General features: G+C 42.3%; 1 protein-coding gene and 1 long non-coding RNA gene across 3 annotated transcripts; one reads left to right on the top strand and one right to left on the bottom strand.

Annotated features, from left to right (window-relative positions):
- Positions 1 to 37,729: 37,729 nt before the first annotated feature.
- On the bottom strand, positions 37,730 to 41,340 carry LOC309716922 (uncharacterized protein; the record flags this gene model as incomplete). The annotated part of the gene is made up of 2 exons (XM_082551073.1): positions 40,348 to 41,340; positions 37,730 to 37,964 (listed from the first exon to the last, which is right to left on the bottom strand). Exons 1-2 carry the CDS (start codon positions 40,698 to 40,700, stop codon positions 37,730 to 37,732), a joined length of 588 nt encoding a protein of 195 aa, XP_082407199.1. The 5' UTR covers positions 40,701 to 41,340.
- Positions 41,341 to 43,227: 1,887 nt separating this feature from the next.
- LOC309716935 lies at positions 43,228 to 56,333 on the top strand. Of its 2 annotated transcripts, none has more exons than XR_014279582.1 (3): positions 43,228 to 43,384; positions 43,517 to 43,592; positions 56,056 to 56,333. It is a non-coding gene; the product is annotated as an uncharacterized lncRNA (long non-coding RNA). The 2 variants fall into 2 exon arrangements; XR_014279583.1 differs by having other exon boundaries at positions 55,689 to 56,333.
- The last annotated feature ends 15,756 nt before the right edge of the window (positions 56,334 to 72,089 follow it).

Below are 72,089 nucleotides of genomic sequence, written 5' to 3'. Positions count from 1 at the left end.
CATGAAAAATATGTCTATAATAACAAATGACCATGAGAGCCAGTAGAATTAATTCAACTGGACACTCAAAAGACGTCCTTAAATGCTCTTTAAGTGGCAGAACAGATGAACAAACAGTTAATTGCTTACTTGAGATGAAATCTGCTCAGCTACTTTGAAAACAGCTTCTAACTGGTTCCTCCTTTAACAGGATGACTGCTCAGGGGTAAGGCCATCATGCAGTCCAGCAATCTTTATGGTTCTGCTTTGATTCACCAGGAACTATTAGGGAAACCTTCTAGCGCTTCCTGTGAAAGACACAGGCATAAACACACAAACATTTATTAACATGTTCCACAGTCTTCCAGTTTGATTTTCTCATCCTGTGGACAACAACGTACATGGATGCAGGTTTATTGTTAACTTTTGTAAGGTTTATTTAGTGAACATATCCAGCTGCAGCTCCACTGTGATCCTGAACTGGATAAGCACTTAAGAAAATGTGTCAATAAATGGACATACATCAACTTACTATATTTATCCAAACAGACGGGACCAATAATGCTTCACTGAGTTAGAGACTTTAATGTCTCTTCTATGTAAGAATGTCTCGTGCTGATATACCTGCAAACTTGACAACAAAGGTTTTTCAGACTACATGTAGCTGTCCTCTATGTCAGCTAACACATTTACATTCATGTCACACTTATTTCTGCTTTCCTATTTTATAATTATTACTTACATTTTGATTAGATACCTTGAGTTTGTAAATGATCAGATTACATAATTGGAATACAATGTATCCAATTCAGGGTTGCAGGAGGATGAAGCCTATCCCAGCTGATACAGGACAGAGACAGGACAGGCTGCCAGTTTATTGCAGGGCTAACACAATATGTGTAACAGAAAATCCACTTAAATGTTTGATATTTCTTATAATAATCATAATTATGACTATTATTTAAAGGTTTCTTCATAAATACATTTTGATTTTTTATAACCTCTAAAATATAAACCTGAGCTGTTTCAGATTCTGACCTCTGACCTCACTGCAGCTCCCTCTTGGAAGTACGTCTGCTTCTTGTCTACCCCCAGTGTTGACCTTGATATCACGTACTGTACCTGAGGAACAAAAAAGGACAAACACTTGCCTTCATTTAAGAAGTACATTCATACAGAGGTAATCTATGGAAACACACTAGTTCACCCTTTGGGAGAAATCAGTTTCTGTGAAACATTTCTGTAAATGAACATCATGTGGAGAATGAATGAAATGAGTTCTTCAGGTGACTCAGCAGTGTCACTTACAAATGAAATCTAGTTAAACTATTAAGCATATTTGCTCTTCTGAAATCTGTGTTAAACAACAACAAACATAAATTAGTAACAAAAATACAGCTGAGTAGAGGCTTTACAAACCACCAGCAGCCATAATGCTAAATGTTAATCTTCAAATGTTTCTGAGCCGTCTTTAACCTACTTTTAACACATTAAAGTCCCACAGTCAATGCAGCCTGACTCAATCCTAGATGTTCAGCACACAGAGACACAGAGGTACCGTTTAAAGTTTAGTGTTAACATGAGTCACTGATCATTTGCAGTATTACAGAGTCTGGCAGTCTTTGCATGATGTCCACATCACTGTAAGTTTCTAGCTGACTCTCAGGTGTGACAGGTGTGCCAGCAGGAAAGAGTAACAATAACCTGCATCCTGAGGTTTGTCGTGCAGGATTAAATTTACAGTGGCTTTGTTCACACAGCTGGGATTGTATTTTACACTGACCCTGGCTCAGTATAAATGGTAAATGGCCTGTATTTATATAGCGCTTTACTAGTCCCTAAGGACACCAAAGCGCTTTACATATACAGTCATCCACCCATTCACACACACATTCACATACAGTATCATACAGTTTAAACGAAGCACTGAAACTTGCACATATTTATTATAGATGCACTGAAGCTAATTGAGATATTTGCTGTCAATCTGTGGCTGCGATTAAAAACTTTACTGAAAACTTTATTAACTAGTAACTTCATCAGTCATGACAGAAGCTAATATTTCTGTGCTAACATCGTTTAAACAGTAACAGCTTTACTCCAATATAAGCTAACGTTTACACCATAACTTTAAGCTAGCACCATAAAGACGGTAAAACACGTAATAATATCTACAAATGCATCTTAAAGCTGTTATATTAGCACTCTGTGTATTACTAAGATAACCACATTAACATTACTGACACTCGCTGACTTTTAATAGTTATTCTATAAATGCTGTCCGTTTAAATGGTCTTACCTGTACACACTGCATATCCACCGGATTCCAGCCAGAGTGGATTCTGGAGTCTCCCACGCTCCTGTTAGTGATCCTCCATCTGGATGGATGAGAAAAACCTTCTGAACAATCTAGCAGGAGATGGCCAATATCTATGGGACTGATTTGTGCTAATAACGCCCATTGTATGGACTGATAACAGCCGAAGCGGGTGAATAAAGTCACCCAGTAGCTAGCTGTGCCATTACCCAGCATACATCACTCCCTCCGTAAATGCAATAAACGATACAAAAGTATCGTTCTACCTGTTTTTCAGGTAGTTGTTTACATTATATAATTTATTGTGTTCTGTATACGTCACTACAATGTGATTTGGAAAATGTCTAAATATACCGACAACAGGCACTTCCGCGGCAATCTCTTCAATCGGAGGACCCCTTCACGTCAATTCCCGACTCGAGAGGGGTACCCTGCGCGTCCATAAGTGAAGCAGAGGGAGCCTGACCATGCGTCACACGTTTGACGAGTTGGGAGTGAGAACGTGTTGGAAAATAAATTAGAAGTATTTAGCTGAAGTGTATTTTATTTGTGTTTAGTTCTTTTTTTTAACTTGTAGTTCTAAATTGGAAGATTATTGTGATTTTGAAATACAAAAATAAAATTATATATTATTATTTTTTCATCGCTCAAAATAAGCCTCACACTTGCGGAAGCCGGTATACCCGCCGAAACGGCATGCATTTATCGAGACTTTCGACCCCAGTTAGGCCAGTTATGGATCTTCGGATCCACATTATGTCAGCAGCTGTTCTCCACCGTGAACTATGTTAAAAACAAACACTGCTCACGCCTCACAGATGACAGCTTACAGTCCTGCGTAAATATGAAAGCCCCGATTTGCAGACGCTGTGCGCAGAGGTTCGGGACCATAAGTCTTATTGTAAACATATCACGGCAGACCCGACAATGTTTTCATGAACATGCTTTTCAGCATCTCTTTATTGACCACTTTTCTCACACACGGTTGCTGTACGCATACAGCCGGCTGTAGCTTTTCAGCTCACAGCCCGACACAGCAGAGAGAGCACAGACTAAAGTCTGTGCTCTCTCTGCTGTTGTGTTGGTATGTGTCGGGCGTGCCACTCAGGTGTGTCCGACTCCTATGCAGCGGCACTGCAGACCACGCCCCGCCACTCACATTAACCAGGTAAACTACATATTTAGGGAGAATTTAGCAAATATCTATTTTTTTTTAGCAGCATAGTGCTTTTTTCCAATTACTTTTTAAAAGTCAGGTCAAGGCTCCAAAAGCCCAAAGGCAATATAAGGGTGGCGGCTCACAACAGTTTTTGTTTGCTGCATGGATCATTTTAGTTCAGCTGGGTGTCTTTCCTTTTGTTATATTTCTTTAAGAGTTCAAAATGTGTTAATTACATAAATAAAATGTAATTTTCTCTCTAGCACTTCATGGATTTCATAAGCAACACACTTTAGTTGCTCTGTGGATTCTTTTAAAAAGGAGTTAAAAACTTTTCTGTTCAAACCAGACTTTTGTTGATCTACGTATTTTATATTCTTTACATTATTTACGTTTGATCTTTTAAATTGTGTATAATGTCTATTGATTGTATTGTTTATTTTAATATTTCTGTACAATGCTTTGTGACTGCCTGTCTGTGAAAAGCGCTTAATTACTTACTTACTTTAGTTGTTCAAACAAAGCATAAAGGTTAAAAAAAATATATATATACAGTGCTATCTTCATTTTAGATTTCAAAAAGTATTTGCGGCTCCCAGTGTTTTCTTTTGCGTGGAAACTGGGTCCAAGTGGCTCTTTGGGTGTTAAAGGTTGCAGACCCCTGCCCTATGCGTTCCTATCACCAGGTTGATGCCAGGGTATAAAGGTTTTGCCATCTCTTTATAAAACCTTATCTCTCCCCCATTCTGCCAGGAAGCTTTAATTAATGTCTGTAAAGCTCACTATTTGCAGGCTTATTTTTCTGTTGTTCTTCTTTGTTGTGTATTACTCTCCTTTGTTTCCAGCCCGTTTTTATTTCCTCTCACCCAAAGGTCACCCCTGTGTGCCAGGCACGGAGGCCCTGACAGTAAATGGTGGATTAACAGAAACAAGATATTGAGATAAGTTCAACGCAGAGCATGTTTAACATTACAGATGGGCCTTCACAGTGGTTCAAAGCAGGGCTCGCACCATTCAAGTTTTATCTCTATTTAACCTTGAAGACTGCAAATGAAAGCTGCGGCTGTAGTTTCACTTCTTTGACAGAAAAAAAATCTCATATCCCGTGGTCGAGGTATACAGGAGCATTCATTTTCACCATTTGTTCTCTCTGGCATCCCCTGCTTACATTTCTGATAACACTAAATTCAAAGTCAAGAACTCACTTAGAATAAATGCTTAGGTCCCATTTTTGAAAAAGAAATACTAGACTCCAGTCTTGCGTGCAATGTTAACAAGTGTGCTGATATATGCAAACTGTATTGTTAAATCTTGATTAAATTAGGAGATAATTAAGCACAGTGGATCTGATGGAGCAGAAAGTTGTGAAACAGTTTGCCTTCATCTCCACTCTTGGTCTTTTTCTGCAAATTTCAAAAGTACTTCCATTGATTTGAAAATAGTTTTCTTGCCCATGGACGTCATACATTAGGAAATGTTCAGTTCAATCAAGTAAGTGTATATGCATGTATAGAATACACGTATAACGATAAAGAAGCGTAAGGTTGGCCAGGCCTTACGGTGTGTTCACACCGAATGCGATAGAGGCAGGCAGAGCATCAGGCTTACATGTAAAGTCAATGGAAAGGCGCGATGACCCGCGATTGCGGCTCCCACGAAAATTCGGAAGCAGATTTGCGTCGCCAAAACGCCAAAACGCCTGAAACGCGTTTCAGGCGTTTGACTCGCAAAAAAAGTTTTTGTGTTGCATTTTGTGCATACACGCGTTTCGCGTCCACCGCTCGAGTTGGAAAAATCTGAACTCCAGCGTCAAATCGCGCCGCGACAACCAATCAGGAGCCTGGTGACGTGGCTGTTACCTAGTTCAAAGGGGCAGATCCAGCCAAAGCCCTTTATTCTTCAATAGAAGGAAGGCTAATCAATGCCGTAGCAAACAACCCGGAGCCGTACGACACCAGCTGCTTTCTGGACCGAGACAGGAATATAAAGGACCGAGGTTGGAGGAAGATATGTAAAGAGATCGGGCAACCTGGTAAGTTCATTCATTTCTCTTAAGTTTTCTCTAAAGTTTTCACTGACCCGGGGAAGCCGCACAAAAGCTAGCAAGCCACCGCTATTTTCCCACTGACGTACAAATACCGTTCTGCTTTTAGGCATGTTGTCATTTAGGAATATATTTTATTGTTTATTCATAAACAGCACACAGTGGTCCCGCTGTTCATCCGTCACTGCCTCTTTTTTTTGATTTTCATTTTCTTTTTTTTGCACCGGACAGCATTGCATTCTGCAGCCTGATTGACAAATCTCCTGCGCTTGTCAAATTTATCATGTTTGGTTTTGATAACCATCACGTCCAATAGAAAAAACAGCACGAAAACACCCATAACTATGAGCCTCATTCGGAAATAGACACCTGCACCGCGAGGGAAAAAGGCGCACGAAAGTGGCAGGCAGATGAAGACAAACCGCGGCATAATAATACTTTTACGTTTTGCAATCTACAAAGGTTTGCACTTTGAGAATCAATTGTGAGAACTGTGACCAATGTTCATGTGTGTGTGTGGAAAAAAGTGTATAAAGTGCGTGGCCAGGGGCTAGTTATTCTGAGAACCCCTGCTGCAATAAATGAGGGACCACTGTCTACTCTATGATTATTATATTCAACCTGTTAACATTTAATACTGTATTGATAGAACCAACTTATTCTGCAGCAGAGCATCCGCAGTTGCTTCTCCTGGCTCCCCAGTCCCTGAGCTCCTGCTGCTGCACCCACAGGTATGTACAGCAAGCACTGATACCTTTTTAGTCGGTGGGATTGCCTGTGATCACCTTTACTAAATATCTACAACCAATCTGATTATATCCTGTTTTTGTTTTTTTGTTTTTTTTTCAATGTTGAAATTAAAATCTAGTAGCAGCCTTCTCATTTCTTTGTGCTTTGTGCTGTTTTACAGGCCCACAGGGGAGGATGGCTCCGAGGCAGATGAGGGACGGGTCCCAGGACGGTCCATCGGTGGTGGAGCTGGCCACCCTGGTGTCCCTGAAGAGTCCACACCAGTCTCCAATGGAGCATTTCCTCCTCAGCCTTGTTCCTGCTCTGGAGAGCAGCTGGTCCTTTTTATTCCTGTCTCTCTGTAAATACTTATATTTTATATATTTATGTTTAATGTTTTTCTGTTTGAGAATTCTAATATTATTTCAAATAAATTTTTATAATGACTAATGTGTCAGTTCTACTACACAGCAAATGTTGGCACACGACTTGACACATCTAGAATTTATTTCATATTATACTAATGACAAAATATACTAATACAGTGGGATGCAAAAGTTTGGGCAACCTTGTTAATAGACATTATTTTCCTGTATAAATCGTTGGTTGTGTTAAGGTTCACAATTGAGGAGGGAGAGTACAAACCACCCATGGTCCAGAAGGTCTTGGTCAAACAATGATTTTAATGAACACACGTGTGGGAAGACACTCTGTACGCAGACAGCCAGTAGTCCTCGACTTAATCAAAGCATGAACAGATATTTTATAGCATCAGGGTTTGATTTACTGACGCCCCTTCATGCGTCACAGATACATTTTATACATAGATCAGACTTTTAACCCAGAAGATCATCTTCTATTTTCATGGCTGGTACTTTCCGTTCTTGTCTTAAAGTGAATTGTTCCTCTTTCTTGCCGAGACAACAAGGACGGTTCCTCTTTTACCGAGACACTTTTGCAGTTACAACCAGACATGACTAATCTCTCCTCTAAATAAATTTAACTCATGTGTGTGTGTCACGACCTCACATGCTCTTTCTCAATTCACCTGTTGCACTTCTGACCTTTCACCAGGACAGAGGCTCACTGAGACTATGTGTATGTCTTCTACTAAATAAATGTTTTAACCAAGAACTTCTACTTAAAAGCTTAATATAAAATGATCTGATATATAAGTGTTTTGTAAGCATGTATTGCAATTCCTTCTATGGCTCCAAGTCACTTGCACAATAGATTGTCCGAACATCGCGCCGAACAAAGCTTCCGACCCCCAATTAATTGACCGAGCTCCAACTCTTTAGTAAGCACAGATATGCATTGTGTATAAAATAGTCATAACTGCTTAAGGCCTTCTTAAAGCTATCTGTTACATTGTTAAAGCCTTGTCTTAGCCTGCTGCTCAAAATAACTTCCACTTCTGCAAAACTCTCCAAGCCTGTTTCCTGTCCTGTTACTTTTAGCCTTTCTGAAAGACACACTGTTTAACCCCTGAATGCAATATAAACTCCAGATTATGTTATTAATGCAATGGTAATGATGACAATTATTTAACAATAGCAGTAAAATAATTTCCCTGCTCCACACTCCCTCTCTCGACCTCTGGAACACCAGAGGTCGCAATACATTGTGTCCTCGCTCAGACCCTCTCTAGCCGTCCTCTGGCTCAACCAGCTCCCATTCGAGAACACTCCATGTGTAAGCTTAGGTTTTCTCGGTCCCTCTCTGGTGGTTCAGCAGGCCTCGAGATCTCCAGGATCCTCGCCCCTCCTGTGGTCGCCGAGATCGATCCTCTGCAAAGGAAACAAAATACCTTTTCCTGCCTCTCCCTAACTTATCCTTTTTGGGACTCTGTAATCAAAAGCATGATCCTAATTATGTTCTTAACTTTTTGACTTGTATTTATATATATTCTTCAACGTCCTATGTGTTAACTTCATTTTAACCTCACATTTCCTATGTTATCACCTGTTTTTGGTATAGCCTTTTTATTTCATTTGCTCCCTTTAATGTAACAATACCTTCTAATTCTAATTTATCAGACTTAACCAAAATATATGCTTTCCTTCCTCTTTGGTCCTTCTTTAAGTTCAGTTAAAAGCTAAATGAATTTGAAGCCTTTTGCCTGGAATCAATACTGTCATGTGTGTTTCTTAACTCTGTGTCTGTAAGCGTGTGCAATCCTTCAATAACTTCAATAACTCATATCAAAAAATGCAATATGTATAAAAATCATTTCTATTTACAAGCTCTCCCCTTTATCCTAAAAATACCTCCTATGTAATATCTGTATGTGTAAGCCTACATTATAACCACTACTTCTAGAAATCAAAAAGAAATCAAAGCTGTTCTACTCCTTCAACCCTCACTAATTTTCCCTCTAAGAATTATTCACAGCTTTGAAAAACCGGCATTGTATCTTCTAAACAGGATTCAGTTCTGTCATGGTCCTGGGCCATGTTGGCCCAGTATTCTTGGTTCCTTGTATTTTCGCTCCTTATTTAGGCCAGGTTTTCTGAGGTGTCTTGTTGTGGTGTTCCCTAAGTGTTTTTCCCTTTGTGACTCTTACCCCCTTGTGCCCCTCTGTGTATTTATGAGCTCTCGTCTCTCTTTGTGTTTATTCCATGTTTCCCCCAGCCTGTTATGTCTGTGTTCTCCCCGTGCTCTCTCTCCTCCTGTCTGAACCTCTGTGTACTTCCTGTTTTACTTTGACAGTCTCTCGTCAGTATGCGTAATTTTGTGTTCACTCCTGCCCTGTCTCGTTATGTTTATCAGTGTCACCTGTGTTCCCCACCTGTGTGTAATCTCCCTGTGTTCTCTGGGTGTATTTAAGTTGTGTCTTCTGTTATTGTAGTTCCTGGTTCGTCTGTATTGTTTCCCCTCGGTCTCCCTGCGTCTCTTGTGTATTTCCCCGGACCTCCCTGCATCCTCGTTTCTGGTTTGTGTTATTAGCTTACCCAGTTTAGGTTTCCGGTTTCTTGTTTTTCCACCAGTACAGTTTTGTGCCCACCGTTGTAAATAAATATTCACCTGCACCAGAGCTGCCGCCTTTTGGGTCCTTTTCTACAACTCCACACGGCTTGCCCCGCAAACCGTGACAAGTTCACTTTAATCCTTTAACCTTAACTTAAAAATAACAGTTTCAGTTTTACCATATCCAAATGATCAAAAACCCAAAAGGTCCTGAAATGATCCTAAATTATTAAACAATTGAATTATTAAACCCTAAACCCCCCTTTATCTTGATACATTTCATGTGTCAAGATACTATACAAAACTTAAAAATGCTCAGTTTCCCCACTCATGATCCAATCTATGTCATAAAAATAAACTTAAAACAGAACAGTTATCAGTCATGTGTTTCTTCAATTAATGATAACTGAGTTACATCAAAAAATATTTCCCCTTTAGCATTTGGCATTCTCCCAACAATATACTATAATCCCATAATCTAACCCCACTTAATAAAACAAAACAGAAATTTTCTCTAGTAAAAACAAATTGTTTGTCCACATTTATTCATCCTCACATTCACTCACACATTCACTCCATATTTTTGCTAATAGTGGAGCTTCCCGCGTCAGATTCTCCACCCTCAGCAAAATGAGCTCAGTCATTTTTTATTTTCCATAGGAAAATATTTCTTTTATGCTTTTGGACTGGATTGACTCGCATAAAATCCTTTTTACAGGGACTTACGTCCTGAATAGTCCCCAGGTAGCTTTCTCCTCAGCCAATTATAATCTGGAAAGCCCACCTTATATTTGCTCTTCCCGAGAATTTTCAGCGCCGTTATTCACTGTTGCAGGCCTGCTTAAAACAGAAATGGAAAAAATAGAGCTGATTGTTAGCTCATAAAAACAAAACAAAATCACCTGACAGGTTTTCTTTAAGTGCACTGTTACAAAATAATGGGCCCAATTTTTTAGACATGTCCATGTTTCCTAAAACTCCCTCTATTAAAAACAAAAACAACAACCCAAACCTAACTGACAAAATCAACCCATCACCACAACAACCTCAACAACCTTAAACACACAAAAGTTTTGCCACCACATAATTTCACCTCCTCAATACACCGAAAGTCTCATTAAAACCACACAATTTGCAAACAAAAATCACCCCCTGTGTGTGTAGCTGTTGGCTTGGTCTCATCTCCCTATTTCTCCATTTCTATGCTTCTTAGTTTCTTTTTGGTTAGGTGAAAGTGTGTTTCAGAAGTGTGGTTAAAAGATTTGAGTATATTAAATAAACTAAACCTTGTAGTCTTGTGTTTGTGATTTCCTAATGTGAGTATGGTTTAATGGAATTTAATGAGTAATGATCTCTCGTGTAAAACTCCCGTAAAGTAGGAGTGTGTTGCTAAATATATTGGTGAAAATTGAGAACTTTGTGTGATTGCTGGGAGATTTTCTGGTTGGGTCATATTTTTTCTCTACCTGGAAAAGGCAGAGATCTGGGCTTTAGTTTGACGTTGTGTATATAAAGTCTTTTAAAGATCGGTTGAGTCTCTCGCTATAAGGAGGAAAACGGCGTGCATAGTAGATTGACTGGATTATTTTCATGTGTGAAAACTTTGTAGTTGTTAGGGAAGTGAATGTGAGAGTGAATTTTCGCTGGTTTTGGGTGGTTAAACTCTTGAACTAGAAGTTTGTGAAGTGTTTTTCTTGAAAGGAGCATTAGAGAGAGAGTGTGTGTGTGTGTGTGTGTGTATGTGTGTCTGTGAGAGAAGAGGTGGGGTCCGAGTGAGTCCGCGGGGCCGAGCGGGTCCGCGGGAGCGAGCGTGCATGGGGAAAGAATGGGGAAGAAGGGAGTGAGAAAGAGCGAGTGAAAAGAGTAACCGAGTGTTTGGTGATTTTTTTTTATTATTTCAGAGGCTGTGTGTAAGAGTTTTGATTATATTGATTGGTTTCTGTGGTTCTGGAGTTGGTGACTTTAGCTGTGAGAGTTGTGAAAAGAGCAGGTTTTTCTCTTGTTGTGATGTTAAGTATAAATTGAATAGACTGTGATTAATCGGTGATTTTCTGCCTGTTGTGCAGTGTGGAAGACACAGAAGTGTAGAAAGGTCTGTGGTTTATCTTTGTCTGACGTTTTATATAGTCAAGTCAAGTCAACTTTATTTGTCAATTCTGCCACATGTACAGGACATACAGAGAATAGAAATTCCGTTACTCTCAAACCCTAGATGAAATAGCAAATGAACATTTAAATTTAAGAGAGTGATTAAAAAATGCAAATAAAATAATTAAAAAGTAAAAATTTAAATAAATACAATACAATTTTATGTATAACAAGAAAGCTATGCAATATACAATATACAATATTCAAGTAAGGGTAAATGACATTGAGTGTAAACCAGGCAGAGTAGTGCAAATGGAGATTTAGTAATATACGGTAAGAGATAGTGTAAATACAAAGTCTCAATCTCAGGCAGGCCTCAATCTCAGTTCTCAAAGTTTCAGCATCCTCATAAAACCCGGCGCGTATTTTGGTTTTAACCACGTTATCAGACCTCTGCTCAGCATCACCCTTTCTCCTACATTCAAAATAAGCCTTATCATTAGGGAGATTAAGCCATGTATAGGGATATGAAATTTCAGTGAGAGCCACCTCCCATGCCCCATCGAGATTGAGATGCTGGGCGAGATCCACACGGAAGCAGCTGCTGCTGTTATTTTTAAATACATTCAAACTTGATGGAAGCGTGACGTAAAAACTCTGCGACCTGACAGTCATTGCTGACCCGTTACCAAGGTGCGTGTGTGGCCCGAAGTTTGTTATGCGATGGTTTTAAGCTCACTGGCTTTAACCCAGCTATTAAATTTCTCAGGCCAGCTCCTCCATTTGACCAGGAAATAAACCTGTCCCCTCTGTTTACGTTTTGAGAGAATTTTCTCTATGTGATAGAGCTTATCCTTGACAAGAGTGATTTTCTGCAGCTCATGCTCATAAAAACTACCGATAATTTCTTCCCCGTGATAATCTTTGATTTTATAAACGGGAGGATCTCTAGGTATGCATTGGTCAATAGTAAACACCTCGCTTGTGAATGTTTGCTCATACCGCTTATCAAACACACCTCTGACTTTAGACAGCCTAACGTGATCACCCTTTTTAAATTTCATGGGCTTTTTTGTACAGCGAGAAGAGGTGCCATACAGGTTTTAAAATACTAAGGCTGTGTTGTCTGAATTTACTTGATTCGGGGCCATTTTTATGGAACGATGATAACTACTGTTATAGCTGTCTAATAAATCTTGTAACACATCGATATATCTACGTGTATTTGCAGCAGTGAAATATCTATACATTTTACTTTTAAGAGTTCTATTAAACCTTTCACAGACTGAGGCTTTTAGATCGCTCCCTGTAGCAAAATGATTTATACCATGCTTTTTCATTAAAGATTGAAAACTGGAATTAAAAAATTCCTTACCGCTATCTGTTTGGAGTTTTTGTGGGATTTGGCTATGTTTCAAGACAGATTCAAATGCCTTAGTGACTTGAACGCCTGTTTTGTTTTTCAAGACTGTTGCATAAGCTTTTTTAGAAAAAACATCTATAACTGTAAGTAAATATTGATAGCCATCATTATGCTCGGATAACGCTCTCATATCACAAAGGTCTGCTGATGTGTGATCTGATTAAGAGGTCTGGGGACGAACACACGGTTTCTCGGAAAGTGCAGGCGTGCAGCTCGGTGTAAGGTGTAAGCGTCTTGTCCAGAGAGCAATTTTTGGGCTGTTTGCGCGTTAATCTTTGTACCACTTTCATCCTGTATGCTTTTAATCAATTTTTCCACACCGCAAAAACTACTAGGGTGAGCTGGGTCATAATATGCACGTTTCAATAGATTCTGCTTTGCCATGTGTGATCTTTGAAGTTATGTTTAACTATGGTTTCATGTAACGAGTTTGCAAATATATTTTTATTTGATATAATTAATAACATTATACTTATTTTCTAGTAAAATAAAAATAATGAGTTTGATTTCTTGCAATGCTTTTCCAAAAAAGTTTTATTTGATGTAACGGTTTTCCACAAACTATTTAATCTGATGTCATGAAAGCAATAGATTTGAATGGGGGTGAAACAAATAACAAGATTGATTGTTGCAATGCTTTTCCAAAAGTTTTATTTGATGTAATGGTTTTCAACAAACTATTTAATCTGATGTAATGAACAAACAAACATCCATCCATCCATCCATCTTCATCCGCTTTGTCCGGGGCCGGGTCGCGGGGGCAGCAGCCTAAGCAAAGAGGCCCAGACCTCCCTCTCCCCAGCCACCTCCTCCAGCTTGTCCGGGGGAATACCAAGGCGTTCCCAGGCCAGCCGAGAGATATAATCTCTCCAGCGTGTCCTGGGTCTGCCCCGGGGCCTCCTCCCGGTGGGACATGCCTGGAACACCTCACCCAGGAGGCGCCCAGGGGGCATCCTTGTCAGATGCCCGAACCACCTCAGCTGGCTCCTTTCGATGTGGAGCAGCAGCTGCTCTACTCTGAGCCCCTCCCGGATGGCCGAACTTCTCACCCTATCTCTAAGGGAGAGGCCAGCCACCCTTCGGAGGAAGCTCATTTCTGCCGCTTGTATCCGCGATCTCGTTCTTTCGGTCACTACCCACAGCTCGTGGCCATAGGTGAGGGTAGGGACGTAGATCGACCGGTAAATTGAGAGCTTCGCTTTTACACTCAGCGCATTACTGCAGCTGCAGCCCCAATCCGTCTGTCGATCTCCAGCTCCCTTCTCCCATCACTTAAAGATGGGGACCACCACCCTGGTCTGCCAGTCCACAGGTACTGCCCCTGATCTCCACGCAACATTGCAGAGGCGTGTCAACCAGGACAGCCCTACAACGTCCAGAGCCTTCAGGAACTCGGGGCGGACCTCATCAACACCAGGGGCTCTGCCACCAAGGAGTTGTTTAACTGCCTCAGTGACCTCGCCCCCGGAAATTGGCGGGTCATTCCCCTCATCCCCAGACTCTGCTTCCTCCTCGGAAGACGTGTCAGTGGGATTAAGGAGGTCCTCGAAGTATTCCTTCCACCGCCTGACAATTTTCTGAGTCGACGTCAGCAGCGCTCCGCCAGCACTATACACAGTGCAGGTAGAGCACCGCTTTCCCCTCCTGAGACGTCTGACGGTTTGCCAGAATCTCTTCGAGGCAGTCCGAAAGTCTTTTTCCATGGCCTCTCCGAACTCCTCCCACACCCGAGTTTTTGCTTCAGCCACTGCCCGAGCCGCATTCCGCTTGGCCTGTCGATACCTGTCGGCTGCCTCCGGAGTCCCACAGGCTAACCAAGCCCGATAGGAATCCTTCTTCAGCCTGGTGGCTCCCTTCACCTCTGGTGTCCACCATTTGGTTCGGGGATTACCACCACGGCAGGCACCAACCACCTTGCGGCCGCAGCTCAATGCAGCAGCTTCGGCCGTCTCCAAACAATAAACATGAACAAGAAAAGTAAGAAAAAAACTAACATTAAACATTAGAAAAACATTAAAACTAAAAACAAGAAAAATAAAACATGTTAAGAAAAATAAATGGTAATAGAGAGAGAGAGAGAGAGAGAGAGAGAGAGAGAGAGAGAACGATTACTAGGGGAGCCAAAGGGAGTATTTGTCATATAGTACTTTATCAATTATGGTCCGGGTAACTTCTGTAACGCTTGAGTCAATTTCTAGCAGTGCGGTCTCTATATCACGGGCATCTCGGAGTTCAAAGAGATATGCTTGGGCCACACCTCTGACTTGAGCCGCTGGTGGTGAAAAACCCTCTAACCGCAAAATTTGTAATAATGTGTTGGTGAAATGTCCATTCCATAATCTTGTGCAGAGTTCATCATAGTACTTGAAAAAGTAATATTTTTCCAGTGGGAAAAGACATGAATGTCGTCTTTGTGAGGGATGTGACACCTCACATCCCTGACAGACATCTTGTCTGTGTTTCTGGAGCAAGGAGTTAACGAGGTACTTTACAGTCAATTTTATAAGTTCAAACACAGCAGTAGGGAGTAGAGTCGCGGCCTCATCGTTGTCCGCGGGCGAAGGCTCATTGTCTTCAGACTCTCGGAAAAGAGCCCGGCACACAGGGTCGCCCAAGGCCCACAGCGATGCACCGGAGATTGCGGTGCTTGAGGGGGTCTGCTCCGGTGATTGCCACCCGAGAGCAGCTAGTTGTGGGTGGCTGGGCGAGTTCCATCCTTGAGGTGATGAGGGCGGGGGTGGAGGCATAGCGGCCAGAGACGCTGAGGCCTGATGCGGGCTCTCCATCAACGGACTCGATGGCGGAGTAGCCAGATCGATTGGCGGAGTGGGTGGCGGCGTAGCCAGATCCATTGGCGGGCTGGGTGGTGGTGTAGAAGCAGCTGATGGTCGGAGGGATGATGGAGATAGAGCGCTGAGGGTTCCAAAGCTGTGGTGAGTCATGGTTGTTTTAAGTTGTGGATGAGAGAGCGGTTTTTAAGGGTTAGGATTAGGAGGAGGCAGGGGTAAGGGGGACCGGATGTGGGGCTGGGGTTATGTAGAGCGTGGCGGGTTATTTCCAACCATGACCAGCTCAGTTGTACTTTTACTCATTTTGAACAGGTTTAAGATTGTCGCATTGTTCTCGGCCATCATCTTGAGCCAGTCCTGAGTCGGAATCCGAAGCAATGTGCTGAAAACCCCGGATTGGGTGTTTGTAAGGTCCAACACAAAATCATCTGTGCAAGCTCGATCGCATGCTTGTCGACTAGCTCTACATATCCATCTGCAAAATAGAGTGCTCTTGGTCTCCCACTGGGTGTATGTGACGGTTTTGCTCACCGTGTTTTCAGTCCGGAGTGGTTTGTGTTCTTGGGTGAATCGGGGGAACGAGTAGGCCTCTTTGAAAACCCGATGCGTCTGTGTTTGCTGGTCTCTGGTTCGCGGTTGCTGCGAGCTTGTTTCCCGCACGCTTCTCTCTATTTCAGGGGTGGTAATGAGCGTAATAACAGCCCAGTCAGAGCAAGTAAAAGCGATCCGCGGTGTTAGCGGACCAAAACTTTCACCCACTTTGAGCTGATAGAAAAAGATTTCACTCTCTGGGAGGCTGAAGGCATAACCCCAAAACCCGCCATTGTTGAGGCTGAATCTTTGCTTCAAACGGCTGGCCGCTGGTGTTGACTGCACTCTGCAGAGATGTAGTCGTCTGAGTTCTGACGGCGTACCGGAGGCCCTGTAGCTAGTTACAGGCGTTTGAGAGAGCACAGTTAGGTTGGTAGGTCTGGAGGCCATGTTTCTTTGCGAAGAAAAGAGAAAACGCTTGTTTTTTCTGAGAGAGAAAAAAAAAGAGTTAAATTTAAGCTGAAATGTTAGATTATTTATCCTGAATGCCAGTAAGAGAATAAACTTATCGCTGAGAAGGTAAATCGGACCTGGAGCGGATTGGCTAACCGGGGTGCGAAGGGAGCGGCGCGATTGTTATGTGATTGGCAGCGGGGCGAAGTGAGGCGGAGTTGGTATCCGGCGCAAATTTCGAATGAGGTAAGCAGCGCATTGGGGAGCAGAGCGGGGAGCGAACAAGCAGGAAAAAATTGTGCTCTGCAAGAAGTTGTGGATTGGAGATTAAGAGCGAGGTAGAACTTAGACTCTGCGTTGAATTTTAGAGGTTGCTAGTAAGAGGGAAGTTTTTGAAGAAAAAAGACTAAGGACTTTTCCCCTGTTTTGAATATAAGGTTTTGGAAACAGAGGGGTACCTAACAAGTTATTCTAGGGTTTTGGAGAAAACGCGGAGGGTTTTTTAAGGAGTTTTCCCTGCTTATGTTTCTAAGGATTAGGTTAAGGGGGCTGCGGGGATCGCGAGAGTTTTTTTCTGAGTATGAGTTTTATTCTAAATCTACAAATGCATATAAATTGAAATAAAGTTTTCCCCCAAGGCATGCAGCCTGTATTTGTGGCCATACTGAACGTTACAAAAGCACAAGTTTAACTAAACAATTTTAATATGGTTTAATACATTTTTAAACACATGAGCACGGAGCTCGAGAGAGCACGGTCCGGGGGCGCGCCCAGGCACTGACCCGCCACCAGATGGCGTTTTTTGAGCATAAAAAATAAAAAAATTTTAATGGGTTAAAAAAATAAAAGAATGCTCTTTGATATATAAGAAAGTATTTAAATAATCAATTAGTTGTTTTTAGGGGGGGGGAAGCAATGAGCTATGAACTAGCATATTTTTATGAATATCATATTTTTTATGAATATCATATTTTTATGAATATCATAATTTTATGAATATCATATTTTTATTACTTCCTACTTCCTGACCTCATGAATAATTTATTGGGGGTCATAAATCAATTAGGGGGCCATATATCACTCAGTTTGACATAAGGGGTATAATATCACTCTCTACTGACCTGCCGAAAAGGTCTGCGCGACTGTGTAAAATGTCTGTGTAAATGTTTGTGTTTTCTGTGTGTTGAGAGTGAATTGATTTAAACAGCACAATACGCTGCTGAATCACTCTCATTGTTATTGTCATTTTATTTCCTGTTAGTAGCTGAAGTACTGGTGACAAAAGAGAAAGGTTGAGTTAAGCCTCATAAAATTGACACCGCTCCAGAATAGCTGGAGTTGAAGGGCGTGTCAATAACCACTCTTAAGTCTAATACCAGAGAAGGCTCTGCAGTTCTGTTTTAATGGGTAATCAGCCCACTAAGTTTACTGTTGACGAACAGTGGTTAGAGGAAAAAATGTCCATGCACCGGACAAATTAGTGTGCAAAGATTGGAAACAGACCCCAACGAATAGATATAAATATAAGAAGTACAAAAATAAAATAAACAAAGAGAAAATTACATTAGAACTTATTTTTAACGTATTGAAACTAATAATAGGAAGGATAACAACCTGTAAACTGATATTAACAATGAAACATAGTTGGCATGACGACCATGCCCAGAATGTATAAAATGAATAAAAGGAAAAAATTCACACGATAACCTTTTAAATAAAATAGAGAGATGCATAAGGTACATTAAGGCCGTGTCATTGTTCAGCCAAGGAAAGTGTGTGAAAAGGTAAATGTCTCCAGCTTGGGAAAGGGTGAAACTGCAGATCACCCGAAGCCCTTGATGGATACAAAATAAAATATAAAATATATAGTAATAAACTGCTTGGTTCGACATGCAACAGAGAGAATGAATGTGACTGAAGGTTTGATCTGAGATGAGGCAAACAGAAGACCAGTCTAAAAAGTAGGCACAAACCTGTTCAGAGAAAAAGCAAATTTGTACAGATTGGATGAATTCTAAATTATCTGTTTGCTGAGTAAGATGATCCTAACTATTAATTTGGCTCAGTAGTAGTGTGGTGATATACACTAATAAAATATTGTAATATACTATTGTTATTATATAGAAAGAAAAAGATGATGATAATAATGATATAATATTAAATGGTAAATGTCCTGCATTTGTATAGCGCTTTTCTAGTCCTTAAGGACCCCAAAGCGCTTCACACTACATTCAGTCATTCACCCATCCACACACACATTCACACACTGGTCATGGCAAGTTACATTGTAGCCACAGCTGCCCTGGGGCGCACTGACAGAGGCGAGGCTGCCGGACACTTCTTAATAAGAAGAAGTATCCTAGTCAGTTATGATGTGAGAAGCATTTGAAAGTCCTGGAGTGGCCTAGCCAGTCTCCAGACCTCAACCCCATAGAAAATCTGTGGCGGGAGTTGAAAGTCCGCGTTGCTCAGCGACAGCCCCAAAATATCACTGCTCTCGAGAAGATCTGCATGGAGGAATGGGCCAAAATACCAGCTACTGTGTGTGCAAACCTGGTAAAGACCTATAGTAAACGTTTGACCTCTGTTATTGCCAACAAAGGTTATGTTACAAAGTATTGAGTCGTATTTTTGTTATTGGCCAAATACTTATTTTCCACCCTAATTTACGAATAAATTCTTTACAAATCCTACCATGTGAATTCATGGATTTTTCTTTCACATTCTGTCTCTCACAGTTGAAGTGTACCTCTGGTGCAAATTACTGACCTGTGTCATCATTTTAGGTGGGGGAACTTGCACAATCGGTGGCTGACTAAATACTTTTTTGCCCCACTGTAACTGTTTAAAGGCACTGAATGTGATATTTTGCCTGGCTGGGACTTAATCTAAAAGGAAAATACTGAAAAGAAATGGAGAAGAAACAGACTGTGTTTGCTGGAGATTTAAGACAACAAAGGACACTTTGAGAAGGGCACAGGGGCCAGTGGGAAGGTGAAGCCCAGAGGAGTATAATTGGGTTGAAATTGAAGCCGGAACTCATGATGGTGTTTAGAGATGTCCACCAGATCACAACAAAGAGGTAAATAAAAATAGAAAACACACATATATAAATTGTTACATGTGAAATTATTTTTGGAAAGAATCAGAAGTAAGAAAGTTTGAATCAGACCTCAGTGAAAAGATGCATTAATTGATACAAGTGAACCAATGGATAAATCTGTTAGAGAGACAACTTTAGTAGAAAATAGGGATATTGTTTTGAACTGCTGTGCGACTAGGGATGGGTACCGGTGTCCGGTGCCATCATGGCACCGGTTCTGACATAAACGGTAGTAACCAGACCGAAAAGCAGCGCACATTTCGGTGCTTTATTTCGGTGCTTTTTTTTCCTGAGCTGTGATACACTTTAGATTCTAGCCAATCATTTTACGTTTCCGAGGATAGTAGGCGGGCCCAGGTACGTACGTTCTTTTATGCAGAGCTACAGATTAAAAATGTCCAAGGCGAAGCGGTCAAAAGTCTGGCTGTACTTCACAGCAAAATATGCAAACTCAGCAGCCTGCAACAAGTGCTTTAAGCTGATACTGTGATACTGTCAAAGGAGGTAACACCTCAAATCCGATGAAACACCTGGCGACGCATAGCGTTTTTTTTAAAGCCCAGAAATGCGCCGTATTTGATAGCTTGCTGCGAGACCTCACACCGAGCGCATCTACTACCCCCAAAAACATGAAGAGGAGAGTCCTGGCCCCTAGCCCTGCCAGTGTAGCAGAAATGATGAGGATGATGATGGCAGCAGCAGCCGCTCTTCTCTGCGTGAGTAGCTTCATGTTGTTCGAGTGTAATTTACGTTGAGTAGGCTAACCACGTTATTACATTAATGCATGTAAGGTGAACTAGCAAACATCATCATAGCTACATGCGGCTGTCCTCTTGTTTGATGGCAGATACTCCCTTCACCCTGGCCAAAAAGGCTAAAATGACCAAAGAAAAAGTGGAAAACAGTTAAACATGAGAGGTTTAGGACAAAGTTTGTGTTTTTTCCATTGTTTAAGCCCTGCTTCCAGCCAAGAGTGATACCATATATGCCCCATAGCTGCAGAAAAGGCTAACATTGTTATCTTTTTACAAAAAACAGCTGAACATGAGAGGTTTTTGGACCAATTTTGTGTTCTCCATTCTTTAAGCACCGGTTTGAGCACCGTTTGAGCACCGGCACCGTTTCAAAAGTACCGATTTGGCACCGGTATCGGATAAAACCTAAACGATACCCATCCCTATGTGCGACGCTTCTCAAGTCTCTTGCAGATTAAAACCAGGCGATAAGGTCCATGTCAAGTACTCCTAACGACGCCAACAGTTTGCAAAATCGCTGAGAGGCCCTTTTGGATCCACCAGAGCCATTGCAAAAAAGGTGGAAGTGAGTGACAGCATAACCTAAAAGACACCACCACCCCGACTCTTTGGACAATCAGCAAGCCCTGGTCACATGACCTCAGGGACCTGCTGGGAATGTATGGATGTAAAAGTTCACTTATATATGTTGGTGCTTATCCATGCAGAGCCCTGAAAGTCATGTCAAAACCTTAAAGTGGATTCTGAATTTAACGGGGAGCCAGTGCAGCTGAATCAGCAGGGGTGTGACATGGGAGTACTTGGAGGACTTGGACAGAAGCGTTGCAGCAGCATTTTGAACAAGTTGCAGATGCTCCAAAGAGGCTTTACATAAACAAGTAAACAAAGAATTACAATAATCCAGACGAGATGAAACAAATGCATGAATGGCAATTTCTAATTTGGAGCACGATACAATGGGACTCAGCTTAGCAATGTTTCTCAAGTGATATAAACAGGAGCGAACCAGAGATTTTACATGAGCATCCAAAGTCAGAGCTGAGTCAATAGTAACACCAAGGTTCCTGATAGACGGTTTGGCAAATGTAGCAAGTGGACCCAAGTTTTCCATAACACTAGGTACAAATTTTTTAGGAGCACAAACAAGGACTTCAGTCTTCTCCTCATTTAGTTGAAGAAAGTTTCCAGCCATCCAACCTCTAATGGAGTCTATGCACTTATGCAAAATCTGTAGCTTGGAAACATCATGGGGCTTAAAGGAGATATATAATTGAATATCATCTTTATAGCAGTGATACGAAATGTCCTTAAAAGTGCTCAATAAGTGTTGAAGAGGAAGTAAATACAGCAAGAACAATAAAGGCCCCAAAACTGAACCTTGTGGCACACCATAGGCAAGAAAAGTAGAAGAGGATCTGTACTTAGAGGTAGCCACAGAACAGGATCGTTCATGCAAATAGGATTCAAACCAGTCCAAAGCAGCCCCTGATATACCCACCCAGTGTCTCAGCCTATCTAGCAGAATATGATGGTCCACAGTATCAAAGGCGGAGGTCAGGTCCAACATCAATAGAACGGAGCATTCTCCTGCATCACATCTCATCAAAATGTCATTGGAGACTCTAAGAAGTGTAGTTTCAGTAGAGTGAGCTCTACGAAAGCCAGATTGGAATTTATCCAGAATGCTGTATTCATCTAGAACAGCTATAAGCTGCTTAGCCACAACCTTTTCTAAAATCCTAGCAATGAATGGTAATTTTGAAATCGGTCAGTAGCTACTAAGAAGAGAAGCATCAAGCTTAGGTTTTTTTAACAGTGGATGAATGAAAATTGTTAGTTTACAATGAATGTTAGTGATTATGTGGTAATATTTTTGTGTTAATTGTTTTGTTTTTTGTTTTTGTTTGTTTGTTTTAATTCGGTGGGTGAATGACAGTATAGATTTGTGATATTAGAGCCTTACTGTGAGGCTTCAACTGGAATAAGTCTTCCCACCAAGGCTTGAGAGGCTGACTTGGAAACTCTGACCAGATAGAAGATGCACAGTGTCTTATTTGAAAGTAGCAGAACAAATGATACGAGGGCAAATCGTACAAAGAACAAAGTTCACTAAAGCTGAGAAAAATGTTATCTTTGAAGAAGTCATGAAAACATTTGATACCTTTTCTTGCCCATATACTGAAGGAGGAGTCCACCAGGAATGGGGGGAAGAGGTGGTTGTTGCAGACTGGGGTCAGAGCAGAAGCAGAGATAGAATTGAAGTGACGCCGGAACTGATACCATATTTTTAGAGAGCCAAAATATGGCTCTCTGTTGTCTGTGAATCGTAACAGGGAAACCGGAAGGGATGAAAATAATAGTGCTGGGAGTGAGGAAGAGAAACACGATTGAGCCTCAAGGCAACACCAAGTAGCTTGAGGATCATTCAGCCAATAGGTATACTTCTGAATGTTGGCTGCCCAATAATAAAAGATCAAGTTGGGCAGAGCAAGACCCCCACTGAGCTTACCCTGTTGTAGTGAGGTCATACTAATCCTGGGGGTCTTATTTGCCCATATAAATGATGAAATCATTCGATTCACAGATTTGAAAAAGGACTTAGGTAGAAACAATGGGATACACTGAAAAAGGTAGAGGAATTTAGGTAGAATATTCATTTTTATAATATTAATCCTGCCAAGAAGTGACACAGGAAGATTTGCCCACCTCTGAAAAGCCAACCTGACATAGGTCAGCAAAGGGTTAAGATTAGCTGTTCGCAAAGCTTTAAATGAACTGGTAATATACACTCCTAGATATCTAAAACCTGAGGAAGCTAAATGGAAATTAAAATCTGTCTGTCTAAGCTCCTTTGCAGCTGGGTTTATAGGAAATCATTCACTTTTTTGTATATTAATCTTGTACCCAGAGAAAGAGCCAAAACTCAGAAGTATTTCCATTATAGAGGATAAATAAATTGTTGGATTTGTAACATATACAGTGGGGCAAAAAAGTATTTAGTCAGCCACCGATTGTGCAAGTTCCCCCACTTAAAATGATGACAGAGGTCAGTAATTTGCACCAGAGGTACACTTCAACTGTGAGAGACAGAATGTGAAAAAAAAATCCATGAATTCACATGGTAGGATTTGTAAAGAATTTATTCGTAAATTAGGGTGGAAAATAAGTATTTGGTCACCTCAAACAAGGAAAATCTCTGGCTCTCACAGACCTGTAACGTCTTCTGTAAGAAGCTTTTCTGTCCCCCACTTGTTACCTGTATGAATGGCACCTGTTTGAACTCATCATCTGTATAAAAGACACCTGTCCACAGCCTCAAACAGTCAGACTCCAAACGCCGCCATGGCCAAGACCAAAGAGCTTTCGAAGGACACCAGGAAAAGTATTGTAGACCTGCACCAGACTGGGAAGAGTGAATCTACAATAGGCAAGCAGCTTGGTGTGAAAAAATCAACTGTGGGACCAATCATCAGAAAATGGAAGACATACAAGACCACTGATAATCTCCCTCCATCTGGGGCTCCACGCAAGATCTCATCCCGTGGGGTCAAAATGATCATGAGAACGGTGAGCAAAGATCCCAGAACCACACGGGGGGACCTGGTGAATGACCTGCAGAGAGCTGGGACCAAAGTAACAAAGGTCACCATCAGTAACACACTACAACGGCAGGGAATCAAATCCCGCAGTGCCAGACGTGTTCCGCTGCTGAAGCCAGTGCATGTCCAGGCCCGTCTGAAGTTTGCCAGAGAGCACATGGATGATACAGCAGAGGATTGGGAGAATGTCATGTGGTCAGACGAAACCAAAGTAGAACTTTTTGGTATAAACTCAACTCGTCGTGTTTGGAGGAAGAAGAATACTGAGTTGCATCCCAAGAACACCATACCTACTGTGAAGCATGGGGGTGGAAACATCATGCTATGGGGCTGTTTTTCTGCCAAGGGGACAGGACGACTGATCCGTGTTAAGGACAGAATGAATGGGGCCATGTATCGTGAGATTTTGAGCCAAAACCTCCTTCCATCAGTGAGAACTTTGAAGATGAAACGAGGCTGGGTCTTCCAACATGACAATGATCCAAAACACACCGCCCGGGCAACAAAGGAGTGGCTCCGTAAGAAGCATTTGAAAGTCCTGGAGTGGCCTAGCCAGTCTCCAGACCTCAACCCCATAGAAAATCTGTGGCGGGGGTTGAAAGTCCGTGTTGCTCGGCGACAGCCCCAGAACATCACTGCTCTCGAGAAGATCTGCATGGAGGAATGGGCCAAAATACCAGCTACTGTGTGTGCAAACCTGGTAAAGACCTATAGTAAACGTTTGACCTCTGTTATTGCCAACAAAGGTTATGTTACAAAGTATTGAGTTGTATTTTTGTTATTGACCAAATACTTATTTTCCACCCTGATTTACGAATAAATTCTTTACAAATCCTACCATGTGGATTCATGGATTTTTTTTTCCACATTCTGTCTCTCACAGTTGAAGTGTACCTCTGGTGCAAATTACTGACCTCTGTCATCATTTTAGGTGGGGGAACTTGCACAATCGGTGGCTGACTAAATACTTTTTTGCCCCACTGTAGTAATAAGTCATCTGCATACAGAGCAACCCTATATTCCGTACCACCACGAATAACCCCTTGAAACAGAGGCGAGGTTCTGAGAGTCACAGAAAGAGGCTCTATTGCTAAAGTGAAAAGTAAAGGTGAGAGTGGGCAGCCTTGACGTGTACCACGTGATAGAGTAAAATACTCAGAATTCACATTATTAGTACAAACAGATGCCAGTGGCGTAGTATATAAAAGATGAATCCAAGATATAAAACTGTCACCAAAACCAAATTTCCTCAAGACTGCAAAAAGATACTCCCATTCCACTCGATCAAATGCTTTTTCAGCATCCAATGAGATCACCACCTCAGGGACAGTGCTATGATTTTTGGAATATATTATATTAAGAAGGGACCGTATATTAAAAAAGGAATGTCTTCCTTTAATAAAGCCTGTCTGTTCGTCTGATATAATAGAAGGGAGAACTCTTTCCAAACGGGTTGCTAGCAGTTTGGATAAGATTTTAAAGTCTACATTAAGAAGGCTTATTGGTCGATAGGAGCCACAACAGGTAGGATCCTTTCCTTCTTTATGCAGTAATGAGACAGAAGCCTGTCTTAGTGTCTGAGGGAGAGAGCCGCATTTCAGTGACTCCTCAAAAACCGACAGCAGCAAAGGGACCAGTTTTAAGTGGAATTTTTTATAAAATTCGGCAGGGAACCCATCGGGACCACGGGACTTTCCAGACTGTAAGGATGTGATTGATGATATGACCTCATCCAAAGTGAGCGGTGCATCAATTTCTGCTGCTGTTGAGGTTGTAATTGTAGGGGTATCCAATTTGTTAAGAAACTGGTTCATATCTATAGAATTAGAGGGGAACTCTGATGTATACAGAGAACTATAAAATGACTTAAAAATTGAGTTGATTTCCGTTGGATCAGAAGTCAAAGTTCCCGATTCATTTCTAATTTGCAATATTTGGCGAGATGCCGATTGGTGACGTAGCTGGTGGGCTAGCAGACGAGAGGCTTTATCACCATGTTCATAATAGTTGCCATGGGACCGTAATAACAATTGCTCTGCATCATGGGTCGACAGGAGACTGAACTCCGATTGCAGGTTAAGACGCTGCTTATATATTTCAGGTGAGGGAGTTTGAGCGTATTGCCGATCTAGAGCTTGAATTTTGGCAGAAAGTTCATTTTGCTTAGCTTTCTTAGATTTAGATAGGTGAGATAAATAGGAAATTATTTGGCCCCTGAGGTATGCTTTAAGAGTTTCCCATAGTAGAGAATTTGAGATGTCCTCAGACTCATTTGTAGTTAAGAAGTTATCAATTGCAGATAAGATATAGTCACAGAAAGCTGAATCAGACAAAAGAAGAGAGTTCAACCTCCATGGGTGCTGAGGTCTATAGCCAGGAGACAAAGCCATATCCAGGATTAATGGAGCATGATCAGATATAACAATCGGAAGATATTCAGAGTTGCAAACTTTAGAAGCCATGGAGCCATTTATAAAAAAGTAATAGATCCGAGAATATGTGTGATGAACATTTGAAAAAAAGGAATATTCTCTGGCTTGGGGATTAAAAAATCTCCAAGGATCAATGTATCCATTTTGGGTCATAAAGTGTGAGAAAGCCCTGGACATAGCAGATCATGCTTTAGAGCCAGTGGCAGATTTGTCTAAAGCTGGGTCAATAACGCAGTTTAAATCACCTCCGAATATTAGGAGGTGTGTATTTAGGTCAGGAATCATCCTCAAAAGATTATTAGCAAACAGAGTGTTGTCAAAGTTTGGGGCATAGACGTTCACTAAAACAACTGGGTTATTCATGAGGGTCCCTACTACAATTAGATATCACCCATTTTTCTCAGCAATCAATTTAGTGAGAGAAAAATGTATTTTATTCCTAATTAAAATTGCCACTCCTCTGGCTCGAATATCAAAGTTTGAGTGAAACATATGACCTATCCATGGAGGTTTAAGTCTTTTATGATCTTTGGCTCGCAAATGAGTCTCCTGGAGAAAAGCTACATCTGCACTGAGATGTTTTATGTGGCTGAGAACCCGAGATCTCTTTACCGGACCATTCAAGCCTTTCACATTCCAAGACAAGAATCTAATAGTACTATTGTTAGTGCTATAACTAGCCATATATATGTTTTACTGAAATCTGGTGACAATAACAAGTTGACCGTACATGGGAGGGGACAAGAGAAAATAAAACAAAACAAAACAAAACAAAAAAACACAAACCCACATACAACCAAAGCAAACAAACACAGGAACAATATCTTGGGGCCATAGTTCCCCCCACCCACTAGGTCCCCTTTCTGAACTAAGGTGACCGCAGTATATTCCCAACAGCTTCAACCTCCTAGCCCAAACTCCTGCTACATAGAAACTCCATATAACCTAACTTTGAAGTGCTAAGTGTATGTCCCAGTATAAGTCGAACCTTCTAGGGATCAGTGAACATAAATTCAAAATATTACAAAAGAAACATAAGAACCAAGTGTTAGAACGGTGACAACTAGTATTCCATGAAGTAACAGAAACATGTAGTGCTTGCCTGCCTTCTCTGCAATCGTCCGATTGCCTGCAAGTCAACAAGGATTCAAGTCACTTTACTCGCAGCTGTCAGTCACTGTGGCCTTTGAGCTTCAGCCTCGTTCCTCAAGCCTTGCACGAACTTATCGGCCTCTGAAGCAGACGTAAACCACTTTTTCTCCCCTGCGGGAAGAACGATGCGCAGTTTAGCCGGGAAGAGGAGCGCAGGTTTAAATCCCCGCTTATAAAGTTCAGACATCGCGTCTTTATACTCAGCTCGGACTGAGAACCTTCACAGACACTCAGCTCGGTTCTTCACCACCTCCGGGCTGTAATCTTCATATAGCCGGATCCTATGGCCGTTGTAGCTGAGCTCGCCTTTCTTATGAGCTTCCCGGATTATAAGATCTTTTATTTGGTACCGGTGAAATCGCAGAATGACCGGCCGTGGTTTCGTCGATTTCGGAACTGGACTCCGGTGCGCCCTGTCCAGCTCGGGCGGCGAGGGAAGTATCTGCATTCCGAAAACATCGACGAGGAGCTGAGAAAAGAAAGCTGTCGGGCGTGGGCCTTCAATGTCCTCAGGTAGTCCTACAAGTCGTATATTCTGCCTCCTGCTGCGACCTTCCAAGTCTGCCACCTTGGATTTTAGCCAGTTGTTGTCTTTGCGAAGCGTAGAGCATTCGGACTCTAATTGGTCCAGACGTTGGTCAAATTCAGTGTATGTCGATTCCAAAGAATCAATGCGTTGACCGTGGTCCTTCACTGCAGACTGCACAGTGTCTAACTTAGAGGACAAGTCCTGAAAGGATGACTTGAAGTCCGCTAGCAATGCAGCTCTATGCTCCTCGAGCATTAAGCTAATCTCGGCTGCAGTTACAGGCGCCGCAAGTGTCGAGGTTTCTCGGTCTTGTTTGCCCCTTGACTTGGACATTCTTTAAATCTTCGGTAATCGACAAAGGCAAAAGACATTCAAAACTGGGAATCAAAATCTCAAAGAAGTAGGTTCGTTAGGTAAATGCTGAGCCATGTAGCAGAGCGGACCTAAAACACGTCTACCCAGTAAACGCCATTACCGGAAGTCTCCCTCTAATGATTACTTCTTATTGAAATTTATGTTGTTCAGTGCAGGGAAAGTGCTCACACCTCTACATTAGAGAAACCAAACAGCCACTTCATAAACGGACTGCACAACATACAGTGGGGCAAAAAAGTATTTAGTCAGCCACCGATTGTGCAAGTTCCCCCACCTAAAATGATGACAGAGGTCAGTAATTTGCACCAGAGGTACACTTCAACTGTGAGAGACAGAATGTGAAAAAAAAAATCCATGAATCCACATGGTAGGATTTGTAAAGAATTTATTCGTAAATCAGGGTGGAAAATAAGTATTTGGTCAATGACAAAAATACAACTCAATACTTTGTAACATAACCTTTGTTGGCAATAACAGAGGTCAAACGTTTACTATAGGTCTTTACCAGGTTTGCACACACAGTAGCTGGTATTTTGGCCCATTCCTCCATGCAGATCGCCTCGAGAGCAGTGATGTTTTGGGGCTGTCGCCGAGCAACACGGACTTTGTGTGAATGTGTGTGTGAATGGGTGGATGACTGGATATCAGAATCAGAATCAGAATCAGAATACTTTATTGATCCCTGGGGGAAATTATTTTTTGTTACAGTGCTCCATTTTAAACCAACATTAAGACAAGACAGACAATACGCTAACTAAGAATAGTACAATATATACACATACATACATACATAAGTCACTTATAAATAAATAGTTGGAAAAGAAACATGTGTAGCTGTAGCAGCAAACAGTGTGTTAAGTGGATGCGTTGTACAGGGAGATGGCCACAGGCAGGAATGATTTCCTGTGTCGTTCAGTGGTGCTTTTCGGTAATCTCAGTCTCTCACTGAACGAGCTCCTGTGACTGACCAACATGTCATGGAGTGGGTGGGAGGTGTTATCCAACATTGTCTTTATCTTGGACAGCATCCGCCTCTCCGACACCACCTTGAGGGAGTCCAGCTCCATCCCCACAACATTGCTGGCCTTACGGATCAGTTTATTAAGTCTGTTGGCATCTGCGACCCTCAGCCTGCTCCCCCAGCATGCAACAGCATAGAGGATCGCACTGGCCACAACAGACTCATAGAAAATCCTCAGCATTTTCTGGCAGATGTTGAAGGACCTCAGTCGCCTCAAAAAATAGAGACGACTCTGGCCCTTCCTGTAAAGTGCTGTGGTGTTTTTAGCCCAGTCCAGTTTATTGTCAATGTGTACTCCAAGGTATTTATAGTCCTCCACAATGTCAACACTGACCCCCTGGATTGAAACAGGGGTCAAGTGTTTCCTGGTCTTCCTGAAGTCCACGATCAGTTCCTTGGTCTTTGCCACGTTGAGCTGCAGATGATTCTGCTCACACCACGTGACAAAGGAGTCGACCACAGCCCGGTACTCTGTCTCATCATCCCTGCTGATGCATCCAACCACCGCAGAGTCATCAGAAAACTTCTGAAGATGGCAGGTCTCTGTGCAGTGGCTGAAGTCTGTGGTGTAGAGGGTGAAGAGGAAGGGGGAGAGGACAGTCCCCTGTGGTGCCCCTGTGTTGCTAATCACCTTGTCAGACACACACTGTGGGAGACGTACATATTGTGGTCTTCCTGTCAGGTAATCAACAAACCAGGACACCAGAGAAGCATCCACCTGCATCGCTGCTAACTTATCACCCAGGAGGGTCGGCCTGATGGTGTTGAAAGCACTGGAAAAGTCAAAAAACATGACCCTCACAGTGCTCATATGTAAAGCGCTTTGGGGTCCATAGGGACTAGTAAAGCGCTATATAAATACAGGCCATTTACTTTCAACTCCCGCCACAGATTTTCTATGGGGTTGAGGTCTGGAGACTGGCTAGGCCACTCCAGGACTTTCAAATGCTTCTTACGGAGCCACTCCTTTGTTGCCCGGGCGGTGTGTTTTGGATCATTGTCATGTTGCAAGACCCAGCCTCGTTTCATCTTCAAAGTTCTCACTGATGGAAGGAGGTTTTGGCTCAAAATCTCACGATACATGGCCCCATTCATTCTGTCCTTAACACGGATCAGTCGTCCTGTCCCCTTGGCAGAAAAACAGCCCCATAGCATGATGTTTCCACCCCCATGCTTCACAGTAGGTATGGTGTTCTTGGGATGCAACTCAGTATCCTTCTTCCTCCAAACACGACGAGTTGAGTTTATACCAAAAAGTTCTACTTTGGTTTCGTCTGACCACATGACATTCTCCCAATCCTCTGCTGTATCATCCATGTGCTCTCTGGCAAACTTCAGACGGGCCTGGACATGCACTGGCTTCAGCAGCGGAACACGTCTGGCACTGCGGGATTTGATTCCCTGCCGTTGTAGTGTGTTACTGATGGTGACCTTTGTTACTTTGGTCCCAGCTCTCTGCAGGTCATTCACCAGGTCCCCCGTGTGGTTCTGGGATCTTTGCTCACCGTTCTCATGATCATTTTCACCCCACGGGATGAGATCTTGCGTGGAGCCCCAGATGGAGGGAGATTATCAGTGGTCTTGTATGTCTTCCATTTTCTGATGATCGCTCCCACAGTTGATTTTTTCACACCAAGCTGCTTGCCTATTGTAGATTCACTCTTCCCAGTCTGGTGCAGGTCTACAATACTACAATACAGGTCTACTGGTGTCCTTCGAAAGCTCTTTGGTAGTGATGGCCCGCTTGAAGCTGACGCTCCGGAGCGTGTGTCGAAAAAAACAACACACTGGTTCAGAAGCACTGTGTCGAGGCTTGCTTCGTTTGGCAAAAGTCACGTGACCAGTGACGTCCGAAGCTTCATTACGCACGTAACTGCTTCGGTACCTGATTCAAACGGATATAAGGAAGTGAATCATCCACGGGATTCGTGGAGTGTGTTGATGGTGACAGATAGCGACGAGGTGATCATTCCACTGACAGATATGGAGCCAGCGAGGAAGAGAGGACATTCTGGCGTGTGGGAATATTTTGAGTTGATTTTGCTCAATTCATTTTATCTGCCGAAGTGCAAAACTTGAAATGTCCAAAATCATGTTTTCATAATGTAAATATCATTACAGCATATGACTTTAGGAACACTTCCATGTGAATTAAAGCTAATGAAGACTACAAAAATGTATTTGACACTATACGTACATTACATTGCTACACAGTTTAGAAAATCATTTTGTTTATTGTTTTTAGGTGATAGTCTGCAGGACCCAGGAATACCTGCATATCTACCAGCTTGCAGTGTGGTTCCTGCACTCCACAGCCTCTTCTGTTCCATGCAAGTGGATTTTCTCCAGGGCAGGAGAAACTATTTCTAAGAAAAGAAACAGACTCAGCCAGCGCACAGTAACACTAATCCTCTTTTTAAATGTAAATAACAAAAGGGCTACCTTACATAGATCATGTTTTTACTTTGCAAGTTCTTGATTAGGGGTGGGTTTTGATTATCGCTTTTCTGATTACAATCCATGCTAAATTGAATAAAGTGATATTGATTCATTAAAATCCCGTGTCGATTTGTAAATTAACGTTATTATGCCTGAAACGCCAGCATCTCAGGTTAAACCTCACAACATGTCGTCAAACACCATACAGCTAAAACAGTAACTGGGAGCAGGTTTACGGATTCTGCATACAAACGTAAACACAGAGCGCGGACCCGACGCGTCAGAATCAGATTTTGGTGTGTCGTTGGGTCCGCGCTGTGTTTGCCTCTTTTTTTTTCGCTGGCTTCTGCAGCTGCAGGTTTCATAACTCTCTGTTTACATCTCTAATTAAGTCTCACATGTGTCAGCTTTCTTTTAATAGATACGAAATTATGGATATATACTGTTAAATGATCAGAATTGTAATATTTCTGACTGAGGCAAAACTTTCCAGATTCCAATCAAATTTAATCGGATCCTGTATCGAATCAAAATGATTCTACAAATCAGTGACGATGCAGCCGTACTCAGCCCCCTAAGCATTTTCCCTTTCCAGTTCACAATCAATCCCACCCCTAGGTCAAAAATATGTATAGGAATTGGCCTAATCTAATATTTTGTATGAACCTGTCCAGCTGTCCAGTGATTAAACGACAAGTAGATGGAGGCAGGACTTCACAGCAGGGGCATACTCCATAATGTGCTGTGCATTCTCATATGTATATTATATATATTGCTCACTTATTGTATTTACCAACATCAAGGAGTTATGAGCAAAGAAAGGCCACACCATAGTGCATGTTTAAATAGGGAAAGTTTATTGATCAAAATGTATTACGCAGATACGCATTACATTTTTTTCAGCCCCCCAATCGAGAAAACAAAACCAATTACATGTTCAAAGCAACGGAACGGTGGCCCAATATCAGAGAGAACTCCACTCTTGAGTGAGCAGTGATAATTGAGCAGTCCGTTTTATTTTGCAGATTCAAGCTGCTCTTCAAAATTTTCACCACCAGATGTCACCGGAGAGGACTGTGTTGAAAAGCTTCGAGTAATGAACCGTTTTTCAATACAAGCTTCAGTGCTTCGGAAAGCTTCATTTGGCCATCACTACTCTTTGGTCTTGGCCATGGCGGAGTTTGGAGTCTGACTGTTTGAGGCTGTGGACAGGTGTCTTTTATACAGATGATGAGTTCAAACAGGTGCCATTAATACAGGTAACGAGTGGGGGACAGAAAAGCTTCTTACAGAAGACGTTACAGGTCTGTGAGAGCCAGAGATTTTCCTTGTTTGAGGTGACCAAATACTTATTTTCCACCCTAATTTACGAATAAATTCTTTACAAATCCTATCATGTGAATTCATGGATTTTTTTTTCACATTCTGTCTCTCACAGTTGAAGTGTACCTCTGGTGCAAATTACTGACCTCTGTCATCATTTTAAGTGGGGGAACTTGCACAATCGGTGGCTGACTAAATACTTTTTTGCCCCACTGTAAAAGAGACACCTCAATAGGACAGGCACTATCCCCTTTAGTCTTCTGTCTTGTACAAGAAGCAACTAATAGATTTTGAGCTTGTGGAAAAAGCAAGCAGATGGAGATTGTCCATTTACTGTTTTGTTTGTAAGTATGATGAGTTTAAAACAAATTCTGAAGTCAATTGGGATTCAATGTAAAGGGAAGTAAATGGATGTAAAGAGAATAAACTGTATGAAATGGTGACTGTGACAAAGGGTACATTTTTTAATTAGCCTGTAATACTTTAAGGTAGTATATTAATGTCATTCCATTCCATAAGTGAAAAATAAAAGAAACCACTGAGTTAGTTTCAGGATTGAAGTTTGAATGGCTGTCCTATCACTCTTTAGTAACATGTTGAGTTGAGTTTAATGGGGCCCTGCCTCAAATTTTTGAGCAAGATTTGCACTCTTCAGGGGTTAGCTGACAGCAGATATCAGCCAGAATGTTTCAGAATTCAAGGTGTTAAAAACAAGCAGTAAAATCTGTAATTTTAAAACTCACGGTCAGTGAAGGACAACAATGAAAAGTGTAACACGAGCATTTCTCTTACTGAATGTCTACAATTTGAAAGCAGTGTTTCAGTGCAGTTTTCTGGAGCAAATACCTGAGTGTAACTCATTTGGAAACACAAGAATAACAATTCCAAAAAAAGCCACTATTTTGAAACCTGCTGTACATGTGTGTACAAACATGTATGAACTTTCTCCTGGAATTTTGTGAGCAAATAGTGCACAGTAATTGCATTGCTGCCATCAACCAATAAAAAAAGATGCAAAAATGTTGTCCAGATGTTGCAAAAATGATACAATGGTCCATATACTTAATTTTTAATCATTAGAATTAATGACGAAGCAGTTAGATGCTCCATTGTTCATTTTACTGATTCTCATATAATAAATTCCCATAGCATTAGAATTTTGTCCAGAAAGATCTGCTGACAATTTAAATTTACCTTGACATTTGTTACTACTTAATGAATAAAGAAATTATAATTAATTATTATGTGACACAGCACCCATGGTAAAAAGAAATGGATCTTAAATTGAAATTGTGTTTTTCATTACAGTTCCATATAGTCGGCACAGATGGAGCGAGGTTACAGGAGCAAATGTCCCTTATTGTTTCCAATGCGTTTCTTTTTTTTCTTCTTACACTCTCCGTTATACCTTTATTTGTTTGAGAGATTAAATCGTTTGAGTGCAGTTTTCATGGCCTATGGAATAGCTGCTCTGAGGGGACTCCACCATCCGCTCACAATAAATGAAATGTGGCATGCCAATCTGTGGTTAGAGGCTCAGGTCATGATAAATGCCCTCATACATAAATTACCTAGTTGATTCACAGCTAATCATCCATACAGATGCACAGGGCACCACTGTCTTGTGATTTGTATTTCTGGTAAAATTGTGTGAAATAAGCTTGACATCCAACAATCAGACATATATAATCCAGCTGTATGCATGCGTGCAACACATCAAACCACATGTAAAAATGTATAATTGTGAAGTTATCCAGTGACTACTGGATATAACCATTAAACTAATTCTTTAATGGATGTATTCAGCAGATACTAATTAAAGTAACTAATATACCTTTAGACTTAAATTCTACTGCTTTTGGAACATTTCAGTGCAGTTATAATGTGCCTTGTCTGTGATACAAATGATCCTAATAACAAAAGAGTTCAGTGCCCAGTGAACATAGCCTCTTCCACTCCTCTTTCAAACCATCTGTATTCTATGTGCAGAATGTGAGCACTGGCAAAAGAGTCATCTTTATCCTTTAGATCAGGGGTCGGCAACCTTTCTGATGATGAGTGCCATCTAAAATTTCCTCAGAAGTCAATGTGCCATATGACTGCATTAGCAATACATTTAATAACGCTCTATATTAACAGTTACACACTGTATAGAACCACTTTATAGAATTATATTTGTTTGCAGATGTTGGCAGCTATCAGCGAATAGTTTTCAGCTATTTTGAAACATAAAACAGACACTTTTTTTCCATAACAAGAACTCCATAACAGCAAATGAACTGTACAACAGAAAATGCAACAATGATAAGAAAAATAAACTGGGCCAATATGGCATGTTTGTTAATACAGAGACACACATGTTAATGTGATCTCTGATCTCACACTCAGAGACACAGGTCTCCAAGTGTCCTGCATTACCTGTCCACTCTCACACATAGTGTCCGGCTACCTAACGGGTGGCTGTGGCTCAGGTAGAGCAGATCAGCTACTGATCAGAAGGTCGGTGGTTCGATTCTTGGCTTCCCCAGTCTGCATGTCAAGTATCGTTGGACAAGATACTAACCCCAAATTGCCCTCTGATGCGTTCATCGGAGTGTGAATGCGTATGAACACAGGTTAGTTTGCACTTGTGTATATAAGTGCTTGTATGAATAAGTGCTCGTATGAATGGGTGAATGAGGCATGTTGTATAGAGCGCTTTGAGTACTCCGGGAGAGTAAAAAAGTGCTATATAAGAATCAGTCCATTTACCATTTACTCTTTGTGTGAGAGAAAATCTGCTCACACAGATATGTACTGTATCTAGGTGCAGGATTCACCCGCACATCAAAACAGGAAAATCAGTGTTTTAGAGTCTCCACTCTAACAGACTCCAACACATCCCATTCACTTCTGCTAGAATTCAGTCACCTTTCCTTAATCTAAGAACGATCAACTAATTTGCATATCAGCTATTAACCCACCAAGTTGACAGGACAACAGAAATGCATGTTCAAAATATTATCACAAAAATAGTATTTCCCTCATACAGTAAATTACTTTTGCTGCATCAGTCAAGCAGAAAGCATCTCCTAATTTACTATATTAACAACTAAATTTATTGTCTGATCACTGGTTGGTCAAACCAGAATCTTTTTTTTCCCACAAAAGTTAAAATGTTGTCCTGTAACCTAGAGAGTTAATTGTCAGCATTGGATAAATTCAGCATTTGATAACAAGCTGATTTTCATTGCATGTGTGTGTTATTAAGCAGGTTTAATCTATGTCTGTGGAGCTGTATATCCAGCAGGGCATGTTCTTAAAGCTGCCTTTCCTACACATTTTTCTGCTATTATTTGATCATTTCTTAACTAATTTGCTATTAGTCCACTGGTCTTTGCATCACTTTTCATCACACTAAGTGACTTGGACAAGATGACAAACAGAATCTCATGCTTAAGATGCTGTCTAATCTTCATGAGCTCTCTTGTGTTTGTAAGTGTTAGTAAGGTTAACACATTTTCTGTTTGTGTGTGTGATTTTGTATATGTTTCTTTTTGCAGTGTTTCAGACTCCTTCACAATTTTCCCACTTAAAGCAGTTTCCTTTTTTCCCAGGATTGCTAACCCAAGACCACTGTCTACTCTATGATTATTATTTAATACTGTATTGATAGAACCAACTGATTCTGCAGCAGAGCATCCCCAGTCCCTGAGCTCCTGCTGCTGCACCCACAGGTATGTACAGCAAGCACTGATAGCTTTTTAGTTGGTGGGATTGCCTTGTGATCACCTTTACTAAATATCTACAATCAGTCTGATTATATCCTGTTTTTGTTTTTTGTTTTTTTTTCAATGTTGAAATTAAAATCTAGTAGCCTTCTCATTTCTTTGTGTTTTGTGCTGTTTTACAGGCCCACAAGGGAGGATGGCTCCGAGGCAGATGAGGGACGGGTCCCAGGACGGTCCATCGGCGCTGGAGCTGGCCATCCTGGTATCCCTGAAGAGTCCACACCAGTCTCCAACGGAGCATTTCCTCCTCAGCCTTGTTCCTGCTCTGGAGAGCAGCTGGTCCTTTTTATTCCTGTCTCTCTGTAAATACTTATGTTTTACATATTTATGTTTAATGTTTTTCTGTTTGAGAATTTTAATATTATTTCAAAAAAAATTTTATAATGACTAATGTCTCAGTTCTACTACACAGCAAATGTTGGCACACGACTTGTCACATGTAGAATTTATTTCATATTATACTAATGACAAAATATACTAATACAGTGGGATGCAAAAGTTTGGGCAACCTTGTTAATAGACATTATTTTCCTTTATAAATCGTTGGTTGTTACAATAAAAAATGTCAGTTAAATATATCATACAGGAGACTCACACAGTGATATTTGAGAAGTGAAAAGAAGTTTACTGGATTTACAAAAAGTGTCCAATAATTGTTTAAACAAAATCAAGCAGGTGCATAAATTTGGGCACCACAAAAAAGAAATGAAATAAATATTTAGTGTATATCAATGTGTGTGTCTCCTAAATTATATATGGGGTGCCTTTGTCTGGACGTGCTTCCCATCCAGAGCTGCACAGCACAGAGGAAAGTTCCAGTGCTCCTGGAATCCCTCTGTGATGGACCGCCAGTCTCCAGGTGAAGGCACAGCCATGAAGTCGTCCACCAGACAGTCCCAGATGGCCGTCGCTACCTGGGGGATGATCTGACACACCGACTCTGAAACTGAACGCTTGGTGAAGGAGTCCCCGGTGACAAGGAACCTGGACAAAATTGTTCAAAATCAGTATTATGTGTACTGCAGTTAGAAAATACATTATTCAAATTCCAAAATACTTTTGTGATGTCAGATTTAAGTCACAAAACTTAAATCTTACATAAAACATTTTGTAATTATAAGGATAATTACAAAATGTATATTAGATAATATCTAAAACAGTTGTGTTTTGTTTTAACTTTAACATATCATAATTTGATTGGTAGCAACTTTCACAACTACAGTGAGCCAATCACTCATAATTCCTAAACATGTCAATCAGGTAGGAATGAAGTGAGACATTAATAGAAATAAAGAGTTGTATGTTGACATGTAGCCCTTTCCTTGCTTAAATCATTAAGCAAGGAATGTGTGTGTGAATGGGTGAATGACTGAATGTAGTGTGAAGCGCTTTGGGGTCCTTACGGACTAGAAAAGCGCTATACAAATGCAGGCCATTTACCATTAATATGTTTGAAAAATTAATCTGTGATAAGACATAGCTTATCAAGATAGAACCAAAGATGAACCAAACTGTTCAGTTTTATCTAAGTCTGTTTTAATAAAGGCTGGCGACCCCTGCTATAGAGTCTGACAGCTGTGGGGATTATATACAAATATTCAACTATACCAGAATTAAACCAGGTCTAAATAAAAAGGAGTGAGTATCACTACAAAGGTTATCTCAGTGGTCCTAATGCTACAGTTTGATATCAGCAAACCCCGAGCACATACATTGATGTGACACCACAGCCATGCTATCATTGCAAACACTGATAACAGCATAAATCGAATTAAATCGGGACTTGATGAGAGCTTCTGAGTATCACTAGAAATATTATAAACAGTCGTCTCCGTACTAGAGATGGTACGATACCACTTTTTTATGTCCGATACCGATATCATAAATTTGGATATCTGCCGATACCGATATAAATCCGATAGTGTTTTTTTAATCAACAAAAGTGTTTTTTAAAATATCTTGCTGCATTTTGCAAGTCTGCAAGTTCATACTCAAGTTTAAAACAACAACTACACTAAAGCTATTCTGTTATACCTGTATGCAAAAAAAAATATTTCATAGTTCAGCAATACTGATCAATCTAATAAACTTAAACCTACACCATCCTCCCTATTCTGGTATTTTAAAGAGTACTTAGCGTAAATATTAAGCAACCTAACTAATAGGGTTCCAACTCCCAGCAACAACAAAAATAAATAAATAAAAAATAGGGAACCACCCCTCACACGCCACCTCATGATGCTTAATCGACGTAATCAACCTTAATTTGATGCAGTGTGAAAAAAAAATGCACAGAAATCAATTATTTTTCAAGAAATATTAAATAGATTCAACATCTTTCTTCAACAAAATTGCAGACTGCACAGATGGTACCTTCCCAAAGGAAAAAGTACTATAGCTTACTAGGGTATATATATTAGACTTAATAGTCACTATATACAGTAATTGACTTCTATTCCTTTTACATCAAATTAAAACTTTGGGTGTCAGATAATTATTTATTAAAAGCTAGACATTTTAAATGAGAATAAGAAAGAAAAGTATGTCTTTGTGCCCCCTTTTCCCTGTTCATGCCCTATCGGCCCCCCTGGCTAAACTTTGCTAGACCCTGCACAGTTACCAGTGTCAGCTACGTAGAAAAAGATCCTCGAGTAGAAAGTAATATTAAATACATTCTAACAACAGCTTATCAAGCTTAAACGTGCTGCTGTTGTTCAGCTGCTGGTTTCCTCTTTCTGGTGCAAAGTGGGCCAAAAACAAAGAAGAGAGATGGAGTCGCGACAGAAAAGCCGATCAGCTGATCATTAAGCAGTTTCACGATTGAAGTAGCAGCCGGAGAGCGAGAGGCAGTCGCTCCATATATCGTTTGGTAAACTTAACGCAGGAATGCTTTACATTCAGAGATGGACTTACACACTTGCTTTACTTCTCTCGGGGATAACTTTGTCGGAGATGAAATGCCGGGTTGCTAGCGAAGCTCCACATGCTATCCAGACCACCGACAGGTCCCGCATGCCACAGCCGCTCTATCACGTGATGCATACTGCTCCGACGTGCTAACGTTCTGAGGCGAGTTACGGCGTGTTGCAAGTTTTGTGAGGTGCTTTCGTGATATTTAATGGATCGGATTAAATTTTTTATTTTTCTCCGATATCCGATCCAGTAATTTAGGTCAGTATCGGACCGATACCGATACGTAATATCGGATCGGTCCATCTCTACTCCGTACCACAGTTTTCTATCAGTAAACACCGACAGCATTCACTGTTAGCATACCACATTCATGTTAGCAGTGTATAAACGATAGTTTAGCATATATTAGCACAGGTATCAATAAAGGACTACCGTATTAAACACTTTTACTAACCTCAGGCAGATGGACAGGCGCTCTGCAGGTGGGATTGAGCGCCTGTAATTGGTGTCTAGGCGGGCGATTCTGGGACTGACGCAGGAAAGCAGGTCCTCAAACTGGCAGAGTGAACGACGGTGATAGCGCTGGAATCCGCCGTCATCCAGGCGCAGCTCCTGGAGCAAATGGTGAAACTCACCAAACTGCTCAAGCCTCTGGAGGACATGATGGACCCAGGTACGGCGAGGACGTCTTTTACGCCGCTGCTCTGCTCTCCACAGTACATAGAGAAGGGAGACTCTCTCTTCAAGCGCTAGCTCGACAGCTGCCATCTTGCAAAGATACCGGTCTGGCACAACTTCCTCCCACATTCCTCCCACATTTCCGGTTCACGCGCGTCAAAATGACGCGCTATGGATTTTTCTTGGACACGCGTAGAGGTGCAAATGTGCACGCGTCAAATTAGGGGCGTTTGGGGCGTTTTGTTCGTGTCCATCGCGTTCGGTGTGAACACACCATAAGGCCTTCTGTACTCACTGTTCGTGTTGTTTTCGTTCACGGGAAGAGTCTCTGGATCCCATCAATCGCCATCCAGCCTGAGGGGAGTTCAGACGCAAACTGTCCACCTGGTGACAAAGTTAAGCACCAGTTCTTTCAACAGGCGTCCCAGACGCTGGCTGCTAGCAGACTTTGGCGGCGTCATCTCCCTCTCCTCGGTGGATGTGATGTGTTGGGTTCTGGCTCAGAGGACCAAATAAATGTTGGATCTGTGTTTCCACAAGCCCCGCTAGTTTAGAGACTAACAGAACATCTTCAACCCGCTAGGGAAGTTTTTGGTCAAGAACCAGCTCTTGGAGCTCACGCTCCTAACCTGTCTCCAGCCCAAAATCCTTCAGAGAGCAGCTGTCCCCATAGCTATTTATTAACATGACAGTTACAATACACAATACAACACAAGCACCTCCCACCGTAAAACCCCCCAATGGTTCTAAGACAAGGCACTATGTGTGTGTGTGTGTGTCATGTGAGAATGTGTGTGTGTGTGTGTGTGTGTGTGTGTGCGCCTCTCTGTATGCATGTGTCTCTGTATTAGTGATGTGTCGGTCGCGAACTAAATGGCTCTTAGAGAAGGATCTTTGATGTGAACGACGCGAGCCAGCTCCTTATCGCGAGCCGTGGGCTTTTTTTTTTTTCCTTTCTCTTACCCTCTCTCTCGCACTGTTTTTCGCTTCACTCTGCACGCGAGTCTTGTGCTTGCGCTGGGAAGACGGGGTAGGGGCGGTAGTTACAGTCACAGTAGCACAGGAACAGAGCGGGAGGGAGAGACAGAGAAAGAGAGCCAGGGGCAACAACGTCACATTAGAAAGGTATAGGTAATCATCCACAACTATTTTCAGTTGCGGATGATAAAGGAAAGTTTATTCATGCAGGCCCATATGACAGAGAATGTGCATCTTCTTTTTGTTTTCATATTTGAATTTATATTTAATTGCGTTGTGGTTTGCAGTGTTTTGTGTTGTTTCACTTTAAATTTGTTTAAAAGGAAAAAGCTGAAAATTTAAATAGTTAAAAGTTGAAATGTGAATAGTTGGTTTTTGTATTATATGATTTATTTATTTTTATTTTATTTATTTATTTATTACATTTTTTATGGTGGCCCCTAGAGACAAAGCACGTACAAACTTTAAAATACGTCTGAACTCTGAAGCACGTACAAACCCTGAAGCACGTACAAACTCCAAAACACGTAAAAACACGTACAAAAGACAACAGAAGTGCTCCAGGATGCTAGGCGCAGTGTTGAGCTTTTGTTACCTAGTGGCTACACAAGCCAGCAAGTACCAGCGACCGGATTTGGTGTGTGGTAGTAACAGGTAAATGAATTTTTTGAATTATTTGAATATATATGAGTGCATGTGTATAAATACACAAACAATACACATATGCTTTCAATTGTGTAATTTAAGTGATCTAGGTAGCTCTGTTTTGGAAGTTCAGTTAACGCTAGAAATGTGTTTTGTAGTTTGTACGTGCTTTGTCTCTAGGGGCCACCGCATATATTTATATATAAACATGTATAAATAAAACCACTTCTTTTTTTACATTATTAATATTTTTGTGCATAATTTTATATTGTTGTTAATAATAAATTAATTAAAGCAACAAAACAACCTAAAGAGCTGGTTCGGAGCTGAAAGAGCCGGCTCTTTTTAGTGAGCCGAGCCGAAAAAGCCGGTTCTCTAAAAAGAGCCGGAAATCCCATCACTACTCTGTATGCATGACTTCCTGCTCACCAAAAGGATTATAAAAGCAGGAAGCAGCGTCACAAGAAACAGATCTTCCAGATAGAATGTATCTGCAATAAAACCTCCCCCAGCACAGAGTGGTTGGAGACCTCCTCCCCTTTCCCTCATCCACCTGCTGGCCTCTGTGAAAGCTTGACCATAGCCACCACCAAACAACTGAGTTATTTTTACACATCGGCCAGCATCTGGCCAATCCACCACCAAAATCACCATCAGCCCACTGGGTATGCCTGATGGCCAGTCCAGCTATGGTCGTGCCATCAGTTAACCCTTCACATGCCAGCTGTGGCACATGTGCCCAGGGTTGCCGACCCCTGCTTTAGATGCATACGTATAGCTGAGTCTCATCCTTTTGAGTTGGCTCTTCTATATTGTGCCATGCTTTTATGGAGTGGCTATTTGGTTTCTCCAATGCATGCCAAGCCTGCTAGTATTAACTAATCTTATAAAAAAAAAAAAAAATTATAAACGGTCATTTAAATGATCATTTATAAAAAAGACCAAGTATCATCAGAATTCAACTATTTTTAGACATTGAATTTATTACACTGAATTTTTATCCTCCAAATTTCCCTGCAAAAATATCCACCTGCAAAAATTCAACTGCAAAAGTGATGAACTTAAATGACCCAAACGAGAGCAATCAGCACTAAATCGAGTTGAGCGGCTCTCAGCCAATTAAATCACGCTGTTTGATCACATGCCACTGTTAGCCAGCAGTGTGTCTCCTAAAAGAGAGCTGTTTAAAGGTGAGTGAAGTGTGAAGTTTTTCTCCTAAATAGAGATCATTACAGTCTGCCTAGTCCTACTTAAAATCCCATTCATTTTCCTTTTATTTTATCATCTACTCGAACTGAGGAAAACGTTTGACTAACCCACAGACAATTTCCGCGCCTCCCCTCTCTGTCTGCAGAGGCAGTTTTGAAGATGGCAGCGGCAAACCCTGGCGATTCTCCAGTAAGTATATTGTTTCTTATCTTCAAGTTTGTCTTTTGAAACGTTAATTTTATTTAAATCCGTTGCTTACTTATAAAGTACACAGACAGGGTCTTTGCTCAACTCGTCTGAGGCGTGTCCTACTAAGCGCAACATGCTAGCATCCTGCTAACCGAGCTACCCTTTACATGCTGTGCTTTAGAAAATAGGACACTCGGTACAAAACCATACTCCGCAGATATTGATAGGTAGATGAACAATGCAAATAAAAGGTTGGAAACGAGAACGGCATTTGGTGAAGGGGTAAAATACACCATGAATAAAGCCATAGAGTGAATGGCTGCCATGGTTGCAGAACAGCCTGATTTAATGACAAGAATGGGGAAAAGTGAGGTGAAGTGAACCAAAGCTACAAAACACGGTCAGAAAAGGCAGGAATAGGGCAGTGATATGTCTGTCAGTATGAAGTTGGTGTGTGCTTTGATGCACAAAAACTCGAGACCGGTAGCAGGAAGATGGGAGACTCATGTTTCACTGGAATAGTGGTGAATTAAAACATCCTTTGTTGGGGAAATTTAGGTGTAAATGCATCCATACAGGCGAGACAGAGGCAGACCAGACAGTGAAAACAAGGCAAACATTAGAAATATTAAAACGGAAATATAGGATTAATATAACATACAATTAGGGAAAACTGAAGGAGCACAATGTAAATTATATTGTAAATTCATTAAAACAGCATACTCTGATGAAAAGAAACATTTAATTGGGTAGGATGATAATAATAATAATATGAAAAAACATGTACACGATGGGCATGTATACTTGTACCCAGAATTTAACAACAATAAAGTTGTAGCATGCCAGTACCTAACCCCATCCGTTACACCCACACTTTCAGAAAAGGATATGATCAATATCTTTACAAATACTATCTAAACTTAAACAGATAGCATAAGTTAAAAGTAAGACTTTGAGGGTAAAAAAATACGAAATGACAGATAAGCCAATTATTACATCTGTATCGAAGACATTGAGAGACCATCTTGATTGAATGTAACTTCACTCCACACAAGTTTTATGGTAGACAGATTTATATTGGCATCTAATAAATGATTAATTCTTAGATTTTATTGAACGTTAATTTATAAATAGTTTCTGTCTGTATGTGTTTGTTTCAGATTATGTAAAATGAAATTATTCAGTCAGAATATTCAGTTGGATGCTGACATCATCCAACCAATATATATACACTCAACAAAAATATAAACGCAACACCTTTGTTACTGCTCCCATTCCCCATGGGATGGACGTAGAGACCTAAAATTCAGTCCAGATACACAATATAACCATCCCTCCCAAACAGTGGTCACAAATCAGTCCAAATGTGTGGTAGTGGGCACATCTGCCATATTGAGATAATCCATCCCACCTCACAGGTGTGCCACATCAGGATGCTGATCTGACATCATGAGTAGTGCACAGGTGTACCTCAGACTGCCCACAACAAAAGGCCACCCTGGAATGTGCAGTTTTGTCTCACAGCAAAATGCCACAGATGCCACAAGCAATGAGGGAGCGTGCAACTGGCATGCTGACAGCAGGAATGTCAACCAGATCTGTCGCCCGTGCATTGAATGTTCATTTCTCAACCATAAGCCGTCTCCACAGGCGTTTCAGAGAATATGGCAGCACATCCAACCGGCCTCACAACCGCAGACCTCGTGTAACCACACCAGCCCAGGACCTCCACATCCAGCAGGTTCACCTCCAAGATCGTCTGAGACCAGCCACCCAGACAGCTGCTGGAACAATTGGTTTGCACAACCAAACAATTTCTGCACAAACTGTCAGAAACCGTCTCAGGGACGCTCAACTGCATGCCCGTCGTCCTCATCGGGGTCTTGACCGATGTTGTGGGCAGTCTGAGGTACACCTGTGCACTACTCATGATGTCAGATCAGCATCCTGATGTGGCACACCTGTGAGGTGGGATGGATTATCTCAATATGGCAGATGTGCCCACTACCACACATTTGGACTGATTTGTGACCACTGTTTGGGAGGGATGGTTATATTGTGTATCTGGAATGAATTTTAGGTCTCTACGTCCATCCCATGGGGAATGGGAGCAGTAACAAAGGTGTTGCGTTTATATTTTTGTTGAGTGTATATCCAACAACCTTGCACAGCCATTGAAGTGGAGTGGACCAACATTCCACAGGCCACAATTGACAATCTGATAGACTCCATGCGACGATGTGTTGCACTGCATGAGGCAAATGGTGGTCACACCAGATACTGACTGGTTCTGGGTCCCCAGACCCCCAATAGCGCAAAAAACTGCACATTCCAGGGTGGCCTTTTGTTGTGGGCAGTCTGAGGTACACCTGTGCACTACTCATGATGTCAGATCAGCATCCTGATGTGGCACACCTGTGAGGTGGGATGGATTATCTCAATATAGCAGATGTGCCCACTACCACACATTTGGACTGATTTGTGACCACTGTTTGGGAGGGATGGTTATATTGTGTATCTGGAATGAATTTTAGGTCTCTACGTCCATCCCATGGGGAATGGGAGCAGTAACAAAGGTGTTGCGTTTATATTTTTGTTGAGTGTACGTGGGAACTGGTACACGCTGTCGTATACGCCGGTCAAGCACATCCCGAACATGCTCAATGGGTGACATGTCCGGTGAGTATGCTGGCCATGCAAGAACTGGGACATTCTCAGCTGCCATCTGCCCTGAACAATGTGAACCATGATTCATCCGTGAAGCGCACACCTCTCCAACGTGCCAGACGCCATCGAATGTGAGCATTTGCCCACACAAGTCTGTTACGGCGACGAGCTGGAGTCAGGTCAAGACCCCGATGAGGACGACGGGCATGCAGTTGAGCGTCCCTGAGACGGTTTCTGACAGTTTGTGCAGAAATTGTTTGGTTGTGCAAACCAATTGTTCCAGCAGCTATCTGGGTGGCTGGTCTCAGACGATCTTGGAGGTGAACCTGCTGGATGTGGAGGTCCGGGGCTGGTGTGGTTACATGAGGTCTGCGCTTGTGAGGCCGGTTGGATGTGCTGCCATATTCTCTGAAACGCCTGTGGAGACGGCCAAACAAAAAACAAGGAGCACCAGAGTCCAAAAACGCAGGAAAGCACATCAAAAACAAAACGAAACCAGAGCTCAACGAGAGTCCACGAAGAGTTCAGGGGGCCGACCGTGCACACGGCAACAGCAGGCAAACAGTTCTGGGGGCCGACCGTGCACACGGCAACGGCGGGCGAACAGTTCTGGAGGCCTCCGGTGCACACGGCAACGGCTGCAGCGCAGGCAAAACCAATCAGGAGGCCGACCACTTGGAAGGCAGTGGCGGCCACTGAGCAGGTCCAGAGGTCGGCCGCGATGCCAGCCGCGGCGATAAACTCCTTCCGGAGGCTGTCCCCGAAGGCCATGATACCAACTTAGAGGCCCGGAAAACAGCCAGCAGAGGCGAGGCGGAACGGGTCGAGCTGGCTCTGACGGCGGTGTGGCAACCGCAGGACCAGACGAGGCAGGACCAGACGAGGCAGGACCAGGCGTGGATGAAGACGCGGAGGCTGGACCAGGCGTGGATGAAGACGCGGAGGCTGGACCAGGCGTGGATGACGGCAGCGGGACGGCTGCGGAACCTGACGGCAGCGATGCTGCAGTTGGTGATGCGAATGGTGATGATGTAGAAGTCGCGGGGGATGATTCAGCAGATGACGGCTGAACAGACTTCCCCGGACCGTCAGCAGATGTGAGGATGTGCTGGGCGGGCTCCTCGGACCCACCAGCTAACTTGGCTTGAAGCTGAATGGGCGGCTCGGGCCCTCCAGCAGACGTGACATGAGGCTGGCTGGGTTCTCCCGAACCCCCAGCAGACGAAACTGTAGGCTGGACGGGCTCCTCGGGCCCTCCAGCTGGAGCAGATGCAGGGCCAGAGGCAATAGGGACCTCTGACTGAGGGTGAAGATGAGTGGCTGACTTAGCAGATGACAAAGCTAATGATTCCTCCACTAACTGTGCTACTGACTGGGCTATGGACTGTAACAAGGTTTGGAGAAAGTCTGATTGTGGTAGAGCCTGAGCTATGGATAGCGGGGGTGAAGACTGAGCTATGGGTGACTGAACTTGAGATGAAAGTGATGGTGGTGGAGTTGGTGACTGGGCTACAGGCGGCTGCTGAGCAGGAAACACTGGACACTGAGCTGAAGGCGGCTGCTGGGCAGGAAACACTGGACACTGAGCTGAAGGCGGCTGCTGGGCAGGAAACACTGGACACTGAGCTGAAGGCGGCTGCTGGGCAGCTAACTGAGCTGAAGGCGGCTGCTGGGCAGCTAACTGAGCTGAAGGCGGCTGCTGGGCAGCTAACTGAGCTGAAGGCGGCTGCTGGGCAGCTAACTGAGCTGAAGGCGGCTTGGAGAAATTCTGCTGTGGCTGCTCCTGCTGTGGTGTGAAAATGACAACTGCTTCAGTCCGTACCACAGGAGAGAATGGAAGTGTGGTTGGATGATGATGGTGAGGGTTGCATTTCTTCTTTAAAGGTGGATCGAACGACTTGGCAATGAACCTTGGCAAAACATACTGCTGACGTCGAGAGCACCAAGTGGCGAGGGCCTCCAGGAGAGCAGCTGAATCCTCCTTCCCTGGGCCGCCCATGCCAAACAGTTCAAAACAAAAACTGGCTCTCAGAGCTGTTACTATTGTTTTTAATCCGTTAATGTCCAGAAAGGTTATGGTGAAGGTAGGGGATGACAAGAAGTTGTCTAGAAACACTACCTCTGGAAGCCTCTTGTAGTTATCCACAGCGTGAATTATGCGCCAGCAATAATCCCACAACTGTGCGAGGTACTTTCCCTCTGAGGCAAAAAGTGAGTCCGCTGGATCCATCTTATGGTCGCGTCGTTCTGTCAGGGCTCTGTGTGCGGGGAGGTGGAGATGTGGATCCAAGTGCAGGACTCTGAGACGGAAATATAACTGAAAACCACAGCTTTATTGCTGGCACCAACAAAACAGAAACCAAACATGAAAACACTAACTAGAACACACAGGCAGGGTCTGAGGGTACGACGCGACACCGAGCATGGGAAAACACAGGGCTTAAATACACAGGGTAGTAATGAGGGAATGGGCCACAGAAGGGAGACACAGCTGGGGGAGATCAGAAACATGAATCACAACTCAGAGACACGGACTCAACACAGAGACAGAAAATGACACATGGAACTGAACTATACATGAAACCACAATACCTAAAACATGGATAACAAAAACATGAAACTCTAATAATAATCATCACAACCACAACAAGAGAACAAGAAAACAATCCATGATGCAAAATTACACCAAAACATAATAAACTCAAAATACTGGGTCCAACGGACCCAGAACCGTGACACCTCAGGCCCTCCAGCTGATGAGACTTGAGGCTGGACGGGCTCCTCGGGCCCTCAAGGGCCATGATCTGCAGTTATGTTTTCATCTTGATGAATTAACATGAGTTCATGATCAGCGTTTACAGTTTTCAGTTCATGAAACACGAGTAGCTGGGAAAACAGGATCACTAGTCATGTCACACTTTAATTCATGATTTGCCACTTCTGCAATATCCTTGCTTACAGTGGCTTCAGAGGGCCCCGGAGATGGGAAAACACAGTTCTTGAGGTCTAGCTCCGACACCGACACACCTGTTGGCCCATTGATGAAGGGTGTGGCTTGGGAGCCGGTCAGCTCTGGTACATTTGAACCTTTATTTTGAACATGGTCTTCAGACATGACCTTCACCAGTGACTGAGTTATACTATCATTACCTTCATTAAGTGACTGGCGGAGGAGCAGAGCCGACTCAGGAAGGAAGATATTTGCCACAGACAGCTCAGACTTGTCTGAACTTGTCTGATGAAGACACAAAAGGAAGCACCTCCATCCCACTACTCACGCTATTAACATGAGAATCAGTGGAAGTCTCTTTCAGTCTATGTGTAGATTCTGAGGTCCCTACAAGATTGAGTGAATTATTCATGACTGATTGAGAAGAAATGTTTCTAGACTGTGGCTTGGTTGACAGAACACCTTCACTCACCTCCAAGTGCTGGGCGGTGTGACGGCGATGCGAACGCCGCTTTTTCTTGGCTGTGGACCTCGTTGAAATAGACGGTGGAGCCTCTTGCAGCGTCACAGAGGCTGGGGAGGCGAGTGTTGGCGGAGCGGGAGGTGGGAGCTCCTAGAAACTCCGGGGGCCCCCAAGAGCCAGGCGTGTACTGTGGAAAACCTCCTCATAGTTAGGAGTGAGCCACAGCTTCCACTGGACCTCCTCCTCTAGTTGAGCACATGCGGCCCACTGCCGCTCAACAAGGTCCAAGTCTATGATCTCCACAGCAGCTTCCTGTCGCACTGTGGAGGGCGAGACATGCCATAGTGATGCGCGGCGGCGTGAACGCCGCTTCCTCTTTGAAGCGGCCGTGGACAAGACGTGACTTTCCATGGCGACCGGCTCCTTGTCCTCCGACCACATCCATGATAGAAAGGTAGCAGGAGGGTGGGCGGCCGGTTCGAGGCGGGGCGGCTGGCGAGAGCTCCTCCTGCGTAGTGCAGTCAGGCGGTGGCGAAGATGCGGAAGCCGATGAAGCGTGAGCCAACTGTGTGTCGGCAGCGAGTCTCACCGTTCCGACTCTGACTGCTTCTGGCTCCCAAGGCAGCGGAGAAACAGCGCAACAGCATGGCTCTGGCGACGAAGCACGCACGAAGGGCAGCGGCTGTTGCGAGCAGGGGAATACGGACACGCATACCCCTACTTGGCGAGCTAACTTTTCCCGTTCCTCCTCTCTGGAACACTGCAGCCATTTGCCGCATAGCGACTCCACTGTCCGGGTGATCTCCTTCTCTTGTGTCGCTGGGTCCGGCATGGTTGCGCCGTACTGTCACAGTCTGTGGAGACAGGCCGTGCAGTGGTGTGTGTGGTGGACCCAGGTGCGTACACAACTGAGTAGACGGGAGTGAACTTAAACTGAAAGCAAGCCTTTATTATGGCTGATGACACAGAGTTCAAACAAAGCAGAAATACAGTGACTAAACTATAGCTAAACTGGGAAACTAATACTGTGATAAATTATGGAGACCCAGAGAACTATGACAATGACTGCAAAGACTGGCTGTGAAAACATGGAGGGTGGGAACACAGACGACATGACACAGACTGAATGAAACACAGAGACTAAATACACATAAGGGATGATCAAGGGAAGTGGAAACACATGAGGGGGAACAGCTGATACACATGAACCTAATGACAGGACAGGGAAAGTGAAACTACATATACTGAAATTAGACACAGACTTTCAAAGTAAAACAGGAAACATGGGGATTAGACGTGACCTGAACTGAACATAACAACACACAGTGTTGGGAAGGTTACTTTTAAAATGTATTCCACTACAGATTACAGAATACATGCCCCAAAATGTATTTAACGTATTCCGTTACTCAATGAGATTACTTAATATATTATCATGCTTTTTACAACTACATGAATGTACTATTGCTGTGTGATGTATTACTATTACTGAAGGTCCGCGGCTCCGAACCGTAGCAAAAGGACCTCTTGCTAATACGTCGGGTTCGTAGCCGAAAACTGGCTTTACTTTGTTGTCTGGGTCAACTTTGTTAGCCAGAGACAGAGAGAGGCGGTGAAAGGCTGCTCCAAAGGAGCTTATTGTTTCAGAGGAAAACACGAACACAGTGTACAGTCGAGTCTTAATAGCTTACTTGCAACTGGGCTCATCAGGCACTCTTCTTGGCTGCAGTGGTTATTAATATATTTACATCCTTCCAGCTCCCGTTTCTGCTCGATGACAGCTCGTACTTTTCAATTCTCCTTTTTCTCCCTCCTCACGCTCACAGACACATAACGGGTATGGCAGTCCATTCTCCCTGCAGCACGGACTACACTGCCCGTGAGGCTACAGTCTTTAGGGTTATACCTGTAGCATTCTGCCTATTAGCTTAGCACAACAACAAAAAGGCGCTCTCTCACCCAGGAAACAGTCCCAGGGAGCGCGCGTCATCCTGTAACCATGGCAACCGTAACGCTGCAGCCTGGAACAACAGAACATACTGTAGCTGTCAAACAAAACCAAAACAGTCCTGACCTGAGACAATATGAAACAGGAAAATATCAGAATCAGAATCAGAATACTTTATTGATCCCTGGGGGAAATTATTTTTTGTTACAGTGCTCCATTTTAAACCAACATTAAGACAAGACAGACAATACGCTAACTAAGAATAGTACAATATATACATATATATAAATACCACCGTGTTATCCATTTATTTCAACAAAGTAACTGTATTCTAAATACCACCTTTTTAAATGGTAACTGTAGGGGAATTGTCACGGCGAGTGAGATGAGCCGTGTGGAAAATAAAGGAGGATCCAAACGCAGGCACAGGTGTGAGGGTGGTTTATTAAACACAAAAAGGAAATGGACAAACGGCGAACGGAGCAATGACTAAACTAAACTGGGAACAAACTAACTACTGAGCACAAACACGAACCTGAACATAAAGGAAGGAAGGAAGGAAGGAAGGAAGGAAGGAAGGAAGGAAGGAAGGAAGGAAGACGATGGTACATGATGATGACGGCAGTGAACACACGGATGAACCATGGTGGATACGCAGACGGACCAGCAACTACAAACACAGAAGACACGACTTAAATACACTCAGAGAATCACAGGGAGATTACACACAGGTGGGAGACACAGCTGGGAGTCATTAATGAGACGAGAGGTAAAACTGAACACACTCACATGAGACGCAGACCTTCACAATAAAACAGGAACAAGAAACCATCACACTAAGACGCAGACTCGACATTGAGAGACAGACAGAAAATGACACATGGAACTAGACATATACTAAGCAGACACAACCAAAGAACAAATCCTAAACACTAACAGAAACATGAAACTCTAATAATAAACATCATAATCATCATCATTAACACAACAAGAGAACAAGAAAACAATCCCTGATGCAAAATTAAACCAAAACATAATAAACTCAAAATACTGGGTGGAAACTGACCCAGAACCGTGACAGGAATACAGTTACTCATATTTTGTATTTTAAATACGTAACGGCGGTACATGTATTCCGTTACTCCCCAACACTGACTACACAGACATGACGAGGTAGACACACGGATCAGGGAGACTGAATACAGGAGGAGATGACATAAACAACTAAGAAACAAAGGACTAAACAGCAACCTCGAAATTAACTAGATGAACTAAACTAGGGCACAAATGAATACCAAAATATATAAGAACTCAAACACTGGGTCACAGACCCAGCCCATGACAGAGATGAATTGCAGAATGGCAGATAAGAGACAAAATACTGTTACTGTTAATCTGACTATCTTCAGTTTTTACATGCTTACATATACACACGCAGTTACTGTCCCTCCATTTAGAAAGGCAGAGGCGTCACAGTGTAATTATTTTACGTGTAGTTGTTTTTTTTCCTGTGTAATATTCAACATTGCTATCAATACATTTTTCAAAAAATGCCTCTCTGTGCAAAATGGGTTCAAAAACATAAACAACGGTGGGATAATGTTAGTCCGCGATTTGAACCGGGGGAACAAATCGTGGCAGGATCAGCCTGATATTGTTTGTATCCCGCTGTAACTTTACTGTATAAAGAGCTAACATCTCCGAAATGTCAGGAATAGTTAGTCATTACAACAAGTGTTTGTGAACTAAAAATCAAGAATGTGGGCTACTGTTTGTCCGTGATTTGAAGAGCCCAGTGTGTGCTCCCGACAAAGGGAAAACCAATTATGCTGGGGAGACCTACCTTGGCACTTGTGCAGTCTTTGGCTTAGAATGAAGTTGGTTTGGAAACATATTCAGTGATGCTTCATCTCCTGCTTTGCGTTTGTGTGGGCGCCCGTGCTAGCAGTGTCCAAGCGTATTGGGTTTTTTTCCCCCCTTTTCATACCGCAGTTTGAAGTTTGCTTTTAACCATGCATCACAAAAGAATGCCCAGCAGTTTGCCCCATGATGTGCAAGTCTGCCCATGAAACTTATGGCCCCAGCGATAACAGAACTTATTTATGTACTGCAACCTTTTCCTCTATTCATGTGTATTGTTTGTTTAAAAAAGAATCGAATAGAAATCAAATTGAAGTCAGTGCTTAGTGGAGACTAGCTCTGATGTTTCACTCTGCCTGTCCATGCTTAACAGAAGACAAGTTTTCTGTGAGTAGATGGTTTGGGGCTGGGATGGTGGGGGGAGTCCAAGTTCTTTGACAGAACTTTAAAGCAGCAGAATGAACAGATGTTTCCCAATGATTAATGTTCCTCCCTGACTTTCCTCAGAGGGGTTGCATGCCTATGCATCTCTAACCCTGGACACCTCCGCAGCACTCAATAAAGCCAATTTCTTCACCCCACAGTTTCTCTTTTTTTGCATTTCGTATTGTCTTTTCTTTATTTATATTTCTTTTGTGAAACATCTGCTTTTATTTTAATTCAATTCTAACAAGTCAACTGTTACTTAATAATGGATTTAATTTTTTGTAAAGACAGTGTATTGAGAAGTACATCCAGTTTCATTTGAAGCCACTACAGTGCAAAGGTTTAGGTGGAAATCCCCTCATACTGTAATATGGCAAGACAATAAACGCCAGGGCTGTGTGCTGAAGGGATCAATCATAGAGAGAACCAAACAGAAACAGTCAGGCACTTCTCCCTCTAAAAACTGTCATTTAAATAACATAAACTGTGTCTTAAAGGTGTCATCTCATAGTGTGAGCCTGACCCCAAGTGGCAGAAATGGGAATAGAAATGCTGAAGGTTCTGTAGAGGAGTTACCAGGAAAGAGTCTAGTTCATATTTTCTCTTCTGCACCTATTTGTTCTGTAAAGTTAGACTTCACTCCAGCTTATTTTAATTCACATAAAACAGATAATACAATACATGTAACTTCTTTCATTCAGTCGTTGAAAAATCCATCATCAGTCAGAGAGTTAGCATAACAGTTATTGTGACTTTGCAAAGCATGCAAGTTTTTTACTCAGACTTGTCTCTCAGTTCATCTCCTCTATTTTCTTTCAATTTTTGGAGGCACTGTCGAAAGGAGTGCAGAGCAACAGCGTCCCCTGCTGCTTCACATAATGAGTACGGATCCCTGTGAACACAGTCTCAAGGGAAATTCCCTGTTAAAATCTGGCACTACGTAATAATGAATGCCAGGCCATGGGTAAAGGGCTCACATTAAATATTTATGTCACTTAATATTTCATATGGTAATTTTGTATTTAAATTGGATTTAATATTTAATATAAATACAGACCTAAGTGCAGTGTACTATTCTCAAACACCAATCCAGACACCTTTCATATGACCTGGGGGAGTAAATATGACACAGACTACATACAGATGCAGACATTCAGTGTTAGAACACACAGACAAACAAGGACAGCCATTTTTATTTGAACCATCTTTAAGGATAGGTAAAGGCTTTATTCACAGTTCACTATATTTCAATAGTAAAAATAATTATAATAATAATGATATATAATTACCTGGTATTATTGATGTAATTATCTTTGCACTCATAAGTAAATGAGTAAAGAGCCAGAATTTAATAATCAATCCTAAAATTCGCCGCTTCATCATCAAAGCATTCATTACTACCATGATAAACAAGTTTTTAAAAGTTTCTCACATCATATGTTGCCTAAAATTTCTTTCACATGGTAGGAAAGGAAAACAAATTTTTTGTAATGACAAGTGAGACTATTCGTCTACTTGCTAATGGTAGCCCTGTTTCCACACAAAACGGAGATGGAGCAGTGAAAGTTGAACAGGCGGCAGCTTGCCTATGATTCTGCTCTACGCCACCATATTTCCAACTAAAAACTTAACCACACTTAATCTATCAAATTAACCCAGCATCAACCAAATACTTCAGAGTAACAAAATTTTGCCTTGTTGCCATCTATTATGTGTACTTTGTAGACACATATAAATGTCATGCTTGTTAAGTTATGGTAATGAACTAATCATTTGTTTCAGGTGTGTTGACCCAGGGTGAGATCTAAAACCTGCAGGACACCAGCCCTCGAGGCCTGGAGTTTGACACCCCTGCTGTAGAGGATTAAACTGAATAAATGTTCGGACTATTTGGCATAGCTTTATCTGTGTGGGCATGGCATAAAACCATGACTGACAGCATCGGGAAGATTTCTCAACATGATAACAAGAGCCAAGATAACATACAAGTATATGTGAGGGCATGTCATCCTTGTCAGTGGCCGTTGGATAAGCTGTCATTTCAAGCATTCAGCCCAGAGGAGGAACAGACAGCAGCATGGAGATCTGTCTCCATCACGGGAAATGTAGAGTTTTCCTAAAATAGTCTATTTTTGTCTTTCTTTCTCAGCAGACATTCTGTATTTTCCCAGGAAAAAAGTGATGAAGTGGATTCACCAGGCCAGAACTCTTCCCATCAAAGCAAATAGGGCAGACAGACCAAATCAATCAGTGGAATGTGCTCCCAGCTGATAGGATTTAGACATATTGTCAGCTCTCCATGGTTACTCCCCATTTATCTTCCGACTGTTTCATTCATCTTCATCTTATCCTTCACGTCTAAGATCAGTAATTTCACATGGTTCTTCTGATGTAACATCTCATTCATTAAAAACATACTCCCCTTCAGATTGTATACTGTATATCTCAGTAAGTTAAGAATTTACATGTTGTAATAGGTGGCAGGGTGACCTTTCAGCCTCCTGAATTCATGTCTTGAACTTCCCAACAGCAATGTCATGACTAGTGGTATGGCAGGAAGACCCAAATGCAGGACTCGAACCAAAAAGTTTAACTGTAGCAGGCAGCTTTAATAGCTGTGAAAAACTCAATACAAGAAAACATAACCAAAACTAGAAACAGAGACTTTGGAACTACAACTTCTCGTTCTACTAAAACTGGGAACTCGGAGGAAACACTCAGCTATGGGGAACAAGAAGACAGGGGAAATCACAGAGACATGATGTAACAACGTGACAATGGACAGAGGAAAAGGGCTTAATTACACCGGGGAGTAACAATGGAATGGGAAACAGGAGGGACACACAATTGGGAATACTCTGACAAAATGAGACAGGGTGGAAGCAAAACTGAAAACAGTGAACACAGGACATGAGACTGTCGTAATAAAACAGGAAAACAGGGCGAACATGGAGCACAGAGACAAGAGTAACAAATTGTGACATGGAGACACGACTGACACAGGAGATGCATGAGCTTAGAAACTGGGAAAGAACAGACAAGAAAACATATTCGATGTGACACATGGAACACACGTGAGGCAAAGTAACAAAAACCTAAGATCTAAAAGTATAACCAGAAACTAACTGAAACAAAGAATATCAATAATCAAAAACACAAACACTGACTCACCAGATTCAGGACCATGACACAAAATATTCTTGCTTGTTAGAAGAAACGTTGGGTCATCATTAATGTCTCCAAGAGGCTCTCTTAGAGCAAACATTACGTAGCACAAGCTGGCAAGATAAAGAAAAAATATAATCACATGCCGCTAGTGAATGATCAGCAAAGCAGAGACAAATACAGAAATCTTGCTGGACTTGTTCCTATTCCTCAAGATGTCAAGTGTCTCATTAACTGCTTATCAACCTCTCACTAACTACAGGCCAATCTCCAAACTCCCTTTTATATCCAAAATATTGGAAAAAAGTAGTTTTAAAATAACTTTGAAAACTTTAGACCTTCAGATGCAAATAGCATCAACAAAAAATTTCAGCCTGGTTTTAAACCTCACCACAGTACTGAGACAGCATTACTTGGAGTTTTTTTAAATTATCTTCTGTTAACCGCTGACTCAGGCTATTCCACGGTTTTAGTTGTACTAGACTTTACTGCTGCTTTTGACACGGTTGACCAAAACATTCTTTTATCTAGATTGGAACATGTTGTTGGTCTTAAAGGCATAGTTTTATTCTGGTTTAAATCTTTTTTTCCTTTTTTTGTTGTTGTTGTTGTTGTTGTGGTTTAAATCGTATCACTCTGAGAGGTCATTCTCTGTTGCCATGGGGCAACACTCCTCGGCCTCTGCCTCTATTTACTGTGGTGTGCCTCAAGGGTCTGTGCTCGGTCCAGCTCTTTTCTTCTTGTATATGCTGCCATTGAGAATAATTTTTAAAAAATATATCATCTCCTTCCACTGTTACGGTGATGATATCCAAATTTATTCTCCTTTGACATCTGATGTCTTTGCTTCTTTGCAACCTCTGTTCAACTGTCTCCATGAGGCTAAAATTTAGTTATCACATACTTTTCTTACACTGAACGAGAATAAGACAGAAGTCATAGTTTTTCATAGTCACACTCCGCAGGACTAGTTAGCTGATGCCCTAGGTCCTCTTGCTAGCCATCTCTTGCCCACCGTCAGAAACCTGTGTTTCTGAAGTGTTCCTGCAAAGCTCATTTAAACTTGAGAAACAGGTCTCCACTGTGGTAAAAAAAAACAAAAAACAGTTTTTACCAGTTGTGCCTGATATCTAAAGCAAAGCCGTACCTTCCTTTGAAGGACCTCAAAAAGCATATTCACACATTTATCACTCCCAGATTTGACTACTGTAACTCCCTCTACTTGGGCCTCGAACACGATTCTGTTTACCGGCTCCAGTTAGTTCAAAATGCAGCTGTGCGTCTCTTAAGTGGTACTAGAATCTATGATCACATCACTCCGGTTCCGGTTGGCTTCCTGTTAAAAAATTCTTACTTTTTTTTTTTTTTGTCCCGTTTGAATCTTTAGCCATCAGAATTGTTGTCTTAAGATCAATAAAGATGCCAAGCGGATTTATTTTACCAAGTGGATCATCATGGCCTTGCCATATTGGTCCATTTGATTGACCTTTATTATAATTATGTATTTATTTCATTTTTGGTTGCTACAAACAGGACAGACATGACTGGAGGATAGGACAGGGAGAAAGAATGAAAGAAAGAGAGGGAGAGAAAGAAAAACAGAGGGGAGAAGAGATGGTAAGAAAGGGGGGAAGGAAGAAAGAAAAACAAACAAAAACACCTGGATCCACCTGTATGGAGAAAAAAAAACAGAAGAGAAAGCAAACAAAGAAAGAGCAACATAATAAATACAGCACCATTACAATAAACTAGCTAGCAGTAGATAACAGTAGATACTAAATATTAAATGCTATTGTGCAGCACGCAAGATAGACCGCGAACTATGTGCTTTGCTTACTTTTAAAATTCTAAACAATTTAGCACCCAGCTATCTATCCAAAGTCCTCCATTTGAAAAATCCTAATGTGGCACGGTTCTGTTTGTCAGATGTAACAACATCTCCCACCACTGGTCCCTGTCTTCAACTTCTCTTTGGCCTCCCAACTAATGAAATCAGCAGCGTAAAGGTAGAGCGCAACCCGGAGTATGATTTTTAAACCCATAACGAAGGCTTTTACAGACAAAAACATGGCTGTGCCATGGGCTCCCCCGTGTCACCTATTGTAGCCAACCTTTACATGGAGGAAGTGAAAAGGAAGGCTCTTGGCTCTTTCAAAGGAAGAGTACCCAGCCACTGGTACAGATATGTGGACGACACCTGGGTCAAAATCAAGACACAAGAAGTGGAATCCTTCACTGCGCACATTAACGCTATGGATAAAAACATCAAGTTCACCAGGGAAGACACAAAGGACAACTGTCTGCCTTTCCTGGACTGCGCTGTGCACATTGAAGAGAACGGCAAACTCAACATCGAAGTTTACCGGAAGCCCACACACACGGACCAGTACCTCCTCTTTGACTCCCATCACCCTTTGGAACACAAACTTGGAGTAATCAGGACCCTACACCACCGGGCAGAACATGTTCCCTCTAAGCCTGAAGGGAAAAAGAAGGAACACACACATGTAAAGGAAGCACTCAAAACATGCGGCTATCCTAAATGGGTGTTCTTAAAGTCAGTAAAGAGGCACAGAAAAGAAGACCAGACACCAGCGAGGGAGGATAAGAAGGACAGACGCAACAACATTGTCATCCCCTATGTAGCCGGTGTATCAGAGAAACTCAGGAGAGTTTTCTCCAAGCATGTATGTGTATTTCAGACCGAGCAACACGCTCAGACAGAAACTGGTTCACCCGAAAGACAAAACGCTAAAACACAAACTTAACAATGTGGTGTATGCTGTACAGTGCAGCGAGGAATGCTCAGACCTCTACATTGGAGAGACCAAACAGCCACTTCACAAGCGCATGGCACAACACAGAAGAGCCACCTCCACAGGACAAGACTCAGCAGTCCATCTGCATCTTAAGGATAAAGGACACTCTTTCGAGGATGCCAATGTTCACATTTTGGACAGAGAGGACAGATGGTTTGAAAGAGGAGTGAAAGAAGCCATCTATGTCCACTGTGAGCGACCATCTTTGAACAGAGGCGGGGGTTTACGACACCAACTCTCTGCCATCTATAATCCAGTTTTGAGATCCCTTCCCAGACGCCTTAACGCCCACTCACATCCTGGCCATCTGACCTCAGGAATTCGCATGATAAGGTGGGGCCAGGTTTCACAATGAACACACCCGAAACTCTGGCTGATTGGGACCCACGCCCAGTTTCCCACCTTGGCTCAGGCGATTAGAGGATCATCAGGAGGTCCTTTTGTCCCTCTGTGGGGGGTCACTCCCACTAGGTTTATATCTGGGACTCTCCACCATTTGACCTTAGAACTGAAGAAGCTTCTCGGATGAGAGGTGAAACGTCTTCAAGCAACTTAAAGAAGTCCAGACGCTTTTCTTTGCAAGCTCCTTTGACTACGATGACCTGGATGACTGAGAACCTTCACAGACAAACCCATAACCACAGTTTTGCTGCAGTTGGGCTAAGGTAGAGGGAGGAGCCAGTGAAAGCCTGGTTGTGGTTGTCAGATGTAACCACAGCTACCACTACCATGTCTTCAGCCTTCTGTTTCTCTCTCCCTCTCCCTTTCGCTGTTTTTTTCTCTCTCTCTCTCTCCCTGTCTGTCTTTTTTTCCTTTCTTCTCCTTTTTTCTTCTCCTTTTTCCATTCTTGATCTCTGGTGGATTGACAATGGGATCTTCCGCAAATTCTGTCCCTCACTTTTCTTTCCTTCTGCTGTCCTTCACCATCTCTCTCTGTCTCTCTAACCTCTCCTTTTGTTCATTGTCTTTTCTCTCTTGATGTCTTCTGTAACTACACCTCTTTCTCTTATTTTTCTTATTACTGTCAACCCATAATTAATTTTTTCCTGTTTGTCTCCTTTTTTCTTTCCATTTTTTTCTCTCCTCTCAGCTGTTTCTCTTGCCCTTTCTCTTCCTTTCCCTATCTCCCTTCCTGCCTGCCTCTTTTCTCTCTCTCTCTCTTTCTCTCTTCTCATTTATATTTGTCTACAAGTACACATAATAGATGACATAACAAGGCAAAATTTTGTTACTCTGAAGTATTTGGTTGATGCTGGGTTAATTTGATAGATTAAGTGTGGTTAAGTTTTTAGTTGGAAATATGGTGGCGTAGAGCAGAATCATAGGCAAGCTGCCGCCTGTTCAACTTTCACTGCTCTAAGATCATCTCTGTTTTGTGTGGAATGAATGGTGGAGTGAATGGAGCTGGGGGCAGAGTGAGTGGTTTTCTGTTTTCAAGTTCTTTTTCTATGTTTACTATCAAGTGTAATTATTTTGTCAACACACAGTTGTTAGACCTGAGACAAAAACAATATAAGAACCCTATGTACCGTATATACACAATGTTTGGGTTACAGAAAGCATTGTGGGGGGGGGGGGGGGGGGGGTGTACAAGGGCATCGTAATAAAGTAATAAAGTATGATAAATAATAAATAAGGGTGGAAGGGCTATTGCATAGGAAAAAAATGGCAGCAACATAATAAATAGCAAATAGCAGCGACAGAATGATTGTGTGGGAGAGGTCTGCTCACACTCTTAATTTGCATTCTGACAGCCCACGGGCAGAAGCTGTTCTTTAGTCTGTTGGTTTTGCACCTGATGTATCTAAACCTTTTTCCAGAGGGCAGGATGTTGACTAGATGGTCGTTAGGATGGAGTTGGCAATGGAGTGCAGGGAGGAGAGTGGGTACCTGATCACCTTCTCTGCAGTTCTGATGACCCTCTGGAGTCTCTTCTTATTGGGTGTTGTGCAACCAGCGTACCATACGGGGATGGTGTGCTCGATAGAAGGACACTAGTAGGTCAGTCTGCAGCCTGTTACAACTCAGAACCCACAAGAAATGGAGGCTCTGCTGGGTTTTCTTCACCTGGGCTAATGTGTTTGTAAGGTCCTCAAAATGTGGGTACCGAGGAACTTAAAGGAGGACACTCTCTCCACAAAGTTGTCTTTCATGGAGAGGGGAGGGGGATCAGTTTTTGTCTTGCGGAAGTCCATGACCACTTCCTTGGTTTTCCTGGTGTTGAGGGTTAGGTTATTGTAGTCACACCATTCTGTCAGACGTTGGATCTCATCTCTGTAGGCGGTGTCGTCATTGTTGGTGATGAGTCCCATCAGAGTGCTGTCATCTGCAAATTTGATGATGATGTTGCAGGGACATGTGGAGATGCAGTCACTGGTGTAAATGGTGTATAGGAGAGGACTCAGCACACATCCCTGTGGTGAGTCAGTGCTGAGTGACAGAGAGGATGATCTCTGGGACTATTGTTGCTGATTTCAGGCAGTGAGGGAGAGGTTGAATAGTCTAGTGAACACAGGACCCAGCTGGTGGAGAACTCTCCCAGGTATTCTGTCAGGGCCAGCTGCTTTTCTCTGATTATGTCAGGGTCCTGGGTCTGAGTGACCCAGGATCCCTGAGCAGTTATGGACTTGTTATATTATATGTATTTTTGGTGTTGCTGCCCCTCTTCTCCATGTTTGTAGATATGAGTGTGTGTGTGTGTATGGGTGCAGGTGTGTCTGAACTCTTGTTTAAAGGCGCGTTGTTACTTGCAACGCGTTACTGTAATCTGATTACTTTTGTCAAGTAACGAGTAAAGGGATTACTATTGCAAAAACGGTAATTAGATTACCGTTACTTTCCCGTAGGAAGGCTGCGTTACTGAGTTACTAAAACTGTGATTTTTTTGCGAGAATGTTTCATGACAGTGATGTAAGTGAGTGCGCCATTCCTGACAACAGCTGTGTGCAGATCAACAGTGGATCATATATCGAGTGCGGGAGAGAGTATGAGCATGCAGCGTTTAAAGCGTGGAAGTACTGACCTTACTTTAAGTTTGATTCCATAAAAAGTGACAAAAACATTAGTGTCCGTTGTGCGTGGGAAGAAAACTTCTTTTTACAGCGAAAAAAACCCTAAACAAGCTCCGAGTGCGCAACAACGTAATGGGAAATTCACAGAGAAACTCGTGGATTCTTCAACTGACCGCTGCGGCACACCTGCACCAGAGCACACCGCCTACCCCACTCCTGCTTTACAGGTGAAAATAGAGCAACAGGACCGCTAGTCTTTTTTTTTTTTTTTCTGCTGTGTTTTACTTGCATCTATTTGAAAGACAGTGTAAACACAAAAAATATTTTATTTTAAGTGCTGGAATGTGCAGAAATATAATTTCTTCAAGTCAGAGAATGGTGCATATAATAAAATTTTTACTTGATGCATAAAGTTAAAAGATTAAAACTGATAAAACAAGTTTTAAAAAAAAGAGACTTTTCCATTTGATTACATTTTGTATGATGTATTATGCAGAAAAATAGAATTGGGCTGACAGATCTATCGCTTTATCACCTATTCAGGTTGTAAATTGTGTTTTTAAAAAGTAACTAAGTAATTAATTACTTTTGAAAATAAGTAATCAGTAAAGTAAAGGGATTACTTTTTGGGGGAAGTAATCAGTAATTAGTTACTGATTACTTTTTTCAAGTAACTTGACCAACACTGCTGGCCACACCCAAAGCCACACACCTGCTGCTGATCAGGGCTCATCGGGGGAGGTACTTAGGAGAGTCTTGGAGCTCCCACCGACGCGGGATCATTGAGTTAGACTTCCAAGTCAGTGTGACAAATACTGATCGTGTTTGCCCGCAGGGGTCAGTGTCTAACAGCTGCTTCCATTGTTTTCCCCCAGGAGGAGCGTGGAGAGGAAGGACAGCACGCACAGGGTGTGCAGAGCCACGACAGTGGGGAGCACAAACACGGACGCCACTGGAAGACACACACGGGAGTCTTGGGGAACACAGGGATTAATTGTGCATTGATATTTACCACACTGTAAATAAACGCACCGCTTATACACATAGCACCGCGCCTGGGTCCTCCTTCCCTACACCCCCACGGTCTGCCAGCCAGACCGTGACAGATTAACTGCTCTGAACACATTGCGAACCTGATGTTCTTGGAGAGTAAGTGTGTGTGGGCTGTGCTCAGGGGAGGCTATGGGCAGGGCAGTGTGCATGGTAGGGGTGTCTATAGTTCTCTCAAAGCGGGTGAAGAAGTAGTCAAGTTCCTGTGCTAATGAAATGTCCATGTTATCTGTATTTGTCCCATTGCCTTTGTAGTTGGTGATGTGTTCAGGCCCTCCCATACCTTCTTGGAGTTATTATCTGAGAGATGATCCGATAGTTTATTTGAATAGTCCAGTTTTGCTGCTCTGGTGCTTTTTCTAAGGTCTGCTCTTACTCTGCTGTACATATTCTGGACCCCAGATTTATATGCAAAGTTGTATGCCAGTGTCTGAACCTAACTTGTCATCCAGGGTTTACGGTTGGGATACACCCGGGCCCACTTTTCCATGGTGACAGTGTCCATTGATGTAACCCAGCACCTCAGTGATGTGAGTCTCAATGTCAACATATCCAAAGACACTCCACTCTGTGAGGGCAAAACAGTCCTGCAGCTGAGCCCGAGCATCTTCAGAAAAGGTGTTGATAGTTCTGATGGTGGGCTTTGCCCTTTTCCTGAGTGGTGTGTATATACATATACTGTTATATATATACATATACTGAACAACATATACTGTTGTTCCAGTCTTTATAGAGCAGCTACCAGAGAATTCAACATTAATTAATCAATGGTAGTGGAGGAAGCAAGAGGACAGTTTTGTTTCATTTAATTTTTATTAATCCTTTATTTATCCAGGTAAAAAATCTCATTGAGATTAAAAATCTCATTTCCAAGAGAGACCTGGCATCATAGAAAAGTGCGCTTTATAATCCTGTGCGCCATATGTATGAAAACAGACCCGTTTGTGGACAGTGCGCCTTATAATCCCGTGCGCCTTATGGTCCGAAAAATATGGTACTTAAGTGCAAGCTTCTTTTTTAAAAATTTGGTGTTACTGTCTTTTCAGATGTGGCAAGAGACTGAAAACATGCTGCTGTTTGCACATATTTAATGATCGGCTCTGCATAGGAGCTGAAGCCTGATGCTCTTACAGTATAATACTAAAGTACTAATATTACAGTACAGTAACGGTAGTTAGTCAGTGACTGAGCAGCCCGGTGCTTTTGTCTTGATTTCTTTAATCAGGCTAAAGTCATTCACCTGCCCGGATGAGCTAAACAGACTTTACAAAACAAGTTTCCCCGACAGCCGAGTGCTCTAGTGATGGGATTTCCGGCTCTTTTTACGGTGTGTTCACACTGAACGCAATAGACGCGAATGAAAAATGCGCCAGACGCCCCTAATTTGACGGGAGCACATTCGCACCTCGACGCGTGTCCAACACAAATCAATCGCGCGTGAACCGTAAATGTGGGAGGAATGTGTGAGGAAGTTGTGCCAGATGGTATCTTTGCAAGATGGCAGCTGTCTAGCTAGCATTTGAAGAGAGAGTCTCCCTTCTCTATTTACTGTGGAGAGCAGAGCAGCGGCGTTAAGGACGTCCTCGCCGTACCTGGGTCCATCATGTCCTCCAGAGGCGTGAGCAGTTTGGTGAGTTTCACCATTTGCTCCAGGAGCTGCGCCTGGACGACCGCGGCTTTCAGCAGTACCACCGTCTTTCCCTCACCCAGTTTGAGGACTTGCTGTCCCGCGTTGGTCCCAGCATCGCCCGCCTAGATACCAACTACAGGCGCTCAATCCCACCTGCAGAGCGCCTGTCAATCTGCATGCGACTGTTTATAATATTTCTAGTGATACTCAAAAGGTCTCATCAAGTCCCGATTTAATTTGATTTATGCTGTTATCAGTGTTTGCAATGATAGCATGGCTGTGGTGTCATATCAATGTAGGCTCTTGGTGTTTGCTGATATCAAACTGTGGTATGAGGACCACTGTGGGTTAACCTTTGTAGTGATACTCACTCCTTTTTTTTTATTTAGACCTGGTTTATTTCTGGTAAAGTTGAATATTTGTATATAATCCCCACAGCTGTCAGACTCTATAACAGGGGTTACCAGCCTTTCTTAAAACTGAGAGCCAGATAAAATTGTGAACAGTTTGGTTCATCTTTAGTTATATGGTTCTATCTAGCATATTCTATCTTGATATGCTATGTCTTATCACGGATTAATTTTTCAAAAATATTAACAATGATTTAAGCAAGGAAAGGGCTACGTGTTGTTACGGCCCTGGGAGTGAGACTGTCTTTTTGTGTTCATGCAAATCCATGTGTGCCATGACTTGTGTGTGATTGGTTACTGGGAGACCCGTGCCAACCCTCTCTTATGCAGAATGAAGTGTGCCACGGACGATTGGCTGCCCGGGGATCCCGTGATGCTCCAAGAGGCAATCAGTGGCTGATCGTGCCCACCTGTGGCTACAAAAGGCTCGAGGTCCTTCACTCAGTGGCTGCTGCTTAGGACTGAACATGCAGTTTGCCCTTCGTGCCTCCCTCTTCGATCTTTGTTGAACTAGTTCATATTGCTGAACACTGGCGTGCACAGATAGAGACGAGATGGTGCTGAAGCACTTGCCCTTTTGCCCTCAGTCCAAAAAAGTGCCCTTTTGAAAGACGTGATTTTTTTTTTTTAAAGCTGCGCGATTTAAAAAGGTGTGAAAATAATGGCTTGATTTGTGCCCCTTCTTCAAAGACACCCGAACCCTGTCGCTTTTTCACTGTCACCGTGTCACGTGAACACGCTTGCAGTTCATTTGTTGTGAGGCGTGTAGCAGCGGCATGACATAGGACTACTTGGAGTAGGCATAGTAGGCTAACTATAGCGACTGGGAGCCACGGCGGACAACACGGCAGCTCTTTCCCTTCCCAACCAGTCAGGTAACCCATGAATCGAGTGAAATTATTCTGTTTGCCCTCTAAGACCAACCTGCAATTGTTTTGTTGTGAAGTAGCCTGTCAGAAACTGCACATGACAAACTTTGCCAGCTTGCCCCCTCCATCCATCCATATGGAAAAACAAAAAAACGACACATTTAAAATGTAACCTAAATCATTTAGGCAACCCCACTCTCCATCAATTCCGACCTTTTTGCATACACTATTGAAAATATCACGTTATGCTATAGGCTACATGCTGTTAGGCAGAGGGCTCCTTTGAGCCCATTTTTCGTTACAAATTTTAGGATGATCTCACGGAAATCTGTGAATAAATACAAAGTTTTCAAACTGAAGTCAGTGACGGGAAGACATCACACTTTTTAGAGATGGAACTGCAGAAAAACCTAAAACCTTGCCATGATTATGAATAATAGAATTATGGACGTTTCTCCGTTTTTGTGGATTAGCCTTTCCATAACTAACGTCAACTACTGTCCTACTTTGGTAAGATTGAAATTAATGTCTTTGACTGTCTTTAGTAGGTGTCTCCTGTGAGAAAGTTAGAACACCGTCCAACTGTCTAAAGATGCAGTCTTTAGCCTAACTGGTTGTTACTGACTCAGTGATGCTTGCAGACATCTACGCACTGTGTTGTGATCTGATTGTGACAGAACAGTGACGTTGTTATTGGTAGTTTGAAGGGTACGGTGTTGGGGGTGGTGCATGTTAAAAGTTTTGAGAAGCACTGGTTAGACATGTTAATTTTTTTTGGTGTAACATATTGGCAACATTAACACATTAATTTGCTAAAGGAAAAATAGGCAGTTCCCAATTGCCTGTGAAAACGACCATTCTGCCCTGTTCTTGTAATGACCACAGTCAGTCTTATTCGTTCTCATACATTTTGGTCTATTTATTTACTAATTTCAGCAAGCATAATGCCTAGGAAAGAGAGGCTGAGAAAGGGGAAAGAAAGGGATCTACAACAGGCAGCCCAGGGAAGCAGTTCTCTGCTCTCCTGGATGAAAGCAAAGGAAAATGAAGATGAAAGGTCAGAGTCAAGGGCAGAGTCAGGTTCTATTTTAATGTTTTAATGTAACCTGCTCCTTGCAGTTAATTCTATTGAAAAATCTTAAAAGCTGTTCACACTTAGTTTTTAATGAACTTAATCAGCAGGCATTGAGCTAACTATTATTTTGTACCTACGAAAGTTATTTCTATGTTACAAGACTTGCAGTATGGGTTATTATTAAAACTATCTGTTTAAGCTTATTATTATGATAAATAATAATACTATTATTATTATTATTGTTCCATTGTAGTCAGTCACAGCAGGGAAGCAGCTCTATGCCATCTACCAGCATAGCAGAAGAGGGAGATATAGAAACAGATGAAGCCGCAACCAATGCAGCAACAGGTTCAGTTAGGCCTACAGACACTGATGTAGTGCTCTCTGAAGACCACAATGAGGAAGAACAGATCGATCACATAATGTCAAAGTTAGCAGCTTTACAATACCCAACAGATCCAACACACATCCATACATTTAAAATAAAGCGCAATGACAGATACGTTTCAATGTGCTGCAATGTGGGCCCATGTCAGCCTGATATACCTTACCCAAAAACTAAGGGGAGATCATTCCAGAAACAGTGGTTTTCTGCTAATGTGTGGCTGGAATACTCACCCACTGCTAATTCAATGCATTGTTTTAGTTGTCGGCTTTTCCTCTCGGATGAAAAATATAAAAGCAGAACAGCCTGGACAACTGATGGCATCAGAAAGTGGAGTACTGCTCTTGAAAAAATCAAACAACACTCCAGCGCAGAGATGCACATGACAAGCATGGTTAGATGGATCAATTTCCAGAAAAAGGCCCTTCAGTCTGCATTTGATGTTTCAGACGTAAAAGGGGTGGAAGTTAGAGAGCGAGAGAGGCAGACAAACAAAGAAATCCTGACAAGATTAATTGACCTAACAGTGTATCTTGCACGTCAGGGACAAGCATTCCGAGGTCATGATGAGAGTGAGTCCAGTGATAACCGTGGCAATTTTCGTAAATTAGTCAATGTATTTTCCCGCTACGATAGTGTGCTAAAAATGCATTTGGAAAAAATTGCCACAGTTAAAGCCACCAAGACAAGGCCCCAGGTGTCACTGCTTTCCATCAGAAGTCAAAATGACATCATTGCAGCACTAGGAACTTACATCAGGAAGGAGATACAACGTGAAATAAAAGAGGCTGAAATGTATTCCATTCTACTTGATGAAACCTCTGATGTTTCACACAAAGAGCAAGTGTCATTTGTTGTGCGATATTTTCATCATATGCAAATAAAGGAGAGATTCATCGAAGTGTGCAATGTTGATACAACTACAGGCCAGGAGCTGGAGAATACAGTGTTCTTGCTTCTGCAAAAGAATGGCCTAGAGATGAAGAACATGTATGGTCAAGGCTATGATGGAGCAGCCAACATGAGTGGCACGTATAAAGGTCTCCAAGCTAGAATCCGTGCACACAATGAGAAGGCCCTCTATGTGCACTGCAAAGCCCATTGCCTCAATTTGGTACTAGTGGAGGCATCAAAGTCCAGCAAGCATTTTGTGACATTTTTCAACTTGGTGGAGAAATTGTATGCCTTTTGCTCAGGCTCCCCAAAGCGTCATGCTGCCTTGGTCAAATTTCAGGAGTCTCTCTTTCCTGGACAACGTGTTATGGAGCTCCAGCAGCTGTCAGATACTCGATGGGCTTGCAGGGAAAAAGCACTGAAGGCACTTCAGAGAAATTTGAAAGCCATTTTGATGCTCCTTGATGACATCAGTGACAGTGACCCACCTGACCTGGCCCAAGGTGATGCTCAGATGTACAGAAATGCCATTAATTTTATGTTCATTCTCTGCATGGAAATCACCACACCAGTATTCGAAGTCACTGCTTTGGCATCAGATTCTCTGCAGGAAGAAGGGTTGGACCATTCCACTGCCTACAAGGTAATTGATGGTGTGCTTCACACATTGCAAACCATGAGGTCTGAGGAGAAATTTGGAGAGATATTTAGATGTGCATCAGAGAAGGCAGAGAGTTTCAACATTCCAGTACCTACCGTGGTGCCTGGTCAGGAGAGAAAGCGGAAAGTTCCAGTGCGTTTCCAACACAGCACCACAGTGTCTCAAGTAGGTGCTCAGTTTGAGTCAGTGGAGGCATATTTCAGGAGTGGTGTATATTTCACCTTTCTGGACATCATGACTGGGGAACTGAACAGGAGGTTCAAAGGGGACAATACTGGAAGCCCAACGGCCAGAATCATTCAGTCCTTCCAGCCCTTAACTGTGCATGCTAACTGGGTAGGCCCACCAAACCCAGAAGCCATTGAAGCTGTCCACATCCTCTGTGAATTCTATGGAGAAGATGAGGACCAGCTCAAAACAGAATTAAAGGTCTTCCACTCCAGCTTTAGTTCAAAAGACCTCAGAGAAATATTTCTGATACTGAGGGAAAACAATGGCCAGCTGATCTTTCCTGCCTTTGTCAAAATGATTCAGATCTACGCAACACTACCAGTGACAACTACGACAGTTGAAAGATCCTTTTCAAAGCTAAAAATAATCAAAAATAAACTAAGAAGTTTGTGTGGAGAAGAAAGGTTGTCTGATCTCCTCTTGTTGGCCATTGAGAAAGATGTGGAGATCAATTACAACGAGGTCATCAACATCTACAAAGACATGGCACCAAGAAGGATGCTTCTTTAGAGCAGTACACTCCATTTAATGGACACTTGAGAATATGTATGTATATAGTTTAGAGTTGGATACAGATTTTATCTTTTTGTGGTGTGATTTTTGATTTTTAGAGAATGTTTTGAAATAAAAGTCAAATTGCATTTAACCTGTGCGATTTTTTTATTATAAAAAGAAAAGGTTTTCCACATATGCAAAAAGTGCCCTTTTTCCCCCCTGGAGCACTTGCCCCCCAAAATGTCTGTGCACGCCACTGTTGCTGAACTTTGTCAAACCTTGGTGGATGCTTTGAACTTAGCCTGATTAGAGTTTTGAGCTGCTAGCTGGCTGTGAGTAGAATTTTGTGATGCTGGCTTGCTTTAGTTAACCTTTAGCTTTTGTTTTGTGTGTGGCCAGCTTGCCTTAGTTAACCTTTAGCTTTTACTCTTGACTGTTTTTTTCTTTATGTAATAATTGTTTGCCCAGTGGTCTGTTGAACAGCCCTGTCGGTTTTCAGTTCAAAGTTTGAGATTAAAACCTTTTTCTTTACTCAATTTTGTTTGGGGGCTTGTGTATGTTACTCCTTCCCTGATGCCTAGCAGAGGGGGTCGTAACAATGTCAACATACAACTCTTTTTTTCTATTAATGTCTTACTTCATTCCTACCTGATTGAGATGTCTAGGAATTATGAGTGATTGGCTCACTGTAGTGGTAAAAGTTGATACCAATCAAATTATGACATGTTAAAGTTAAAACAAAACACAACTGACTGTTTTATATTATATCTAATATTTATTATTAAATTATCCTTATAATTACAAAATGTTTTATGTAAGATTTATGTTTTGTACTTTAAATCTGACATCACAAAAATATTTTGGAATTTGAATAATGTATTTTGTAACTGCAGTACACATAATACTAATTTTGAAAAATTTTGTCCAGGTTCCTTGCCACCGGGGAGTCCTGTAGGACCATCGCGTTCAGTTTCAGAGTCGGTGTGTCCACGGTGTGCCAGATCACCCCCCAGGTAGCGACGGCCATCTGGGACTGTCTGGTGGATGACTTCATGGCTGTGCCTTTGTAGCCGCTAAGACTGGTGGACCTAAATCTTCACCACCACGTCTGTATACATACAAGCAGAGAAAGGGGAGTGGGTGGGTCAGCGCTCAGGGCACAGAACTTAGCTGGCTTCAAACACACCAATTATTTTCCATAAAATAAACACAGTCAGAACCCCAAATACAAGCTAAAAATCCCAGTATACAATAAAAATAGTGTTTGCAACCCGCTAAAAACCCTGCCGGCAGAAATAACTATACACTATTAAAACAAGGCTAAAACATGTTTTCCATATGCTAAAATTACCCTCCCACAGTCCCATAATCCCACAATCCAGCCACAAATGGGCGAATGGTCCTTATCTGAAAGAGACAGGAGAGGAACTTCTCTTCCGGGATGGGGAAACTCACCAGCAACAGACCAGGGAGGAGGCTCCTATCGCA

This window comes from Aulonocara stuartgranti (genome assembly GCF_965226115.1).
Source record: "Aulonocara stuartgranti genome assembly, chromosome: 11".
Taxonomy (NCBI): domain Eukaryota; kingdom Metazoa; phylum Chordata; class Actinopteri; order Cichliformes; family Cichlidae; genus Aulonocara; species Aulonocara stuartgranti.
Note: the sequence above shows the minus strand (reverse complement) of the source record. Positions and strands in the feature narration are given on the sequence as shown.